The 72,089-nt window shown below is 44.3% G+C and overlaps 1 pseudogene; it reads right to left on the reverse strand.

Annotated features, from left to right (window-relative positions):
- Window positions 1-13,157: 13,157 nt before the first annotated feature.
- LOC147674036 (neurochondrin-like) lies at window positions 13,158-41,888 on the reverse strand (annotated as a pseudogene).
- Window positions 41,889-72,089: the final 30,201 nt, after the last annotated feature.

A 72,089-nucleotide genomic window follows, 5' to 3' on the forward strand; every position in this document is an offset into this window, starting at 1 on the left:
AGAACGTGCATCTTTCATATTCCATCATTACACATCTTCACTCTAGTTGCAAGACTGGAATGTAAATGGTGTACTGTAGTGAACTAGCTGTAGATGGTATCTCAAATAAAGAATGTGCGCATAGATAAAGATTAACAACAAATAAATGGCTCAGAGCTTTTTGTAGATGAGCAAGCTGCTGTGTGTTTCTGCTCGAGTACTCATGTATACATGGTCTAATCATGCTGCAGGGGACTGTGGAATATATACTTAGCCTCAATGCAATTGAGATCAGAATTTTACAGTGTAGGAGTTGCGAGATGTAAATTTATTTTGCAGACAAATATTCTGTGACAACCCATTGAATGTCATTCTCAACATGTCCTTCCAAAACCGTATTTGTCATTTTAGTGAATATATTCTTGCATCTGACGGTGCTTCTGTGTTAACAAATGTAAGTATGACCTTCTAGAAGATCCATTAACATTTTACCACTCCTATTAGAAAGGGAACAATAATGGATATACAGACCAGGCATTTACCTACCTGGGATAAATGTCAAAATCCCAAGGATCACATACCTAAATAAATATCCTTGAAACACCCAACTTGTTTTAGATGAGTTCCTTCATAACATTTGACATATAGTTTGATTTGACTGTTTACTTTGAAAAAGCACTGAAAAACTGTAGATTGTTTTCTATGATTCATGTAATGAGATATAGCGATAACACAGATATCCAGATTAATATGACAAAGCCTGTAGTATTGGGATATCAGTATTGCTATATCAGTATTGATAGATGGTACAACACTGTCAGTGATATCCAACCTCAGTGCTGACCCCTGTGTTCTAAAAAGGAATATTCACAAGGCTCACTGTGAGTATATTACAGCTAATGTAACTAAGAGTAAGCAGCAACATTTGCAAATGAGTGACTGCAAATATATAATAATGGCATTTGCAAATGAGTGACTGAGGTATAAAATAAGTACTGTTTGTCATGTGCCTAGCATTTTAGTGTGTTAATGGCAAAGTATTTCCTTGAACACTGTTGTCTTATCCAATTTAGATGTTTTAGACAATTTATTTAGCATTCAAATAAAGATGTTGCTGTAAACCTGGCTACTTGGGGCGAAAACAATGTTCAGCTATAGGGTTTCTATTATTCCTGTTATTGATTTAGTCACGTGGAGCTGTATCAATACCTTTTAGGTCTTGTTACTCCATATGACCATTATAAAATGTATTGCAACTCAGACTCTTATCCAATGTATGGTACTCAGGGTTTGTGAAACAACATCATAGCTGTTCTGTTCCATCAGGTGTTACAAAGAAGACGTTGGTGAAAACTAAGCAGTTTAGTAGACGGCAATGTTAAGTCATCAGTACCAACAGGATTAATTTTTTCAGGTCCGAGTATTTATGGTTAACATTAATAATGCTACACCTACAAAGATCAGTAATGAAAGAGGATAGATATTGTAGAACTGTCAATTAAATCTTTTGTGATAACGTGGGTGAAAGCAGAGATATTAATTAATTTTTATTTATTAATTAGAATTTTGGAATGCTGCCTACTCTCTTGAAGACTACATAAAGGCTCCGGGCCACTTAAGGCTGGTAAAAGCTTTTATTCCAACAATCCATTAGTTGTGTTTCTGTTTCGCCCTATTTAATTTAGAACAGCCAAGGGGTGAGCTTTTGTAATAGCTTTATAGTCCATCTCCTTCAGGCTGTAACTAATAATAAATGCCTTTTAAGAGACGCGGCGAGGGAGGAAGCAAAATGGCCGCCTCCTAAGGAGTCTCCGTTACACCGAGCAGCCCTCCGCTGTCCGGGACCTCTTCTACCCCCTCCTTCCTCCGTCCGACGGTGGATTCCGATGTCGGAACATAGGGGGACCACTCTCCTTCCTTGATGGACCTCAGGGAGGTCATTTGGTATCTTTTTCGGCTCCCGTTTTTCGCAGAGCTCCGGCGGCCGCCATTTTAGGTAATTTTACCTACGCACTTTTCTTCTCCTCAGTGCGATGTTGCAGCGCCGTTTTATTTTTCACTTTGGCCCCATTCTTTATTTTTCATGCTTAGTGCTGTTACCCTTAGTGGGGCAATGTGCCTTTTCCTTTTTTTTGTATCCCTTTCAAATACTAGCCTATTTTGTTGACTTTTGCTGCATTTGAGGTCACACATTCATTCTGTTCTGGCACAGTTATTTCTCCTGCTCTTGCCTTCATAGTGCGCCCTCCTGAACGCGTACTCCTCAGAAAATCCTCATTTTTCCTCGAAATATTTTGGGACCTTTCACATTATCTTCTGGATTTTTTCATTGTTGCCCTCTGTCAGACTTTATTGCTGCATTGTTTTGCCTATCGCTCTACATTTGCTATTACCATGGAACCTGCACAGAAGTCCCTGGGTCCCTCTACCGGAGTTCGCAAGGACACTAAGGCTAGCACCAGTAAATGCCTTAAACATGATCCTCCATCTCCCTCCAAGTAGCCTCTTCCTCTCACACTTGAAGACATTATGGAAGAACTGCGCCTTCTCAAGCCCTTTATGTCTCACACTGCAGCTGCCATACAGCACATTGAGGACAAATGGGCTGGCCTTGATTCCAGATTATCTGATGTGGAGCAGAAGGTCAGCGATGTCCAAGATGTGATGACTACAGTTGAAACCCTGCACAAAGAGGTCAGTCAATTGAAAAAGACTTCGGAGGATTTGTAAAACCGAAATAGGCGCAACAACCTACGCTTTTATGGTATTCCAGAGAATTCCGAGGGTAATGATCTAATAACATTCTTGAAATTGCAAATCCTTCCACTTGTTGGTCTTCCTAAAACTATAGACTTTACCATTCAGAGGGCGCAAAGGCTTGGGCCTCAAAATGCTTCTACTCCTACTAAACCACGCGGTATCATTGCTTATTTCCTCCTCTACTCTGACCTCATTGCTATTCTCAACGCAGCGAAGCAGCATAAACAACTCGTATGGTCTGGTCACAGACTCTTCCTGAGCCAAGATGTCTTTAAAGCTACGGCCAGTCGTCGGAAGGATTTCCTTGATCTGAGACCTGTACTTCGTTAAATCAATGCCTGCTATGGACTGATTCGCCCCTGCTTCTTCAAGGTCACATACAAAGAAAGAACTTTTAGCTTTGAAGACCCAGCGGACCTTCGCAAGTTTATTCATTCACACAGAGGGGAACAGATGGAACTCAGCAAGCCATGAATATCTCTTGATATATCCGTACTTTGTCTTAATTCCTCAAATCTCCTGTCACTCTTTTTCATTCATTGTTTGCTGTTTTCCTGTTATTTGTTTTGTCGCTTCTCATTATCACCTTTGTGTCTTTCAGGTATTTTTTCCTAGTCCTGTCGCTGGTTTCCCCTTCATCTCTGCCCTCCTATGAGTCCCAAGTGTGCTGTATTGCCCCACGTTCCTGTTCCTTCCCGTTGTATGGTAAGACCTTAATATTTTTCTACGTACAGATTTTCCTTGTTGTCTTCTTCATATTATGATTTTATGGTAACTTCTTTTCCATTCTATTCCGCTTAATTTCTAACATTTTTTTTCTTTTTTCTCTTATTTCTGTCCCAGTTTATCACTTTCATTGCTCGGTGTTCTACTCCTGTGTGGCTGTCTTGCCTTTCGTTGCCCCCTCTCCCTCTTTAATGCCTCTCCCTTTACATCGCTCCTTGAATCGAGTCTACGGACTCCTGGTCATCTTCTTCTTGATATTCCTTCTGGTGGAGTTCTATCCTCCACTACCTTTCCTTTTCTCTTCCTTTTGCTCCCTGTCTTTTTCTCTTTACTCTTTCTCTTCAGACTCTCTTTACTTCTTGGCTCCTTCCGCTTCTCACACTCTGTTTCGTCTCACTATTTTGGGTTCCTCTTCCATCTTTATCTTCTTTTCATTCTCTTTATGGCTTTCCTCTTTTCTTGAGCTTCTGCCTTTAATTTTATTCACTCTCACCGTTTATCTTCCTTTTTCATTTCTAACCTCATTTTTTTATTCTTTTCACTTTACCTTATAAAAATGTTCCTTTTATTTACTCCTCTATCTTTTTCTACCCGTTTCTAATGAAAGGTTTACGCATTATCACTTGGAATGTTAAGGGATTGCGTAACCCAATTAAAAGACATCGAGTGCTTTCGCACCTTTCTAGATTGAATTGTCAAATTGCTATGTTGCCGGAATCTCATCTCACAAACCAAGACATATCCATGTTGCGCAGGTATTGGGTTGGCGAGATCTTTTGTTCATCTGCTGTTAATAATAAGTACGGAGTGCTTATTTTATTTCATAAATCTTTAAATGTTGTTTTGCAAAATGAATTCTCTGATAACAATGGTAGATGGTTATACTAAGTTGTTATGGTTAATAACCACCCTTTTTCTTTATGTACTGTTTATGGTCCCAATGGTGTTAACTTATCCTTCTGGAGTGGCTTTTCCACCTTCCCCACCTCCCACTCAGCTGAGCATTTAATCCTTGGTGGGAATTGTAACCAGCTAATGGACCCTTTTCTTGACCGTAAATCCCAGTCCTGATTTATTCCCAATAGAATGCAGAAAGGTTTTTCCAAAACTATAGCTAATAGAGGTCTCATAGATGCATGGCGCACTTCTCATCCTGACACTCTTGAATTTTCCTTTTTTTCCCCTGTCCACAAATCGCACTCACGGATTGACTATTTCTTCCTCACACAGCCCGCTTTTCAATTTGTGAACAAAATTGACATTTAATCTATCCTCATTTCTGATCATGCCCCTGTTATTTTAGACATAGACTATCCTTTTCCTTCCTCTGCTTCCAAGAGGTGGTGCTTTAATAACTCTCTTCTTTTATACCCTCAATTCTCTGAACAATTCCTAATTTTTGCTCAGGAATTCTTTCATCTTAATCTTTCCTCTGTTTCTCATTTTCATGTTCTTTGGGATGCCTTTAAAGCCTCTGCTAGGGGCTTTATTATAGATTTTGTTTCTCGGAAGAAAAAGAAAGCCCTTTATTATTCCTTATCTCTTCTTAAACAAATTAAAGCTCTAGAGCATCAGTACTTCACCACCTCTTCTCCTGATATTTTACCTCTTCTTATTCGTACTAAGATGCAATACAATAAACTTTCCTGGGATTTGGCAAGCGCTAATCTTGTGCTGATTGAGTGGAGGGTGGGTGGCCATCTTGCAGGTAATCCCGGACCCCGGCAGAACCAGTGGCAGCGTTCTAGCTGGGGGAGGGAGCTGCAGGCATAAATTGAGCTTCACTGTCAGATCAGGGCAGCTAGTGTGCGTAGTGGCAGCTCCCATGTGGACCTGCTTTTGCTCTGAGGCGATACTTCTGCTCTAATTGTTTTAACTGCTTTAAAAAACTATTTCACCAATTTACTCTGTGTCTAAGAATCGCGCTGCTGCGCTTGCCTAATTTTCTATTCAGATTACTCCATACAGTTTATTTTACATTCTTGGGTGATTCACTTACCTGGGCTGCTGTTTGGCCGGTGAGGTGTGCCTTCCCTGCCCCCTTCCACCACGGCTGTTGTGCCGATTGAGTGGAGGGCGGGCGGCCATCTTGCAGGTAGTCCGGGACCCTGGCAGAACTAGTGGCAGCGTTCTAGCTGGGGGAGGGAGCTGCAGGCATAAATTGAACATGTTCTTTCGAGCGCGCAGCGGTCGCGCCGAAGATAAGTCAAAGGTCTGCCCGTCTGCGTCTGTCCGCGCTCCGACAGCGCACAGCCCCATGAACGTGGGCTGCAACAAGGTTGTTGACAAGCCTGAAACAATGCACTATACCCGGTAGTCTTTACTAGATCTGGATACTAACCCGTGCAATAGTGACAGACATTGGGAAGTCCTCCAGTGCATGACGCGGTCCTGCCCTCTCTGCCAATTTCATTGCCAAACATCTCACGCCGACGCCCCCCCTCTCCCGGCACATAACATTAACATCCGCGCTGCTCTTATCAATGCACGGTCACTGGTAAAGCATGCAGCGGATGTACATGAGCTGATTGTGGATGAACAACTGGATCTTTTGTTCATTACGGAGATGTGGCTGAATTCCTCCTGTGCTTCGGTGGTCGAATTAGCAATACCACAGGGCTATAAGATCTGCAGGTTGGATCGTAAGTCAGGCAGAGGTGGTGGCACTGCTGTAATTTTCAGAGAAGGGTGGATGCTCTCAATGGAGTCCACAGCGGAAATCCAGGAAGGCGTGGCCCTGGAGTTTTCACTGGCCATATCCCCACATTTCACTTTGGGGGGTTTTGGTTTATCGCCCCCCTGGCCCTGCGGGCACTTATATTAAATATCTCGAGGAGGTCATCACCTAGCGAGCACTCAGGTTCCCCAAATTCTTGCTGCTAGGTGATTTTAACATACACTTGGAGAACCTATTGGCCCCAGGGACGAGGGACTTGCTGGACCTTTGTAATCTGACCCACCTGACACAGCAGGTCCCCGACACCACTCATAAATGTGATCACCTGTTAGACCTAGTATGCTCTAATTTTACGCTTACTATGCGGGATCCGCATCCGGTTACCTGGTCGGATCACTATCTGATCTGTTTTTCATGGGACTTAGGCAGCGCCATATCGGATGCAGGGAAGGCCCTTGGACCACCCTCAAAAAAGATCAACATCCCAGCTCTGGCCAGAGCGCTGTCCCTTACGCTCCCCGACAAAGCCTCTGACTTCGATGGAGCAGTGGAGACTTTTTCAGGCTGGATCAGCCAGACCGTTAACTCTCTCCCGCAATCCTCCGCGAGATGTCGCTCGCGTGGCTCTCCCTCGAAGCCATGTTTCACTGACCACTTAAAAACACTGAAGATGGGATGTAAGAAATTAGAACGGGATTGGCGCCTGGAGTATTGTCCACGGGCTTAGGCTGCACTCTGCTCCGCCCAAAGAGAATACTATGCTGCTATTAAAGTAGCCAAGGGTACCTTTTTTGCAGACAGAATAGCAAAAGCCAACAACAACAGCAAAGAAATCTTTGCTATTGTCTGTAGCTTTATGTTACTGTCGGCAGAACTTTCCACCCTGCCCATTTCCTCCCAATGGTGCGAGTAGTTATCCACCTTCTTCATCGCTAAGATCCATAAAATCCAGGCCAGTTTAAGAACTACACCCCCAGTCCAACACTCCCCCGTCTTGCCGCTTGCCCGGCGCATCAACTCTCCTAGCCAACTCTTTTCACACTTCTCTTTGGCTGAGGGAAAGGATGTTTTAGCCATTCTGAAATCATTAAAATCAGGATCGCCGGTGGATCCTTGTCCTGGGAGGGTTCTGATTGGGGTGGCGGAGATAATCTCTCCTGCTGTTGGGGCGCTTGTTAATGATTCACTCCAATCGGGTAGAGTTCTGCAGCAAAGGAAACATGCCAAACTCCTCCCGCTCCTCAAGAAGCCCTCAGCAGAACTACCACCCCATTTCTCTTCTCCCCGCCTTAGAGAAGGTGTGCGAAAAGGTGGCCTTTAAACAGCTGGAGAATTTTGTTGAATCTTAATGTGCTCTGCACCCGGCTCAATCCGGGTTTAGGACATCTTTTAGCACAGAGACAGTGCTGGTGGAGATTACGGAGGCTATTAGAGAGTGCCTGGATGCGGTCGGCAGGGCGGCGCTGATTTTGTTGGACCTTTCTGCCGCGTTCGACACGGTACCCCACCTCAAGCTTCTCTCCAGGCTGTCTGATATCGGCATTACAGATGAGGCCTTGTCCTGGGTCAAGTCTTTCATGGATAACCGCTCCCAAGAGGTGTGGATGCCCCCTTTCTCCTCGTCCACCAGTCTAGTGGCCACTGGGGTCCCACAGGGGTCAACGTTGAGCCCCCTTCTCTTTAACATACATCTTACCCCCTTGATCTATCTGGCAGAGAAGCTGGATGCCAAAATCCCACCAATGACTTCTAGCTTCACCTGGAAGGATGATGATTTCCAAACTGATGTGGCCCAGCGATGTCTGTCTTCTGCATTTGCTTGGTTGGCTCAGGCTAGCCTCAAATGCAATGAAGATAAATCCGAGATACTCCTCTATGGCCAATTCCCTCCAGCTTTCAGAGAATCTCTCTGGCCAGCCGCCGTCCCATGCCCTAGTGTTATTGTGGTGTCACCAAGAACCTAGGAATCTGGTTCGAAGCCAACCTGGGCTTCCATGAACAGATTAAGCGACTCTCAGGGACATGCTTTGGCACGCTCAAAGCCCTGAGGAGGTTCTTTCCCCTGCTTCCCCGTCCTGCCAGGGAGACTTTGGCCAGAGCACTTATTCTATTGTGCCTTGATTACGCTAATGCCCTGTACATAAGCATCCCTGAGTACCTCCTAGGGAAGCTGCAGGTTATCCAGAATGCAGCTGTCAGGCTCCTGTTTAACATCTCGAGGAGAATGAGCCTTCGTAAGCACCTCAACAACTTGCACTGGCTCCCCGTGGCTCAGCGAGTGCACTTTAAAACTCTGACCCTGACACACAAAGCTCTTCACGGTCCATGCCCATCCTATATGAGCTCTAGGTTTGCATTCTACCTTCCCAGCCATTCTCTCCGCTCTGCCTCTCAAAGACGGTTGGTAATTCCCAGGTTTCGACGAGCTCGACTTGGGGGACAATTTTTTCTGGTCAACGCCACCACCATGTGGAATGCTCTCCCTGATCTTCTGCGACATACTAAGGAACTAGCTACCTTTAAAAAACTCCTCAAAACTCATCTGTTCAAGCAATCTGTGTAAACTTTCTGTCTTTCCTGTCACTGACCTCCCTCCACGCCAGGATACTCCTGAGTAGCAGTGCGCGCTACAAATCCCTATATAACATAACATACTCTTCTCAAGATTAATTCTAAGATGTACGGTGGTCGTGACAAAGCTGGGCGATCTCTAGCGAACTACCTGAAGATTAAAAAGCAAAAGTCCAACATTGCAGCCATCAAAGATGCTTCAGGTACCTTACATTTCTCTGATTCTTCCATACTCGACTGCTTTTCTCAATACTACCAGTTATCCAAAGGCAAGGGTTTCGGAAACTACAGGGAATACTTGCGCTTTGCTTTATTACTGACTGCCTGTCTGGCTACTCCTGATACAGATTGTGGTGCAATAGGGGAGGGGGGACCCTCTTAACCCGTCCAAAAAAGGTGTTGGTTTACAACACTTTGAACAGATAAATGACCAAATCCCACGCACACACCCAATTGAATTCAAAACACTAAATAGTGTGAGGTAACAGATCACATATAACAGTCTTTAAGGAATGATATCCACTTCTTCTTGTTAGAGCATTAATTTCATTTTATTGCTCAAGTTGTACCACGCCAGCCGACACGTGTTTCGTCAGAGTACAAGTCACTCTGACTCTTCAGGGCTTACTCTTTGTGATGGCGTGTGTTGTAGTTCCGCTTAACCGGTGATAATTCCAACCCGGTAAGGGTATCTTTGACTTTATAATGGAGGTGTGAAAGTATCCTGCACCTTCTTAAAGAAAAAACAATGTTGATCGAGTTTGAACGCCAAATCTTATTTTTAAAACGGTAGTAGGCACATCTGTGTTCTAAAAATTCCACACTATCTTTCGTTTTTGCTGCCGCAAGTCCGGCGTCTCAGTCTGATGGCGATTTCAACATTTGCTTTTCTCAATACTATTCCTCTTTATATACTTCAGAGACTTCTCCTTCTTCTGGCCTTCTTGACTCCTTTTTTCATAAAATTCCTAAGTCTCCTGACAATGCCTCTGACCTTACTTCTTTGGATTCACCCATCTCTGCTGCGAAGCTTGTTGAATCATTATCCCTTTTGCCTATAGATAAAACTCCAGGACCGGATGGTTTCACTGTCCGTTTCTTTTTACACTCTAAAACTCTTTTGATCCCTCATTTACTATCTCTTGTGGATTCCTTTCTATACGCTGGCGAGTCACAGGGCTCCTTCACGCAGGCTATGCGTTGTCTTATTCCAAAAAAAAGACAAAGATCCCACCTTGTGTAAGAACTACAGACCAATCTCCCTTATTAATACCGATTGTAAAATCCATGCTAAGCTTTTGGCCCTTCGTATCAATAATGTTATTCCTGATTTAGTTAACATCTACCAATCCGGCGTTTTTAAAGGTCACTCATACATTTAGCCTCCAAATCCGAATCTCCTATTGCAGCAGTTACCCTAGATGCTGAAAAAGCTTTAGATAGGGTTAGTTGGGATTTCATTTTGGGCTCTTTGAGATGGCATGATTTTAGGCCCACTATAATTAATGTTATCAAACTCCTATATTCTGCTCTGTCCACTTCTGTTTGGGTCAATGGTTATCAGTCTGATTACTTCCCTCTCCTTCGTGGTACCAGACAGGGTTGCCCCCTTTCTCCCCTTCTTTTTGTTCTTGCCCTTGAACCTTTCCTTGAAACTATTCGACGTTCCAATCATTATACTGGCTTTCAATTTCAAAATGTTGACATTAAATTTACGGCCTATGCTGACGATATTCTTCTCTTTATTTCCATACCCATCTGTTTCTTTGCCAGAGTTTTTTTCCTTATTAAATTGTTATTCTGCTGTCTCAGGATATAAATTAAATGTTGATAAATCTGAAATTTTGCCCCTCAACAAATTCTGTCTTCCCTCCATGTTTTCTGATTCCGGCTTCGAATGGTCCTCTTCCCATATCAAATGCCTTGGTGTTCTCTATTGTAATAATCTTAAAGATCTTATTAAGATTAATCTCGCTGAAATTTGTAGGAAAATTTCCACCCTCATTGATAGTTGGTCCCCTCTTTTCCTTTCATGGTGGGGTAGATTGGCTACAATCAAAATGATGCTTCTTCCTATTATCAATTTTTACCTCTCTATGCTTCCCATATCTCTTTCTAACACTTTCTTTCGTACCCTCAACTCCATACTTATTAAGTTTTTGTGGAATAATCGTAAATCTTGACTGTCAATTGCTAGACTCCAACTCCCTAAGGATTCCGGGGTAGTTAACTTTCCTAATCTTAAAAGATATCATTCCGCCTTTACTTTGAAGCAACTCTGGACTTTCCTTTCTGATTCCTCTTCACCCTCTCATACTGCATGGAGTTCTTTAGAACAGGCCCAGTTCTCTCCCTTTTCCCTTCTTTCTGCTATTTTGATTTCTCTACCTCCTAAACGTTTTTCTTTCCCCACTTTTGCTCATTCTAAAACATTGGCTCTTTCTTCTCTCCGTGCTCATCCCTCTTTTAATTCCAGTTCCACTACTATTCCTCTTTGGTATAATAAACATTTCAAGATTAATAATCGCGCCTTGTTTTGGAAGGAGTGGATTGATAATGTTATCCTAACCCCCCAACACTTGATGAAAGATGATGCTTTTCTGCTCTTCAATCTCTTTATCACATTTCCTCACATTATGCATCTCATTATGCTTCACTCATTGATGCCTTCACTCGTCATTATACTCCCATTCACTCCACTCCCTCTACTCTCCTACCAGTTATCTCAGCCCAATCAATATTGCTTTTTCCACTCAATTTAAGGCAGCCACTATATACAAACTTCTTTCTCACCCCCAGGTTACTAGAGTTAAATCTCCCTCAGAATTACAATGGGAAAAAGATTTAAGCCTTGATCTTCCTATCAATACCTGGGAACTCCTTTGGTCCAGGATTCACACTACCTCCCTCCTGCCAGTACAACGCAAACCTTATACTAATTTTATAATAGACTTTTTTTCACCCCCTGCGACCTTCACTGTTTTCATTTGATAGATTCCCCTAAAGGTTGGTCTTGTCATCACGATAAGGCAGATTTACTTCACATGTTTTCCCATTGTCCTATGACAAACATTTTTTGGACCACTGTTTGGAATAAACTTAACAATATCCTTCAATTAGATGTTCCCTTTCACTTTCACCATGTGTTCCTGGGTAGTCTCTCTCCAGTTTTTGCTAATCATAAAGAGGTAGCCCCCTTTATTACTCTCTTTTTAGCTATTACTTTTCAGGGCATTACAGTTAACTGGAAGGACACCTCAAACATATCTTATCAAGCTTGGTGGAACTTATTGTGTCATCATCATAGAATGGACAGAGCTTATGCCAACTCCACCTCCTTGTTAATCAAAAGAGACTTATTATGGTTACCCCTAACTACTTTTTTGTCAAGAAAGCTAACTTGACTCACTGTTGATTTTATTACTTAATTGTTACATATCTTTTTTGCTGTGATTTTATTATTGAAGTTCCTCTTCTCTTTTGATCTTCTTTTTTCTTTCTTCTCCCCCTTCTTTTTCTTCTCTTCCCCTTTCCTTTCTTCTTTTCTTATGTTCAAAATTCTCTCTCCAAAAATGCTCCTGTTACTAAGTACAGTTTTTCCTTTTTATTTCACGGGTTATTGAACTTTTGTTCTGCATTCCAAGTTGTCATTTTTTTAATTGCTTATACTTTGTACTGATGTTTTACATTGTTTGTATCCTATCAATAAAGCATTATAAACGTTAAAAAAATAAATGCCTTTTAGCTCGTTACCTCAGTTTCAGGGACTTTAACAACTGGTATAACCCTTGGCAATGGCTATGATACTATTGAATTTGGCTTTCAGAAAATTGCACAAGATAGTTGTAGTCTGATGTATATTGAGTAGAGAATATCATTATACCTGAAGATATTTAGAAGGCCTGTGTTTCCATGAATTACATTGAAAAGAGGCTGATGGATTTTTGAAGAGTTTGTAGGTGGGAGATTCCGGTATGCCCCAGGAGGAGGGTGGTTTGCAGGAAAGGCATTTGCAAGGGTGTGCCTTTGTAGAAGAGGCTGTAAGGAATGGGGATTTGGGAGCATCTGCAAGGGAAGGCTGCCATCTTTATGGCCATCTGTCCATACGGCATACAAAAGAGGTCTGCTTGCTAGAGGCCGGCAGGTTGGGTGCTGCAGGCCCCATTGTCGAAGGCTTTGGGTGGTGGAGGGGGTTCCCGAAGGCTGCAGGGCAGGCTTTAAAGAAGGATCTGGGGGGACCCAAAGAAGTCCTGTTGAGTATGTAGGGGACCACATAAAAGCTGGTTGGAGAGTCTGTTTAGACTGCAATCAATATTTCCCCTTTTCTCAGATCTCGACTTCGCTCGCTCCCAACGTTCTGCCTCTCGAGATTTAGCATCGGGGACACACTATCTCTAGTGCAGCCAGGCGCTTTAGAAATGGCTTTATTATTATTAATATTTGCTTACTTTACAATTGTCTTTGTAGAATTCTCAAACAGATACTTTTTCAGGGCCGCCATGTCATAAAGATTAACTTTCGCCACCCAATCATTTGAGAGAAGAATTGTCTTAAAAGATGGACTGGTTTTTGCCAGCTAAATTAGGATATTGGGATAGACTTGTATGCTGTGACCACATCCAGATCAACAGAGGACAGAGACACATGTACCAGCAGTCCCAAAACCTCTTCTGGCCAGCCTGTTTCAAAAGGCTGCATCCTTAAGAACCACAACTCAGAAATTACCACCCAGGCTTTGTAGTAGTAGTAAGTCAGCTGAATTGCTGGTAGCTCCTTCAAGGGATCTTGTCCAGATGAGTGGGCTTGTGACAAGAAAAGTACAGTTGCATTAAAAAAAAGTTCTTTACAGACATTTCTTGCATAGCTCGGAAGTAAGCAAGACTCCTTGTCATCATAAGGCCTAGTGTGGCCTCTTTGGCTGCTTTGGTAAAGTGCTCCTTCTTCCTCAGAAGAGTCTGGAAGGATGCAATCAAGGTGTTCATCAAGAAGGAAAAACAAGCTTTACACCTGATCAAATCTGGTGTGGTGACGGCAAGATTGAGATAAATGCCACAGTTGGTTTGCTGGCTGTATTCCTGGGATGGAGGCAAATGTGCAGTGGAGAACATCTCCCATTGCAGCCGGAAGTACTCACAAAGCAGAGCTGGCAGTCCCTGGGAGATCAGAATGCTGCGTGGGGCATCTTCTGCCGTGAGGTGGTACAGGCCCGGCAACAGGAACCTAAGGGCATCACCAGGCCACAGCGCACACCATGAGCTGCTGCACAATGCTAGCTCTGCCATCTGCTGGGTAAGGTCCCTGCAAGCTCTCTCTCAATGGAAAAGGGTATTAACATAGTCAATGAGGAAAGGCAGTAATTCGTAGACTTCCTGCTTCAGAGAAGACGTCTCTTCGGCCAGCCACACACTCGGTATACAAACAGAGGCAAAAATAAATGGATCCTTCATCTTCTACTGATCAACCAGTGTCAAGTAGTGTATAAAAGCCCCACATGTTTCTTCCATGACAGTCACCATCTGCAGCTTCTGCCCTTCAGTCAACAGTGACGCATCTTCTTTTGTACATACTTGCATGCCCATTTCAATGATGGCATAACAGGGTGTGACTAGCTCCTTGTTGGTTCCAAAATTCTTGGCTCTGGATCCTCAGTCAACATGCACTTTGGCTGAGCAGCAGGAAGAAAGGATGAAGAGTAGAAAATACAGTAACTCTGCAGGGCCTAACACACTGGTAAGTATCATCTATCATGGACCTGAAGGAGGGATCATTGATATCACGTTGGGCTACAAGAACCTCATTGAACATGCTGATTTTGTTGAGAACAGCAGGTTGTGCACTGTCCCACAAATTCGCCAATCCACCACCGGAGGAAGATCCTTCTCCTACCTGGCGGCCAAGACATGGAACTCCCTCCCCACCCACCTACGGCTGACAAACCCAATCCAATCCAATCAGAAATGTGTATAGCACGCTACTCACCCAGAGGGTCTCAAGGCGCTTAGGGGAGAGGAGTTCGCTACTGATTGAATAACCAGGTCTTGAGTTGCTTCTTGAAGGAGAGGTGGTTCTGGGTATGATGGAGGTGGGTGGGGAGGGAATTCCAGGTCATGGCCGCCAGGTAGGAGAAGGATTTTACCCCCATGGTGGCTCTTCGAATGTGTGGAATCGCGGCTAGGGCTTGGTTAGAAGATCGCAGTTGGCGGGTGGGGGTGTAGAAGGTCAGGCGGTTGTTAAGGTATCAGGGTCCTAGGTCGTGGAGGGCCTTGTGTGCGTGAGTGAGGAGACGGAACGTGATTCTCTTGCTGACGGGGAGCCAGTGAAGGTCTCTCAGGTGTCCGGTTATGTGGTTGTGTCGAGGTATGTCCAGGATGAGTTGTGCGGAGGCGTTCTGAATGAGTTGAAGTCTTTTCTGCACTTTGGCTGTGGTTCCGGTGTAGAGGGTGTTTCCGTAGCCCAGTCGGCTGGTGACAAGTGCTTGGCAGACCGTCTTCCTTGTTTCGATTGGGATCCATCTGAAGATCTTCAGGAGCATGCGTAGGATGTTAAAACAAGATGATGAAACGACGTTGACTTGTTTGGTCATCGAGAGGGAGGAGTCTAGGATGAAGCCCAAGTTGCGTGCATGGTCCGTTGGTTTGGGTGCGCTGCCTAGGGCCGGGGGCCACCAGGAGTCATCCCTGGCAGAGCGGGGTGATCCCAGGATGAGGACTTCCGTCTTGTCTGAGTTCAGTTTTAGGCGGCTGTTCTTCATCCACTCGGCTACTTCTTTCATCCCTTCGTGTAGGTTGGTTCTGGCGGTGGTTGGGTCTTTGGTGAGGGAGAGGATCAGCTGGGTGTCGTCGGCGTAGAAGATGATGTTGAGGTTGTGTTGGTGTGCGATGGATGGGAGGGGGCTCATGTAGTCATTGAAGAGGGTGGGGCTGAGCGATGATCCTTGTGGTACGCCGCAGATTACTTCGGTGGCCTCTGATCTGAACAGGGGGAGGCAGACTCTCTGGGTTCTTCCGGCAAGGAACGAGATGATCCACTCCAATGTTTTATCTTGTATACCGACATTGTTGAGGCGTTGTACTAGGGTGCGGTGGCAGACCGCGTCGAACACTGCGGAGAGGTCCAGGAGGATGAAGGCCGCTGTTTCCCCATTGTCGAGCAGGGTCCGGATGTCATCTGTGGCTGCGATGAGGGCCGTTTCGGTGCTGTGGTTGGCTCGGAAGCCGGACTGTGAGGGGTCGAGAGAACCATTAGACTCGAGGAAGGCGGCGAGCTGACTGTTGACAGTCTTCTCTATGACTTTGGCGGGGAATGGGAGGAGCGAGATAAGGCGATAGTTCTTAGGTTCGGTGGGGTCTGCTGAAGGTTTATTCAGGAGGGCGCTGAGCTCGGCATGCTTCCAGCTTTCCGGGAAGGTAGCGGTGTTGAAGGAGCAGTTGATGATGTCCCGGAGTTGGGGTGCGATGACGGAGTCGGCCTTGTTGAAGATGTGGTGGGGGCATGGGTCGGTTGGCGATCCGGAGTGGATGGTGTTCATCGTGCGGATGGTGTCTTCGGTGCTGATCGGGGTCCAGGCGCGGAGGGTGGTGGTGGGGAGCTTTGGTTCTGTGGTTGGGGGAGTGGTCTGATCGCCGAAGCTGTTGTGTATGTCTGCGATCTTGCTGTGGAACAACGAGGCGAGGGAGTCGCAGAGGTCTTGTGAGGGAGTGATGTTATTGTTGTCAGCGCTGGGGTTGGTGAGCTCGTTGACGATGCTGAAGAGTTCCTTGCTGTTGTGGGCATTGTTGTCTAGTCGGCCCTTGAATGCTGATTTCTTGGTGGTGCGGATCAGTTGGTGGTGTTTGCGTGTGGCATGCTTGAGAGCGGTCATGTTGTCTGTGGTTGGGTTTCTTCGCCAGGCTTTCTCGAGGGTTCGTCAGTTCTTGTTGGAGTTCTTGAGGTTGTCGTTGAACCAGGAGGCTTTTTTGCTTCCTGGCTTGTTGGGGCGGTTTTTCAGGGGTGCTAGGTCGTCAGCGCAGTTGGTGATCCACTGTGCGAGGTTGTTGGCTGCTTGATTGGGGTTCGTTGATCTGGCAGGAGGGTTCTGGTTCAGTGATGTGGTGAGCTGGTCGGTGGTAATTTTGTTCCAGCATCTGCGGGGGACCTGTTGTGGGTGGTGGTGGGTCGTGGTCTTTCTGAAGCTGAAGTGGACGCAGCTGTGGTCTGTCCAGTGGAGTCCCGTGGAGTGGTTGAAGGAGATGTGCTTGCTAGAGGAGAACACTGGGTCGAGCGTGTGTCCGGCCTAGTGGGTGGGGGTGTTCACCAGTTGTTTGAGTCCGAGATTGGTGAGGTTGTCCAGCAGGGTGGTGGTGTTGTTGTCGTTGTTATTCTCCAGGTGGAAGTTGAGGTACCCTAGGAGAATATAATCATCGGAGGGGAGGACGTGTGGGCTGACAAAGTCAGCGATGTCTTTGCTGAATTGTGTGCGGGGTCCAGGGGGTCTGTAAATGAGGGTGCTTCTGAGTGTGGTCTTGGGGTTGGTGTGTATCTGGAAGTGAAGGTGTTCGGCGGCTGTGAGGGTGTCGTCGGGGCTGGTCGTGATGCGGATGGTGTTCTTGTGGACGATGGCGATGCCTCCTCCTGTTTGGTTGATGCGGTCTCTTCGGATGATCTTGTATCCGTTCGGGATGGCTATGGGGAAGTCGGCCACTGATGAGGCGTTCATCCAGGTTTCCGTGAGGAAGGCGACGTCCGGAGTTGTGGTGTCGAGTAGGTTCCATAGTTCAATGGCGTGTCTGTGGACCGAGCGGGTGTTGAGCAGTATTCACTTCAGGTGGTTGTTGTTGGAGCTCTGCTTGGCGAGTGTGGATGCGGTGTAGGTCCTGATGCAGCAGAACTTGCAGGCTTGGCAGGTGAAGGGTCCGTGGGTGCGTCCTGGGGCGGCTCGGTTGCAGTCGGGGAGTCTGCCGGTGTTGAGGGCAGTGAGGGTGGCGGCGTCGTACGTTTGGCGGGTGGGATGGTTTCTGCGGGGGCCAGGGGGTCTGGCACTGGGCGTGGTCCAGGTGCGGACAGCCGCAGACGGCCTTACCTTTGGCGTGCCTTCAGCACGCATAGTGCACGCCCACTGCGCGTGAACGCTGCACATACGTGACTCTGCCATAGGTGGAGAGTAGAGGGGGCGGAGCGAGGGAGGAGCAGCTGGGAGGCGGGAGTGGGGTGGAGAGTGGGGAGGGGATCGGTCCGGAGATGCTGGAGGGAACTGGGGTGGAGCCGTGGGGGAGCAGCGGCAGGGAGCGGGGAGCTGGGTGGAGAGACGGTCACAACAAAATAATGGCAGACGAGATCAGAGACAAACCCAAGGAGGTCACTGGCTCGAAAACCGGGGGCACAACCAAGGAGGTCACTGGCACAAAAACAATGAAATTCAATTATTGCTGGCACAGACGAGATCGGGGGCACAACGGAGGAGGTCACTGGCACAAAAACAATGAAATGCAGGAGATGCAAAGCAGATAAGATACCAGGCACTACAAGGCACACCAAGGAGGGCCGCGCGGCGGGTGGAGCGACCAGTTCTGACCAGGTCAGGTCGGTCACAGCTCCTCGCGGGTCTTGCCTTATGTTGTTAGTGGGAGGGAGGAGCAGCTGGGAGGCGGGAGCGGGGTGGCGAGTGGGGAGGGGATTGGTCTAGATGCTGGAGGGAATGGGGGTGAGGCCGCGGGGGAGCAGCGGCAGGGAGCGGGGAGTGGGGTGGAGAGACGGGCACAACAAAATAATGGCAGACGAGATCGGGGACAAACCCAAGGAGGTCACTGGCTCGAAAACCGGGGGCACAACCAAGGAGGTCACTGGCACAAAAACAATGAAATTCAATTATTGCTGGCACAGACGAGATCTGGGGCACAACGGAGGAGGTCACTGGCACAAAAACAATGAAATGCAGGAGATGCAAAGCAGATAAGATACCAGGCACTACAAGGCACACCAAGGAGGGCCGCGCGGCGGGTGGAGCGACCAGTTCTGACCAGGTCAGGTCGGTCACAGCTCCTCGCGGGTCTTGCCTTATGTTGTTAGTGGGAAGGAGGAGCAGCTGGGAGGTGGGAGCGGGGTGGCGAGTGGGGAGGGGATTGGTCTAGATGCTGGAGGGAACGGGGGTGAGGCCACGGGGGAGCAGCGGCTGGGAGCGGGGAGCGGGGTGGAGAGACGGGCACAACAAAATAATGGCAGACAAGATCGGGGGCACAACCAAGGAAGTCACTGGCACGAAAACCGGGGGTACAACCAAGGAGGTCACTGGCACAAAAACAATAACATTCAAATATTGCTGGCACAGACGAGATCGGGGGCACAACGGAGGAGGTCCCTGGCACAAAAACAATGAAATGCAGGAGATGCAAAGCAGATACGATACCAGGCACTACAAGGCACACCAAGGAGGGCCGCGCGGCGGGTGGAGCGCCCGGTACTGACCAGGTCAGGTCGGTCACAGCTCCTCGCCTCGCGGGTCTTGCCTTATGTTGTTAGTGGGAGGGAGGAGCAGCTGGGAGGCGGGAGCGGGGTGGCGAGTGGGGAGGGGATCGGTCCGGAGATGCTGGAGGGAACCGGGATGGGGTCGCGGGGGAGCAGCGGCAGGGAGCGGGGAGCAGGGTGGAAAGACGGGCACCAGAAAATAATGGCAGACGAGATCGGGGGCACAACCAAGGAGGTCACTGGCATGAAAACCGGAGGCACAACCAAGGAGGTCACTGGCACAAAAACAATGAAATTCAATTATTGCTGGCACAGACGAGATCGGGGGCACAACGGAGGAGGTCACTGGCACAAAAACCATGAAATTCAGGAGATGCAAAGCAGATACGATACCAGGCACTACAAGGCACACCATGGAGGGCCTGGCGGCGGGTGGGGCGACCGGTTCTGACCATCTCTCCTTCAGGAAACAACTCAAGACCTGGCTGTTCGAGCAGTAGCGACTCCCCCCCCCCCAGCACCTTGAGACCCTAGCGGGTGAGTAGCGCGCTTTACAAATTTGCTTGATTGATTGATTGATAGCTCTGGGTGAGTAGCAAGGCATTCCCAGAGCCCGGAATATGTGAACAGGACAGCCTTCAGGAGTGTGTTTGGAAGCAAGAAGCCGGTCTGGGAATGTGAAATCAACAATTTCAAAGATCTTCCTTCCGAATTTGAGCTTCCAGCTCTCTGGCATGCACTGCCTTGGTTACCAGTAGAAGAGCTGCAAACTGCCCGTTGTCAACTTTGGCACTACGCAACACCTCAAGGCAATGTTTCAAGACAGGGTTGCTGGTGTGCTCAGCTGTACCAGGGCCCGTTTCGGATGGCATTGGAGCTTGGAGCCACCTTCCAAGGATCTTACAGAAATTCTGGGTGCCTCGGGCCAGCTAAACACCACACAAGTGTGACAGGCAATTAACAAGTATATCTTAATATTATAGCCAAATTATCAAGGACACAAACATCAAAGGTAAGTGCATATAGGTAAGTATAGATTAAGCAATTCTTATTTCCACATCTACGTACCTTGGAGATTTATATACTACCAATGTACATATATGTGAGTCAGGAAGAGAAATGTTATACATCCTCAATATTTTTGACTACAATAGTATGGTATAATGATACTATGTACTCAATATTCTGGACCCACACCCACAGAAGGAATGTTTGTGTTAAATTGCTTGACCTTCTAGAGAGTGGGGAAAATAGTTTGTTAATAGATTATGTGTCCACCTTTTGCAACATTTTATACACTTGTATTACTAAAGAGCAGAAAGTGACCAGTGACCTGGCATTTGGGTTGATCACCACTGAAAAAAGTAGTACTGAAAAGTGTTTAGTAATCTTCAAATTTTAGTCTTTATGGGTTCATAATTTGGAAGGTGGGGATTACTTATGACATCAACATATTTTGTTGCCCATGTTACTGATTCAATACACAGAATTGGCCACTTCTCTATGAGATGGAATAAACCTAGTCTGAGAAAACCTTTAGGACATAGCAATACCAAATAATATCAAAAACAGGTTGATACAGGAGTTTGGTTAGTTATACTTACATTGTAAAGGTTAGGAGGAGCAAATATCAGAGAGATGGTGATAATATTGAAGCCTTAATACAAAGGAAAAAGGTTTGTAAGATCCTAAGAAAAATCATTTTGTTCAATGAGTAGAAAACGATTTTGCTAGCCATAAAGTTCAGTACTAGCATTTTTTGAACTGTGGTAAGGAAATTTAGCAGAACCAATTATCATGAGAGATAGGTCAGAAAATAGAAGGATGCAATGTGGAAGCCCATATTCTGAAATGATATGTGAGTTAAGTAGATCTTAGCTCTGCCTGCGAAAGGATAGATATTCTTTTGAATAAGAGGTATCTAGTCAATTTGATTTTACCTTGGTTTATTTTGAAGAATGACACAACCACTGAAGGTAACTTCATATAATGTGAATGAATTTGTAAATGTAAAGAAAAGAGGAGCAATGTTAAAATGGCTGGGATTCTTTTCCCCACAGGTGAATTTTTTTACAAGAGACACATTTTAAGTCCAATTCCCCTAACCTTGCACTCCCCAAGAAGTATGCTCATGCGTACTTTGCTTCGGCACATTCTGCGGTACGTGGGATGGGTATCCTACTTTCTTCAGCACTAGACTGGGAGCTGGGAAAGGTGATTTGGGATGGGGGAGCAAGATAGATCTGGATCTAAGTCTTAGTTAAAGAGGTAGCTTTTGTGCTGCTTAATTACTGCAGGCCAATTTTGTATGACACTAAGGCCCTGAAACAGATTTATGATTTGTTGACAAACGCTCATAGTTTTATAGTTATGGGTGGAGACTTTAGTCTTATTCAAGACGTAGGCCTGGATACATCCAATAAGGGTAAACAGCAATTAAAATCAAAGACAGCTTGTTAGAAATGGGATTTCTGGTTGGCTGAGGATTGCACCAAAGCCAGACAGAAACCAACACTCTAGTCAGGATAAGGGAGTTACACTCCTAAAATAACCACTGCTCACTTCCTTGGTAGCCTGGCACGAGCAGTCAGGCTTATCTTAGAGGCAGTGTGTAAAGCATTTGCACATGACCAACAGTAATACAATGTAAGTACTACAAAAGGACACCACACCAGTTTAGAAAAATATCCAACTTTCTATATACTTAAAACAAGACCAAATACAATAGAAATCCACAGTACAGTACTTTAAAAATAGATGCGTTCCAAGATGTCTTTAAAGTGCAAAGATACAGTGAAAACACAGTTCCTTGATGTCAATAGCTCCATCCAGGGCTATCACGGCATTGTGAACAAACAAATCCAAATAGTTCTGGCTGACCGCGACTTCGCGGGTCAGCTACGGTGTCGGGAAGACCGGCAAACTGTACCTTTCAGAGATGCAGGTCGTCGATGACCTCTCGTTGTCACACCCGTTGCAGGTCGATCTCCTCTCTGATGGAATCAGGAGTGTTGGCGTCGGCAGGCATCGGGTGCTGCAGTGCAGAATGTGGTGCCCTCAGGTCGTGGTGCGATCAGCGGGTCGGTGGCTGCGTCAGATGGCGTCATCGGTGACTCCCGGGCCACGGTGTGAGATGAAGGCGGTGCTCGTCACAGTGCTGGCAGATCTCTTGACAGTCTCTTGACTGGGGGTGAATGGTTTGATTTGTTCTGCATTCCATCCATCAATTGTGTGTCTTTTGCTTTCTCGCCCTAAGTGTGCCAGGTGTGCCCAGATGTGGGTCCTGGGCTCACTGTGCCATTGGAATCAAGCTATCCTAGCTGAAAAGGGGGGAAACCCCAAAACCGATCTGAGGATGCTTGTTTCCGATCCAGGGATGACCTGGCCTGGCAGTTGGGGCTGGACTGTTCCCATAAAGCACAGGGCCATGACTGGTTTGCATATGGCCAGGTTTAAACTGGGGTGGCATGATGAGCAAAAGAATGATGGATTTAACCCAGATCTCTTGACTGAGGGTGGATGGTTTGATTTGTTCTGCATTCCGTCCATGAATTGTGTGTCTTTGGCAGGTCATGGTTCAGCAGCGGCGTCACTGTCGCTGAAGCGATATTGTCGGCTGACAACTGGGATCAATGACACCGACGTCGGTAGGCCAAGGCTGCGGTGCAGGATAAGGGTGGTGCGTCATGTAACTTTACGAGAGGTCCCCTCAAACCACGCTGCAAACAGTGGTGTCGGGTCCGGCGTGGAGCGTCGTCGTCGGGGATACCAAGGCATCGTTGTGTAGCGAGGTGGTGCGGGGAGTGGTGCCCAAATGTCCCGATGCATGCAGCGGCATAGTGTCGGTGTCAGCAGGCATCATCGGTGAGACCAGGGTCACAGCGTTGCGGCGGTGCCCTCTGCGGTGCCTTCAGGAAATGGAATCAGCAGCGGCATCGCAGACGGCGTCAGACTTGAAGTCTTTGCTGTTCCTGAGACTTCTTGAACAGTGGGCAAGCTCTACCTCAACCCCTTGGAGACACTCACAAAACTAGATTTCAGAAGGTTCAGTCCTTTTACTTCCCAAGACAGAAGCAGCCACTGCAGGCCAACAAGGCAAAGAGATAGTTGCTCCTCACAGCTTCTCCGGCTCTTCTTCTTGGCAGTCTTCTTGATCCAAAAGAGTTCTAAAGTTTTGGGGACTGGGTCCCCCTTTTTATCCTCAATTTCTCTTTGTTCTCTGAAGGCAGAGAGGCCTTTGCCTAGTCCAAACCAGTTCTGTTCAGTCTTGGAGCACTTTGTTGACAAGACTGCTTCTTTCCTTTCATAGTGTATTCCGGGGACAGGAGGTGGAGCCAGCATAGGGGAGGGAAAGCACAGACCTATTCAGGTACCAGGTACAACTCCTCCCACCCATCTACATGTAGCTCTTACTATTCAGCCTTGTGCTGACTCACCCTGTCTCCTGGAATCCCCCAGCCCCTGTCACTCAAACTCCAGACAAGGAATACACAACCTAGCAGAGGCAGGCTTGGATGGTTAGACAAGAAAATACCTACTTAATAAAAGTGGTATTTTCAAACCCAGAATGTTAAAACTAGCTACACTAAAATATGTATTTTATCATTCTGAGTTGAGGCATACTAAACTTGAATTTCTACCATATTCCCTGGGTCAGTTAGGATTATAGGATGTTATAATCAATTTGCCCACTCTTGCCTTTGGGGAACAGGTAGCCTTGCAATAGTGAAAAACAAAGTAGGCTGTAATTCACTATGAGGACATGCCACACACCAGGGCATGTCCTACCTTTCACATACAATGCACCCTGTCCATGGATGTACCTTGGGCCTTCCTTCGGGGCGACTCACATGTAGAAAAGGGAACATTTAGGGTCTTGCAAGTGTGCTCACTTGCTGAGTCGACATGGCAGCCCCAGGTTGCGCACAGGCTCTGCAATGGCAGGCCAGAGTTACACTTTACGGGCTGTTTGCATGGGTGGCACAATCCAGTGCTGAAGGCAACCAACAGCATTTGATTTATAGGCCGTGGCACTGGCAGTGCACTTTACTAGGGACTGACACATAAATCAAATAAGCCAATTATGGAAACACCAATCCATAACACATTTTATACAGGAGCACTTGCACTTTACCACTGGACAGCAGTGAGGAAAGTGCGCAGCATCAATACACCAGCAAAAATAGAGTCAAAACCGGGATTTCAGGAAGCACAAATTTAAGGCAAACACCCCAAAAGATACCAAGTCTAACACAGCTATATTATTAAAAATTATGAAAGAAGATTATGCCTTATTAGATCCATGGAGGATCAACTACCCAGGCCTTACTGAGTTTACGTGCAATTCAGCTAGATATAAAACAGCATCCTGACTTTTTTGATAAGTAATCATCTCGCAAGAGGGGAATCTGCTATCTTTTCTAATTCATTCTCAGATCACTCTTTAGTCTCTTTGGTAGTATATTTACCCGCCCCTAAAGAAAAAAATATTGCAGGTGGTAATTTGACAAAGCATTGCTTTTGGACCCAATATGGATTGCTGAAACTCGTGAATTTTTACAATGTTTTTTTAAGGAAAATATGAACACAGCATCAGGTTTTATGATCTGGGAGGCTTTTAAGGCTACTTTTAGGGGATGGGTGATTGCATGTAGGGCGAATCTTTAAAAACTAAGGCAACATAAGATTGTAGGACTTCAGAATGCTGTGGATCGGGCTAGGGGAGAACTTATATCTATGCCCCCAGGAGATTTTGATGAAGAGGTTCTCCAGGGGGAATTACTAATGGTGAAAGAGAAATTAATAAACTTTTTTATTCTCGAGGAGATTTCTGGGAGCAAAGCATTGCAACAAAATGTTTACGAAGAGAGCCAGCACATAGGTACCTTTTTAGACTGGTCAACAAAAACGCATCAGAGTAGGCAATTAATCTCACAAATAAGAGATTCCAGCACTGCAAGTCTTGTAAATGATAAAGAGAGAATTGCCGAAATATTTGTGTCTCACTTTAGAAAGATCTATACGGAAGCCCAGCGAGTCAGCCCCCAGGCTCTTGTGGATTTTTTATGACAGTCCAGTTACCCACGATCTCTGAGGAGGACTGTAACGCGCGGCATTAAACAAATGAAGTCTACAAATTGTTTTTAGATGAACTTACTCCCCTTTTGGTATCCCTGTATAATCAGATTATGGATGGACTGCTTATCTCTGACAAATTTAATGAATCTGTCGTAATCTCTATTGTGAAGAAGGATACTGACTCTAAAGACACGAGCTTCTACCGCCTAATATGTCTACTAAATGTAGATCATAAGCTTTTCATGAAAATTTGGGAGAATAGGATCTCGGGCTGTACACAACAGGTGATATATGTGGATCAAACAGGGTTCCTGCCTGGTAGATCTATGCCTGCAAATATATTTTTTCTGATTTAAGCAATCAGCTATTTTTCAGCTACCAAGGATAGTGAAGCCATTTTAATAATGGACGCAGAAAAGGCATTCAATATGGTGGATTGGCAGGCCCTTTTTAATCTTAGTGAAGTTTGGTTTTCAACTCCGCCTGATTGAGATGTTAGAAGGAATCTATAAGGGGGCAATCACGAAAATAATCATAAACTCAGAGCAAGCGGGAAAAGTGGTGATAAGGTGGGGTAGTAGGCAGGGTTGCCCCCTTTCCGCCCTTCTATTTTCTCTTTTTATGAAGCCACTGGCAATAAAGATTCGCTCCAATAGATCAATCCGGGCTGCCCCAATAGGAATGGCACAAATTAAGGAGTCTATTACGATGGCGGGCAGACACCGCAACGGCTAAAGGGACCGCCCACCATGGGTGCGGCGGTCCCGCCAATCCGATTAGGATGGCCCCACCACACTGGCGTGCGCTTTCCGCATTTCCTGATATTGCGGTGGGCGGTGCTGTCAGCAGCACACACCACAATGTCAGAAATGCATGTTGTGCATTTGCATCTACAACGTGACAGGCACCTCATGGTGCCAGCCACCTTGTGCATGCAAATGTAGGGGATACCACAGGTACCCCCATGTGCATCCTCCTACCACCCCAACATCCTGGAGGCCTGCAAAGGGTCCCCAATGCCAAAGACGGCATGCCTTTCCATAAGGGCAACGCTGCCATTGAAAGGCTGGTCTCTGCCTGAATCCTAATAGGGTTGGTGGTGTCTTGAAGGTTTTTTCCGCCTGGTAAAGCAGTGGACAATCTTTCCGTTGACCACGGACCCCCAGCCTTTCTTATATGGCAGGGGGTCTTTCTGGTGTGGATGGCTGGGTGTTCGCCCCAGCAGGGCTGGTGGTGGCTACCGCCTGCTCGGCGAGGGCGACCTGCCCACCATCCTAATGGGCCCCTAAGTTGTTTGCCGATAATTTCATCTTATACTTGAACCCAAACAAGTTGAATATTCAGTTGGACCTTGAAGAAATTCAGACGTATACAGATCTGGGGGGCTACAAGGTCAATCAGTCTAAAACAGATCAATTCATTGGGGGCTGATCTTTCTGAAGGGATAAATTCTTGCCTTTAAGACATAATAGATATTTGGGCCTATACGTTACAGCCAATTTCTCTCAAATATTTCATTTAAACTATGTAAAAACCCTTAATAAAATAAAAAACCTATTAGAAAGATGGTCGCTTCTACCATTGACTAAAATGTAATGATGTTGATATTTCCCTTGCTCATATTTCTGTTTTTAAATCTCCCTCTAAAAAAACCAATCTCATATTGTAATGAAGTAGATAAAGTGATTCTTGAGTTTGTATGGGCAAAAAAAAGCCTCATTTTAAGCTATCCAGTTTACAGTAGGAAGTCGAGCAGGGGGGACTTGCACTACCTCATTTATCTACTTATTATCAAGCTGCGCTACTTAGTTTAATAACTCAGCTAGCAGCCCCTTCCTCGAATTTCAATCATTTCTTATTTAGTCTCTTATTAACAGAAAGTGCAATTAAGCTTCCAGCATTCTTGCGCACTTCATAACTTCCAAAAAAGACTACAATGGAACAGTGGCTTCTTAATTTGGAATGGGCCTAGCAATTTGGTAAGGGGGTTAATTCATAATCTGCGTGTTTCTTAACTGCCAAGATGAGGCCAGATTGCAGTAATCATTTTTGTACCTTTTCTCATTATTTGTACTTTTGAGTGATATTCGGATGTGCTGTACAGAATGCTGGTTTTGTAAAATAGAATATAAATGTGTGCTATTTATTGCTTTTTTAAATATGAGATTGGATATTATGTAAATTTGGCTTTTTTATGTATGTTGATTATCATGTCTGCTATTCACGCTCAATAAAAATTGTTTAAAAAAAAATGATTTTGCCTATGAATGCATGATTTCCATGGAGATGATATGACTGATTGTGTAATCAAGGCATGTCTATGCTTGTGGAGATCTCCATCAGCATGGAGGAATCCTTCAGATCTTTGTGCTAAAGATGTGGGATTATTCCATACACTGGAGATGTCTATTGGTATTCACAGTCAATCAAAGAGATGCAAGAATACCTGACATATTTTTAGGCTTCTACCCATGAAGTGCCCATGTGCAAAATAATCAATAGGGTGCTGTTCCATTTGATGGCATTCCATTAGCCCAGTTTGCATATAAAAAAGATTATCCATACTGTGCAATGCGATGCCACTTCCAATAGTGGAAAAACAGTTTATTGAGTAAATGACATAATTGTATGCATTGTTCATTCTTCAATTGCTTTTGATACCATAGTAAAAGCTCCTCTGTGGGTACAATTATACAAAATGGTTGCGCTTTGAGAGCTCCCACTTATTATTAATGAGCTCTAAAGTCACAACTCGCCAATGGAAAGATTAAACTAAATAGATAGGTAAAACAATTGATTGTAATAATGATTTAAGACTTATGAAAGGCACATCTAAATCAACTAAAACTGATCAATATTAGCTTTACCGTAATTTATTACATGTATTAACTCACATTTCATGATCATGTTCCTATTGAATTTTAGGGACCCCTTAACATCTTTTTTGAATATGTGAGACATAATTCAGTTACTGATAATCTTGACAAAGCTTAGCAATGTGAATTTGGAATGTCAGGAAGATGAGAACTTAGTAAGTGGTTTGATTTTGTGGCATTCTATCAATCCAAAAAATCTGCAATGCAAATCGGGCTTGTGTAATACTTCAATCCGATGCCACGTATAGTGAATATTCAATTAAACTTTTTATCAAAGCTTACATGGCAACACTGGCTCCTTTAATTGCCTGAAGCCTCCAGTTATGTTTGATAATCTTTTTCATTACATTGATGTTTGAGTGTGCCAAATCTGGATTAACCAAAAGGATCCAGGTGCAAAATATTTTCTTTCTCAAAAACAGAAATGAGTATAGTTCACATGCATGGTTGTGGTACAGAAGTCTGCTTTAAACAGAAACTAAAAATGTCTAACATGAAACTTGCCCACTTTTTAATATCAAATTTCAACATGGGGTTAAAAATGCCATCTTTTCCAGGGGCACTGTAATCTTTTATTCTCAAAAAGCTTTTTTATTTTAATAAAGTATGATGTATTATCCAAAGCGATAGCGACCACTTTTAGGTCAGAAATTACTACCATTAGTAAAACATAAACTTCTAAAGTATGCAAAACAGTTATTTTCCAAAATGAATATATTGCCCGTGGTTCTACCATTCTCTTTCTACTTTCACACAAAATACCAGAAGACCTGACCCATGATTCAATAAGCTTATCATAAAGATTGACTTAGAAGGAGAAACACATTGCCTTTTCACAATGTACATTTAATGAAGAGAACCTGTTTTCATCTGATTTCCATAAAGAAACACTTCCACCTTAGGCACCAAATTAAGCTTAAACTCTACACATACCTGATCATATTCACAAAAGTGTAAATTCTACCTCTTTATCTTATTGAGACAAAAGGTCCAATCCACAAAGGTAGATTTACAGGTGTTGATCCGCTTATTTGTAGATACACCCAGGTTTAAGTCTCCACTTTTTTCTATTTACCTTTTCTTAGTGGAGAATTATACCTAGGTGTAGACTTAAATATCTCCAGCCCCTCTAATGAGATGGTGGTGTTCTCTTTGAATGAATAGGTACAAAGTTGCTACAAGTAACTTTCAACCTGTGGCTGGAGATCTCTGCCATCGGGTGGAGATCTCCAGATGTGAAAGTATAAGAAAATGTCAAAAACTTTATTTATTTATGAATGTATGTATTTGTATATTTCATTATTTATTTAATTAAATATAATGTAATTTAATGCAAAATATATATATAAAATCATTTCAACTAATTAACATTAACCAGAAACTAATAAAGAGAAAATTACAGTGGTGCAGGGACAGAATATTGAATAAAAAACATAGAATTACACAAATATCTAGTTAAAAACATCTTGGGTCAGAAATATCGACATACAAATTCTCGTGGTCAGAAATATTGATTTTTGATAAGTAATAACGATGTTAAAAATAAAGTGTAAAATTTTGTTTGCAAAAATATAGTTGTTAAAAATAACGATTTTTTAATAATGTTATGTAATTTGGTATACTGTTTATATGTATGTGATTTATGCTTTTTTCTATGAGTATAAGAATTGTTTGCATTTTTAATATGTGTTTTATATTTTTAGTAGTTATTCATTTTTTTAAATTAGATTTATGCATTTTTAGTTCCGTTGTGGGTTGTGTGTTTATAGGGGAATAGGTTGGGAAGTAATTTAATTATATTTAATTTATTGAATATGTTTTATTTAATAATATTTTGTAATTGAGATGTTATAGTGTTAAATGTGTAAAGTAAATTATTATGAATTAATTGATAATTGGTTGTTAATTAATTGTAATTAGTTAATTGCAACTTAATTATGGTAATTGTGTAATTATTGTTAGGTGTGTGTTGTGGTGTTTGTATGTGTAAAGGGTGGGAAGTAATTTATTTATAATTGATGAATTAATACTTAGTTCCTCATTTATTTTAATTAATTAGTAATTAATAATGGTAATTGTGTTACTAATTTTAGGTGTGTGCTGTGGTGTTTACAGGAGTAAAAGGAGGTAAGTAATGTGTGTTTATTTAATTATTATATAGTTGTTAATTAATGTTAATTATTTGCTATTTATTTTGTGTAATTGTTTATTTTGGTGTGTGTTCTTTTTACTTTTAAAGGAGTAAAAGGTGGGTATTAAATACATTTTAATATTTAAATATTAGATGTTAATAGGAATAGTATATCCTATAAATAATATTTAATTCTGTTTTTATTTAATATTTTAATTAAGGTATGTTTGTGGCTATTATAATGCTAAAGCATGTGTACACAAAGAATGTTTATTAATATTTTGAATTAATGAGCTTTTTGTAATTGATTATTAGTTATGATGAATATATAAATTAATTTATTTAAAATGTTGAAGTGTTTTGTTATTGGTAAGGTCTTACAGGGTAGGAAATAAAAAATACATGTATGTTTTGTATAGTATTTTTATTTGTTAATATTTGCTACTTTTAAATACTTATTGTCTAAATGTATTTATTAATTTATTTTATATATAATTTGTAGGTTTTTGTTATATGTAATTAATATTATAACATGTGTTCTTTTTATATGTTTAATATATATAATTTCATATTTTCATAATATTGTTTATTTTTTTATGATTATTTTAATTTTGAAATATTATTTTTTTTTCAATTGTTTAAGTGTTATTAGTAATTCTAGTTTCTCTGCTATCCAACAATTTCTCTGATGTTACATTCAATGGAGTAGGAATAGTAATTTTTACCTCTCCTCTATCCAGCACTTTCCCTACTGTTGAATTCACTGGAGTGGAAATAGTAATTTTTACCCCTCCGCTAACCAGCAGTTTCCCTACTGTTGTACTCACTGGAGTGGGAATAATACATTTTACCCCTCCCCTATCCAACACTTATCCTACTGTTGCATTCAGTGGAGGGGAATTATGAATTTTTACCCCTCCACTATCCAACACTTTCTCTACTGTTGCATTCTTTGGAGCGGGAATAGTCATTTTTACCCCTGTGCTATCCAATACTTTCCCTACTGTTGCACTCACTGGAGTGGGAATAGTAATTTTTGCCCCTTTGCTATCCAACACTTTCCCTACTATTGCACTCACTGGAACCAGAATAGTAAATTAAATTCCTCTGCTATCCAACACTTACCCTATTTTTTAACTCACTGCAGTGGAAATAGTAATTTTTACCCCTTTACTATCCATCACTTTTCCTACTAGTGCACTCTTTGAAGTGGTAATAATAATGTTTGCCCCTCTGCTAAGCAACCCTTTCCCTACTGTTTCACTCACTGGACTAGGAATAGTAATTTGTAGCCCTCCGCAATCCAACATTTTCCCTGCTGTTGCACTCACAGTAGTTTGAACAGTAAATTTAATTTCTCTGCTTTCCAATACTTACTCTACTTTTGAACTCACTGGAGTGGGGATAGTAATTTTTACCCCTCCACTATCTAATACTTTGCCTACTCTTGCACTCTTTGAACTGGAAATATTAATTTTGACCCCTCCACTATCTAACACTTTCCATTCTGTTGCACTCTTTGGAGAGGAAATAGCACCCCCCCCCCCCCTAGCCAGCACTTTCCCTACTGTTGCTATCACTGAAGTGGGAATAGTAATTTTTACCCCTCCGCTATCCAACACTTTCCCTGTAGTTGCGCTCACTGGAGTAGGAATAGTAAATGTAATTATTCCACTATCCAACACTTTCCCTACTGTTCCACTTATTGTATTGAGAAATGCAAGTTTACATATTTTTTTATCATTTAATATTCTAATTTATTATAGAATGTTTTTTATATTTTCAATTATTAATATATATATTATCATTATATAATTCTAAAGTTTACAAATTAAATAAAGATAATAGTTAATAAAGTATTTTTAAGTAAATATATGTATATGTATAAATTATTATGGGGTCTATTACGATGGCGGGCAGACAAAGTCCGCCCACCATCGTAACGGCAAATGGGAGTGCCCACCATATGAGTGATGGTCCCGCAAATCCAATTAGGATGCGCCTGCCACACTGGCAGACGCATCCCGCATTTTCACATTGCAGCGGGCGGTGCGGTATGCAGCACCCGCCGCAATGTGAAAAATGCAGGTTGTGCATTTGCATGCACAACGTGGCAGGCACCCATTATGCCTGCCACTGTGTGCATGCAGATGCTGGGGGGTGCCATAGATACCCCCCATGTGTACGCCCACCCCCAACAGCCTTGGGGCCAGCAACAGACCGCCAACTGGGAACACCGCAACGTCGCTACGTAAAGGCTGCATTGCAATATGGATGGCGGTGTCTAGCAGACACCACCACCATATACAACCCTTTTCCACCTGGTCGACTCATCGACTGGGCGGAAAAGTGGCAGACGGTCTTCCCGTCTGCCATGGTACCCCGGGCCTCATAATATGGCGGGGGGTAAATTGCATGCGGGCGGTCGCTTATCGCGGGTAGATCCCCACTGACGTTGATTACGTTTATTTGTTATATTTAGTTAAAATGTATATTACATTTATTCTGTTGTGTTAAAAATAATATTAATATTTTATATATTTAATATATTTTATTTTATATATAGTTTTTAAATCGATATATTTTACATCTGTATTTTTTTCTTCAATATTTTTGATTCTATATTTTTGTACGTACCTGTTTAAGAAGAGGGAGTCAATATTTTTGCATTCTATATTTTTTCTTCTATATTTTTTCTACATAAATATTTTGTCAGTGAACCAAATAGAAAATACTTACCCTTACAAAGAAATATTTTCATTTAATTTGTAGTAGACATGGTTAAATGTCAATTATATATTTTTTTTACCTTGCTTCCACAAACTGTAATTTATAAAGGTGAAATCTATCAAAAATGAACACATTGTATAAAGAATGCCTTAGCGGGAGTAGATTCATCAGGCACATTAATTTAACATGATCATGGGCTGTTTCATCAAGATATATTTTCTCTCAACTTTACGCCGCTTTTTGACTAGAAATAGCCATATATTTTCAAACACTGGAATATTAAAGAGTTAGGGCTTCATGAGAAGTCTGGCAATCCATGAACCACTGTACCCATGGTCTGACCGCCATATTATGAGATGGACAGATTGCTATTAAAAAGACCACGACTGAACCACTGACACCGCCAATACACTGCAGACCGCCAGGGACGTGGTTGGGGAAAAACAGCTGCCATAGGGCTGCAGAGTGGAGTTCCACCACGTCTGTATTACAAGTTGGCTTTCCGATGAGTCGACCGTGATGGTGGGGCCGCCCGCTTAGAGTTGGCAGAAACAAAGGATTTGTGGTGCATACTCACCCCTCAACTGTTCTATCCATCAGAGTTCGATGTGGTTCCCTTTCTCTATGTCTCCCCTTTACAGAAGTATCTTCACCCCAAAGAATACAACCCTGTTTGTCACGATATACAGGTAAGTCCTATGTGAACCATATACCCATTGACTGGACTGGCCACATATGGGCCAGACTCCAGAAATGGGTAGGTGGTATTTTTACACATGTATCATGCATATGTGTACATTTAACACATGTGTAGTCGAAATGTACACAGATGCATTATAGATATAGAAAATCATTGCCCACCACTGCAAACAGTCAACTCATAACATGGCAGTCTAAAGACCAACAGCACTAAAGTATTCTAGCAGCCGTGGCCGAAGTGTTCAGGTGGTCAACTAGCAAACTCCTAACCAGGCCCCAGAGATATAAAAGAAACTGGATTACCTAAATATGATGAACTTAATTTACATTAAAGCCATGCATAATCAATAACAACTAATTGGAGGAGGAATCCAAAATATATATTTTTAAATGGTTAACTGTAGTAACTTCAGGTAGGTTAATAATAACTGTTGTTAACCCCGCTAAGTAACCCTTACAAAAATTAAATATTTATTATATGATTTAACAGACAAATGAGTTAAATAAATTAAGCCTATTGCCCAGGGCAAGGTTACCTGATTGTCATTACCTAATCCCTTAAAGTGTCTTCAACAAAGGATAATAGAAATCAGGAAGACTAAGCTCTCAGCGTTTGAGATTTCCTAGAAAACAATCAATAGAATCATATGTAAATTCTTAACAAATGCAGGGTGCCCATTTATTTATTAGGATTTGTCATAAAAACTTGGGCAGATGTGATGGCCGAGGAGGGTCTCTGTGCCTTCGATGTTTTGGCATTGGATCATGGACTAGGTCCGAAGCAGCTCTTACTGTATTTGGCCCTGTGGGATGAAATGCGTAGGACCTGGGGATCTGACCGGGAGCACCCCCCACGGGGCACCTCACAAAGTGGCTTTAAAAGGGGGAACACTATTGTGTGCCTCCTGACCCATTTGTGCACAATCGATTGTGCACACGGGCAAAGGGATTGGATCCATTGGAATGTTGGGACATTTACCTGGCACACCTTGAGGCCAGTACAGACAATCTCCCCCCTTGAGGGCCTAGCCTTTATTCTGGGAGATAATGTGTAGGCAGGGTTTCCCCTCTCTGCAGTCTCCGCTGGTCTCCTCACTTTGGTTGTTCTACTGAATGGCCAGGTGTTGGACCCGCTTCTAAGATGTCTTTTGGTGTATGATGAGGGAGACTTTAGCATCTGTTGTGAAGCATCTACTGAATATTCATATATTCACTGCAACTGGTGTACTCCTGGATGGCACCCTGATCACACAAACACACAAATGTCGAGTTCAAATGTGAATGCACTTTCGTTGTCTGTTGCACTGTACGCTGACACAGCATATGAAAACAAACATCATGCTATAAACCCTCTGCTGGCAAGTGGTCTTTGCTGGATTGAACATTTTGCTCCATCCAACTGTACTGTATTTTGCTAATTGGGGTGGAATTCCCCAATGTACATGTATTCGGTGGCTGATTGGTCACATGTGGTTGTGCTGTCTATGACTTTCTTCCAAGAAACCAGTAGTATTTGTGCACCATTCAAGTGTCAATACAATCTAAATGCCATCTTCCTCTACAACAGCATGAGCTTATTGCATGTCATATATGTTCTTTTTGGGAAACATCACTTACAACGCAACTTTTAAAACTCAGTGCCTTTACGGCGCAACTTTTACCACGCAAACCATTACAACGCATTGCGCTGGGGGGGCGCTTTAGGATAGGGAATAGGTTTAATGTACTATCCAACACCTTCCCTACTATCCACGGGGACTGGAGTTGGAATAGTAAATGTAACTATTCACTATCCAGCGCCCCAAAGCACTATGCGTTGAAATGGTATGCGTTGTAAAACCCGCGTTGTAAAAGCATGCAATGTAAAAGCATGCGTTGTAATGTCGTACATCCGTTCTTTTTGTCAATTTTATCAATAACATATGAAATGTAATAAAGATATTTTTTTAAAAATAAAGAGTTTCTGGCATTATCAGTCATGGCAGAACATGTTTATTTCCCCTGCTGAGATCTGAAGTCCTGAGGAGCAGGATCCATGTTAGCCTGGAAATAGTGAAGGGTTCTGCTGGAGGTATAACACCTGAAATGGTTCTGCATATAGGGGTCGATTAGGATGGCGGACGGACTTGTTCCGTCCGCCACCCCTGAGTAGGTGGGACTGTCCGCATGGGCAGTGGTGGTCCCTCCATGGCAATTAGGATGTGACCGCCACCCTGGCGGTCACATCCTGTATGTTTTACATTGCGCAGCACCCGCCGCAATGTAAAAAATGAAAGCAGTGCATTTGCATGCACAAAGCGGCAGGCACCGAGCGGTGCCTGCCGCTTCGTGCACGCAAAGGCAGGGGGGTACCATAGGTACCCCCATGTGCACCCCCCACGCAACCTTCACCCAGGGGGCCCACAACGGGCCCCCAAAGTGAATGTCCGTATGCTTTTCCACGGCGGAAAAGCCGCCGCGGAAAAGCATTACATTCCCTACATCCTAATATGGCTGGCGGTGTCTGATAGACACCGCCAGCCATGTTAGTGCTTTTCCGCCGTGGTCCCCTTCCGACTGCGGCGGAAAAGTGGAGGACAGATTGTGAGACCCACCAGCCATCCTAATTTGGCGGTGAGTCTTTCAGGCCTTCTCGGCGGATTCCCCACATACTCCGGGCCGGCGGTGGCTTACGCCGGCCCGGAGTATGCGGGGAATCCGCCATCATAATGACCCCCTTAGTGTGGTACTTGACTGTAGATTGCTTTATGACAAAGGCTTAGTGCTTTAAAATGGCAACTTGTCCTGATGGAAAGCCAATGTAGTCACACAAGCTATGCGGAAATATGCAGTCTTCTACTAGGGTCTAGAGCTGGGGTCTCCAAACCGGTCCTGGAGGGCCGGATCCATGCCAGATTTTTTGGATATCCCCATTGAGATACATGTAGTAATTGTAAAAATCTGGCATGGATCCCGCCCACCAGGACCGGTTTGGATACCCCTGATCTAGAGTCAATCCATCAGCTGCATTCTGAATGCATTGAAGGCCAGATGTGAGGTGATCTGCAAGACCACTGTTCAAGCAATTATTGTAATCCACCCTTGCCAAAATCAAAGATTGAACTCATGGGATATGCAGGGTGCAAAGCAACAGAAAAGCAGGTATGGAGAGTTTGTCAATCTGATATTTTATAGATGTGATTGATTATCAAAAATGATACTGAGGTTTTTTGCAGAGCTACATTGGTTTGGTAGGGCCTCCAATTCTACAAAGATGCAATTCATGCATTCTGCTCACTTAAGATGACTAAATCAGTTCGATCTGATCTAAGAAGAGTATTGACATTCATCCATTTGGCCGTGGGCCAGAGCCATACCTGAAGGTTTTCACAAGAGACTGTAGAGTTTCAGTCTGAACCGATTTTTAACTACATACAATCTGAGTATGAAAAAAGTTACTTCTTGAATCTCCTGTTTTGAGAAGCCTGGGGCAATGTAAACATTAAACATCAGACTATGGATGGATCCCCAACACACCATAGGAAACCCCTTTTAAAAATAGAAGTAAAATAGGATAATGTAAGTGCTTGCTTCCCATTTATTAAAAAAAGAATGGGCCACTGAAGAGCAGGAGCTTGGATTCCTGAGACTGCAATCCTCATTCGATCTGTCAGGTCTTTTGTTGTTGATCCTCAGGATTGGATTGATGCTATAAAGGGGGCCCACCTCTAGATCATCCCAAGTCTGGCTATCAGTAACGCAGACTATTAAGGAGATCAAGCGGGGGAAAATAGATAGGTCCGGAGGGGAACAGCTGGGCGGCTGGAACTGGAAACCTGAAATATATAAAGCATGGGATAAGTGGAATAGTAACCCTAGACCTATAACCTCTCTACCCAATATGCTATACTTTTCCTCACCTGAAATATATTACAGGTATGCTGAAACGAAGAGTAATAGAATGGGCGTCTTCTAAATTCCCAGATTTTCCTGCTTAAATACACAAAGAAGAACATGAATATGCCCCTTCCTGCCCACCTCTAGTGATAGGGTTCAAAAGAACAGGTTATATGTATATATATGTACACCTACCCAAATGGGAAATGAGGAGGTCCTGAAAGCCCCAGGAGAAATAATATCACCTATCACTCTGTCCAGATAATGAACTAAAGTCCCCTCCGAGGTGGACTTATGAACAGCACAGTCAAGGGGTCAGAACCGTAGGCTCAAATGTGTCTAACACCCTTTGCGTTTCACAACCACCTAAATTAGAAGTCAGTAATGTACTTTTCTGAGAACAAATAACAAAAGAAAACAGCCCAGCACAAATCAAATGGTGAGGAACTCGACTTCCATGCAGATACGTCTCTGCAAGAGAAAGCAGGGACCAAAACTTCCCCACAAGTTCAAGGGCACTTAGCCTAAGTGTCCGACAAGGATAGAACCCAACAGCAAGTCGGGTTTACAGAGAATGTAGTTTTGCAAGTAAGTACAATACAAGCACCCCCCTGATCGGAGGAAACCTGAATACGAAGCTCTCAACACGCGATGTGGGCGCTTCCTAAGCCCCTCCCAAGTAATCCAAGATACGGTGTCACACCGGTTGCGGCGACACGGAGTTCCAGGAATCGGGATCACAGACACCAAATAATACGGGCGCTTCCTAAGCCCCACCTAGGAATCCAACGGGTCCCAAGAACAAACGGCGTGAGCTTACCTCAGCCCACCACAAACAGTACCGAACAGGAACTGGTTACTCGAGCAATCACTCTTGCTCGCCGGGAGGAATAATCGGCAGTGTGTCTCTCTGCAAGTGCCGTGATATCCTAGTTCCGGTCGCATAGCGTCATTCCTATGCGCAACGCTAGGAATCATGGGTAATGTAGTTTTACAAGCCCGTTACAGACTCGGGTTGCAGGCAGTGATCTACCAGCGGCCGGGGAACCCTGACGGGACACCCCCCCTTCACAAAACTCACTGACTGCTACCAGGTTTGCCCGGATGAGACAGGTGGAACTTCCGCACCAATCTAGGGGCATGCACAGCACCAGCAGGCTCCCAGGAGTCCTCCTCCGGTCCATATCCCTTCCATGACACCAAGTACTGGAGTTTTCCCCGCACTCTGCGTGCATCCAAGATACCCCTCACTTCGTACTCCACATCTTGTTGTACTCTCACAGGCGCAGGGATTTGAGAACGGGGACACTTTGCTGGTTTAAGCAGCGATACATGGAACACTGGATGTATTCTGAAATGTGCAGGAAGACTCAGTTTCACAGCCACAGGGTTGATGTGGCGAACCACTTTGAAGGGGCCAATAAACCTAGGGTTGAAGACACTATACTTGTGGAAACGGATATTCCGAGTGGACAACCATACCCAATCTCCTTTGCAATACTCAGGACAAGACCTGCGATGTTTATCAGCCTGTGCCTTATATTTCTGTTTTGCTTTATCAAGGTTCTTTCTTGCTAGCAGTACGGTTTTCCGCAACTGCACCAATCGAGACTGTAACTGAGGAATCTGAACGTCAGTGGATGGGACACTCAAAGGGGCAAATCTAGGGTGAAACCCATAGGTGCAGAAAAACGGGGTGTATGAAGAAGAGGAATGTGTAGCATCGTTATATGATACTTCAGCAGTCCATAACCAGTCAACCCATGCCTCAGTAGTGGTATCTACAAAACATCTCAGGTATTGTTTGAGAGTTTGATTTAACCTTTCGGTTTGACCGTCTGTTTGGGGATGAAAGCTGGTGGATAAGGAAGAAGCAATGCCTAACCTGTCACACCAGACCTTCCAAAACTTAGCGGTGAACTGGGCTCCCCTGTCTGAAACAATGACCATTGGAAGTCCATGTAACCTGACTACATGAAGGAGCAATAAATGGCCAAGCTGGCTAGCTGTTGGAACCCCTTTACAAGCAATGAAGTGTCCCATTTTAGTTAAGTAGTCCACTACTACTACAATAGCTGTCTTGCCTTGATCTTTAGGGAGACCCACTACAAAGTCCACAGAAAAGCTCTCCCAAGGACTCACAGGAGTGGGCATACTTTGCAGAAGCCCTTGCGCAGGACGATGATCGCTCTTGGCCTGAGAACAAGTGACACACCGTTGTACCCAGGCAAACACATCAGGGCGGATAGTGGGCCAACAGTAAGAGCATAGCATCTTCTCTAGAGTCTTCTTTCCTCCAGTGTGTCCAGCACACGGCAGATCGTGACACCATTTGAATGCCTGTTGTCTCAAGGCTAGCGTAGGAAGGAGCAACTGCGGGCCTTTTCTTGGTAACCCTTGTCGGATTCTCCACTCTGGATGTAGACGGATCCATGTTTTCCAAGCAAAGGTTTGTATACCTCTCTTGACCTTGTACAGAAACTCCTCTGTGTGTATCACTCCCACCACTTTCTCGGGTTCAATGATGCTTTTCTCAGGTGTTATTTTCCTGGCGCGTGAGAGCATCCGCCTTCCGGTTGTCACATCCTGGACGAAATGTAACCATGAAATGGAATTCAGCAAAAAAAAGCATCCATCGTAACTGTCGAGGGGTGAGGTGACAAGCTGCCCGCATAAACTGCAGGTTACGATGGTCGGTGTACACCGTGATCAACTAATGTCTCCATTCAGAGAAAGCGTCCTTGATTGCTAACAGTTCTTTTTCCGCAATGGTGTAGTTGCGTTCTGCGATGTTCAATTTGCGAGACATGAAGGCAATGGGATGAAGATGACCTGTACTCTCGTTCCTCTGGGAGAGGACCGCCCCGACTGCCAGCTCTGAACCATCAGCTTCCACCACAAAGGGGAGTTTCGGATTGGCATGGGTTAGTACCGGTGCAGAAGTGAATGCGGTTTTCAATCGGTCGAATGCGGTCTGTTCGGCCAAGCCCCACACAAAGGGAGTGTTTTTCCTGGTCAACTTAGTGAGTGGAGTTACCATGTCCGAGAAGTGTGCAATGAACCTCCTATAGAAGTTTGCGAATCCAAGGAGTCTTTGTATGTTCTTGACGCTGTGGGGTCTAGGCCACTCCACGATTGCACATATTTTTCGTTCTGCCATCACTTGACCTGATGGAGTGAGTATGACTCCTAAGAACTCAACAGTGGTAACATTGAATTCGCACTTTGTTAATTTGCAGTACAGATGGTTCTGTTGCAAGGCGTGGAGTACTTGAAATACATGTCTATGATGTTCTAGTTCATCGTTGGAATAGATCAGGATATCATCTATGTAGACTACTACAAAGATGTCTAAAAAGTCTCGTAACACTTCATTCAAGAAGAATTTAAAAGAGGCGGGGGCGTTACAGAGCCCATAGGGCATCACCAGGTACTCAAAGAGCCCATACCGCGTCTTAAAGGCGGTCTTCCACTCGTCGCCACTTTGCATACGCACTAAATGATAGGCCCCTCTAAGGTCCAATTTGGTGTAGATGTTAGCTGATCTCACTTGCTCCAATAGCACTGGTATTAAGGGAAGCGGGTACTGGTTCTTTATAGTTATGGCATTTAATGCCCTGTAATCAATGCAACAGCGTAATTCCCCATTGGCTTTAGGGATAAAGAAAAGCGGGGAAGCCGCCGGAGACCTGGAAGGTCGAATGAACCCCAATTTAAGGAGGTTGTCCAAGTATTCCCGGAGATGTTCAGTTTCAGGTTGTGATAGAGCGTATATCCTGCCACAGGGAATCACAGACCCTGGCGTTAACTCAATACGGCAGTCGTATTCACGATGTGGAGGGAGCACCTCGGCTTTTAATTGACTGAAAACCTCCCCATATTCCTGGTAACAACATGGTAATGCTACATCCTTTTCTGCTGCTGTGGAAATGAAATGTGTAGTGGCCAGAACCATGGAAGGTCGGGGATTCTCTTTGAGGCAGTGTTCTTGACAATAAGGGGAGATGAAATCCAAAGACTGTTCCGTCCACCTAATGGTGGGTTCATGTTTCTTCAACCATGGTAGACCCAGTATCACACCGTAATTAGGGGCATGAATAAGGTTGAATGAAAGACGTTCTGTATGGTAACCCCCATACCACAGCTCGTATTCAGGCGTATGTTGGTTGATAGGGCCAGATTCCAGTTCGTGTCCGTCTACAGCAAAGACAGCCTCAGGGACAGGTTTTGTGACAGGAGTCACCCCCAAGCGACTTGCTTCCGCTAAATCCATAAAACAACCTGTGGCACCTGAGTCTACCATAGCTCTGATGTTCTTGGGAGTTTGGTCTATCCATAATTCCATGTCCAGAAAGAATAGGTGGTTTCCAACGTAGTCTTCTTCTGTCACTGAAGGGATAACATGTGTGCTCGAGTTCCTCCCTTCCAGGAAACTCAAGCGGTGGAGTTTTCCGACCCCTTTTCAACTGCGGACACTGCTACTTGTCCTGAACGGTAGCGACCACCCTTAGGCTTTACTGGGCATTCACGTAAGAAGTGTCCTTTTTTCCCACAGTAAAGGCAAAGCCCAAATTTACGGCGATGATCTCTTTCACTCGGGGTTAGGGATGCTCGTACAACTCCGATTTCCATCGGTTCTGTTTTTCCCTCATGCTTTTCCCCACTGGCCGGTTTTTCACCCAAGAGTAGCGGTCTGTCTTTTCTTCCTTGCTCTCCTTTTCCTTCACGTAATCTGTGGTCCAGACGTAAGGCCAAATCAATAAATGCAGCACACGTCGTAGGTTGGGGGTTCAACCTGGGCTATGACATCTTTTAGATTTTCTGTGAGTCCCTGGTAGAACAGGACCATTTGCTTTGCCTCAGGCCAATCAGTTTCCGCTATCAACCTCCTAAAATGATTCAAGTATGTGACTAAATCGGATGTGCCCTGTTTGAGGACAAGCAATTCCTTATCGGCGGAAAAAGTTTCCGCCCTCCGGTCAAAGGTCTTTTCGAATTCTGTTCGAAACAGATCCCAATCATAAAGGATTGCGTCATTGCTCTTGACTATAGGGACTGCCCACTGAGCTGCCTCTCCACCCAGGTATGAAATCAGAAAAGAAACCCTGGCTTGGTTGGTTAAGAAACACTTGGGTTTACAAGTGATGTGTAACAGTACCTGGGTCATAAATACTTGCACCTTTTTTCTATCTCCCAGAAATCGTTCAGGAGGGGCCAATGGAACAGGGGAAGGCATTTCTACCACTACTGAGGCAGGTTGAGGGGCACCTACGTTGAAAGGGCTTCGCTGTAAGGTGTCAACCCGAGCTTGCAGTGCAGCGGTTTCCTGACGAGAGGTGGCTAATTCCGTTTGCACTAAGCTTAATGCTGCCAGGACGTCATCTAAGGTGGCCATCCCTTTAATCAAAAAAGTGGTCCGTAGGATTAAGTTATCACAAAGACAGATGCACATATAGACTCCAATCAGTACTATATTGATTCTTGTTTTCAGTACCCAGCCGGGCCTGAAATTTTATTTCAAATATAAACAAGTTTAAAAGACCATCCGAGAGGTCTAATGCAAACGTTGATAGGGTACAAGCCTGTACCTATCCAAAAGTACACTCCAAAAGGATTGAGAAATAGGGAAGAAAGCAAGGTAAAGAGGGTAAAGAATATCAGGCAAAAAGAACATGGGAGCCAATTGTCCCTTGCATCAATAGCATATTTGCATAGCAAGTTCAGACAACAAATTCATGTAACAGTTTCAACACGATGGTAAAGTTACAGAATTTGGAAAAGTGTCGACGACGTTTCGATCCCCGGCTCCTAGTGAACTGGGATCATCATCAGGACATAAACAATGTTTTGCCTGTGTGTGCTTTTTTTCAAACTCTGCAAACGATCCTTGCGAGTCTCCTGTGAGACTAGGAGAGATGGTGGAGTGGAGGCTGTTGCCTCGATGTCCTGTTATGATACGTATAACATTGTGGCCATTAGTTCCTTATCCAGCTACTGGGAATCCGCTGGAAGGGGCCAGTATACTTAAGCCAGACCGCTTGAAAGTATGCGTTTTGATATTGTTTCTTCACGTAGAGTCAGTGCTCCTTCACTCGCGATCCGAGCGAAGAACGGGCGGTGTGCTCAATGGCAGTCCGCCGGCTTATAATCGGGAAGCCGGCGGACTGCCATTGAGCACACCGCCCGTTCTTCGCTCGGATCGCGAGTGAAGGAGCACTGACTCTACGTGAAGAAACAATATCAAATCGCATACTTTCAAGCGGTCTGGCTTAAGTATACTGGCCCCTTCCAGCGGATTCCCAGTAGCTGGATAAGGAACTAATGGCCACAATGTTATACGTATCATAACAGGACATCGAGGCAACAGCCTCCACTCCACCATCTCTCCTAGTCTCACAGGAGACTTGCAAGGATCGTTTGCAGAGTTTGAAAAAAAGCACACACAGGCAAAACATTGTTTATGTCCTGATGATGATCCCAGTTCACTATGAGCCGGGGATCGAAACGTCGTCGACACTTTTCCAAATTCTGTAACTTTACCATCGTGTTGAAACTGTTACATGAATTTGTTGTCTGAACTTGCTATGCGAATATGCTATTGATGCAAGGGACAATTGGCTCCCATGTTCTTTTTGCCTGATATTCTTTACCCTCTTTACCTTGCTTTCTTCCCTATTTCTCAATCCTTTTGGAGTGTACTTTTGGATAGGTACAGGCTTGTACCCTATCAACGTTTGCATTAGACCTCTCGGATGGTCTTTTAAACTTGTTTATATTTGAAATAAAATTTCAGGCCCAGCTGGGTACTGAAAACAAGAATCAATATAGTACTGATTGGAGTCTATATGTGCATCTGTCTTTGTGATAACTTAATCCTACGGACCACTGTTTTTCGTAATAAGTGATTGCCCAAGGTCCTTAGGTACTTATTTGGGTCCCCCTTGTTTGTGAAAATATCCCTTTAATCAATACAACCAGGAGGATAAGAACTCGTGGGCCGATTATTCTGTCAGGTCTTTCGTTGTTGATCCTCAGGATTGGATTGATGCTATAAAGGGGGCCCACCTCTAGATCATCCCAAGTCTGGCTATCAGTAACGCAGACTATTAAGGAGATCAAGCGGGGGAAAATAGATAGGTCCGGAGGGGAACAGCTGGGCGGCTGGAACTGGAAACCTGAAATATATAAAGCATGGGATGAGTGGAATAGTAACCCTAGACCCATAACCTCTCTACCCAATATGCTATACTTTTCCTCACCTGAAATATATTACAGGTATGCTGAAACGAAGAGTAATAGAATGGGCGTCTTCTCAATTCCCAGATTTTCCTGCTTAAATACACAAAGAAGAACATAAATATGCCCCTTCCTGCCCACCTCTAGTGATAGGGTTCAAAAGAACAGGTTATATGTATATATATGTACACCTACCCAAATGGGAAATGAGGAGGTCCTGAAAGCCCCAGGAGAAATAATATCACCTATCACTCTGTCCAGATAATGAACTAAAGTCCCCTCCGAGGTGGACTTATGAACAGCACAGTCAAGGGGTCAGAACCGTAGGCTCAAATGTGTCTAACACCCTTTGCGTTTCACAACCACCTAAATTAGAAGTCAGTAATGTACTTTTCTGAGAACAAATATAAAAAAAAACAGCCCAGCACAAATCAAATGGTGAGGAACTCGACTTCCATGCAGATACGTCTCTGCAAAAGAAAGCAGGGACCAAAACTTCCCCACAAGTTCAAGGGCACTTAGCCTAAGTGTCCGACAAGGATAGAACCCAACAGCAAGTCGGGTTTACAGAGAATGTAGTTTTGCAAGTAAGTACAATACAAGCACCCCCCTGATCGGAGGAAACCTGAATACGAAGCTCTCAACACGCGATGTGGGTGCCTGCTAAGCCCCTCCCAAGTAATCCAAGATATGGTGTCACACCGGTAGCGGCAACGCGGAGTTCCAGGAATCGGGATCACAGACACCAAATAATACGGGCGCTTCCTAAGCCCCACCTAGGAATCCAACGGGTCCCAAGAACAAACGGCGTGAGCTTACCTCAGCCCACCACAAACAGTACCGAACAGGAACTGGTTACTCGAGCAATCACTCTTGCTCGCCGGGAGGAATAATCGGCAGTGTGTCTCTCTGCAAGTGCCGTGATATCCTAGTTCCGGTCGCATAGTGTCATTCCTATGCGCAACGCTAGGAATCATGGGTAATGTAGTTTTACAAGCCCGTTACAGACTCGGGTTGCAGGCAGTGATCTACCAGCGGCCGGGGAACCCTGACGGGACACCCCCCCTTCACAAAACTCACTGACTGCTACCAGGTTTGCCCGGATGAGACAGGTGGAACTTCCGCACCAATCTAGGGGCATGCACAGCACCAGCAGGCTCCCAGGAGTCCTCCTCCGGTCCATATCCCTTCCATGACACCAAGTACTGGAGTTTTCCCCGCACTCTGCGTGCATCCAAGATACCCCTCACTTCGTACTCCACATCTTGTTGTACTCTCACAGGCGCAGGGATTTGAGAACGGGGACACTTTGCTGGTTTAAGCAGCGATACATGGAACACTGGATGTATTCTGAAATGTGCAGGAAGACTCAGTTTCACAGCCACAGGGTTGATGTGGCGAACCACTTTGAAGGGGCCAATAAACCTAGGGTTGAAGACACTATACTTGTGGAAACGGATATTCCGAGTGGACAACCATACCCAATCTCCTTTGCAATACTCAGGACAAGACCTGCGATGTTTATCAGCCTGTGCCTTATATTTCTGTTTTGCTTTATCAAGGTTCTTTCTTGCTAGCAGTACGGTTTTCCGCAACTGCACCAATCGAGACTGTAACTGAGGAATCTGAACGTCAGTGGATGGGACACTCAAAGGGGCAAATCTAGGGTGAAACCCATAGGTGCAGAAAAACGGGGTGTATGAAGTAGAGGAATGCGTAGCATCGTTATATGATACTTCAGCAGTCCATAACCAGTCAACCCATGCCTCAGTAGTGGTATCTACAAAACATCTCAGGTATTGTTTGAGAGTTTGATTTAACCTTTCGGTTTGACCGTCTGTTTGGGGATGAAAGCTGGTGTATAAGGAAGAAGCAATGCCTAACCTGTCACACCAGACCTTCCAAAACTTAGCGGTGAACTGGGCTCCCCTGTCTGAAACAATGACCATTGGAAGTCCATGTAACCTGACTACATGAAGGAGCAATAAATGGGCAAGCTGGCTAGCTGTTGGAACCCCTTTACAAGCAATGAAGTGTCCCATTTTAGTTAAGTAGTCCACTACTACTACAATAGCTGTCTTGCCTTGATCTTTAGGGAGACCCACTACGAAGTCCACAGAAAAGCTCTCCCAAGGACTCACAGGAGTGGGCATACTTTGCAGAAGCCCTTGCGCAGGACGATGATCGCTCTTGGCCTGAGAACAAGTGACACACCGTTGTACCCAGGCAAACACATCAGGGCGGATAGTGGGCCAACAGTAAGAGCGTAGCATCTTCTCTAGAGTCTTCTTTCCTCCAGTGTGTCCAGCACACGGCAGATCGTGACACCATTTGAATGCCTGTTGTCTCAAGGCTAGCGTAGGAAGGAGCAACTGCGGGCCTTTTCTTGGTAACCCTTGTCGGATTCTCCACTCTGGATGTAGACGGATCCATGTTTTCCAAGCAAAGGTTTGTATACCTCTCTTGACCTTGTACAGAAACTACTCTGTGTGTATCACTCCCACCACTTTCTCAGGTTCAATGATGCTTTTCTCAGGTGTTATTTTCCTGGCGCGTGAGAGCATCCGCCTTCCGGTTGTCACATCCTGGACGAAATGTAACCATGAAATGGAATTCAGCAAAAAAAAGCATCCATCGTAACTGTCGAGGGGTGAGGTGACAAGCTGCCCTCATAAACTGCAGGTTATGATGGTCGGTGTACACCGTGATTTGCTGAGAGGCGCCCATCAAATAATGTCTCCATTCAGAGAAAGCGTCCTTGATTGCTAACAGTTCTTTTTCCGCAATGGTGTAGTTGCGTTCTGCGATGTTCAATTTGCGAGACATGAAGGCAATGGGATGAAGATGACCTGTACTCTCGTTCCTCTGGGAGAGGACCGCCCCGACTGCCAGCTCTGAACCATCAGCTTCCACCACAAAGGGGAGTTTCGGATCGGCATTGGTTAGTACCGGTGCAGAAGTGAATGCGGTTTTCAATCGGTCGAATGCGGTCTGTTCGGCCAAGCCCCACACAAAGGGAGTGTTTTTCCTGGTCAACTTAGTGAGTGGAGTTACCATGTCCGAGAAGTGTGCAATGAACCTCCTATAGAAGTTTGCGAATCCAAGGAGTCTTTGTATGTTCTTGACGCTGTGGGGTCTAGGCCACTCCACGATTGCACGTATTTTTCGTTCTGCCATCACTAGACCTGATGGAGTGAGTATGACTCCTAAGAACTCAACAGTGGTAACATTGAATTCGCACTTTGTTAATTTGCAGTACAGATGGTTCTGTTGCAAGGCGTGGAGTACTTGAAATACATGTCTTTGATGTTCTAGTTCATCGTTGGAATAGATCAGGATATCATCTATGTAGACTACTACAAAGATGTCTAAAAAGTCTCGTAACACTTCATTCAAGAAGAATTGAAAAGAGGCGGGGGCGTTACAGAGCCCAAAGGGCATCACCAGGTACTCAAAGAGCCCATACCGCGTCTTAAAGGCGGTCTTCCACTCGTCGCCACTTCGCATACGCACTAAATGATAGGCCCCTCTAAGGTCCAATTTGGTGTAGATGTTAGCTGATCTCACTTGCTCCAATAGCACTGGTATTAAGGGAAGCGGGTACTGGTTCTTTATAGTTATGGCATTTAATGCCCTGTAATCAATGCAACAGCGTAATTCCCCATTGGCTTTAGGGATAAAGAAAAGCGGGGAAGCCGCCGGAGACCTGGAAGGTCGAATGAATCCCAATTTAAGGAGGTTGTCCAAGTATTCCCGGAGATGTTCAGTTTCAGGTTGTGATAGAGCGTATATCCTGCCACAGGGAATCACAGACCCTGGCGTTAACTCAATACGGCAGTCGTATTCACGATGTGGAGGGAGCACCTCGGCTTTTAATTGACTGAAAACCTCCCCATATTCCTGGTAACAACATGGTAATGCTACATCCTTTTCTGCTGCTGTGGAAATGAAATGTGTAGTGGCCAGAACCATGGAAGGTCGGGGATTCTCTTTGAGGCAGTGTTCTTGACAATAAGGGGAGATGAAATCCAAAGACTGTTCCGTCCACCTAATGGTGGGTTCATGTTTCTTCAACCATGGTAGACCCAGTATCACACCGTAATTAGGGGCATGAATAAGGTTGAATGAAAGACGTTCTGTATGGTAACCCCCATACCACAGCTCGTATTCAGGCGTATGTTGGTTGATAGGGCCAGATTCCAGTTCGTGTCCGTCTACAGCAAAGACAGCCTCAGGGACAGGTTTTGTAACAGGAGTCACCCCCAAGCGACTTGCTTCCGCTAAATCCATAAAACAACCTATGGCACCTGAGTCTACCATAGCTCTGATGTTCTTGGGAGTTTGGTCTATCCATAATTCTATGTCCAGAAAGAATAGGTGGTTTCCAACGTAGTCTTCTTCTGTCACTGAAGGGATAACATGTGTGCTCGAGTTCCTCCCTTCCAGGAAACTCAAGCGGTGGAGTTTTCCGACCCCTTTTCAACTGCGGACACTGCTACTTGTCCTGAACGGTAGCGACCACCCTTAGGCTTTACTGGGCATTCACGTAAGAAGTGTCCTTTTTTCCCACAGTAAAGGCAAAGCCCAAATTTACGGCGATGATCTCTTTCACTCGGGGTTAGGGATGCTCGTACAACTCCGATTTCCATCGGTTCTGTTTTTCCCTCATGCTTTTCCCCACTGGCCGGTTTTTCACCCAAGAGTAGCGGTCTGTCTTTTCTTCCTTGCTCTCCTTTTCTTTCACGTAATCTGTGGTCCAGACGTAAGGCCAAATCAATAAATGCAGCACACGTCGTAGGTTGGGGTTCAACCTGGGCTATGACATCTTTTAGATTTTCTGTGAGTCCCTGGTAGAACAGGACCATTTGCTTTGCCTCAGGCCAATCAGTTTCCGCTATCAACCTCCTAAAATGATGCAAGTATGTGACTAAATCGGATGTGCCCTGTTTGAGGACAAGCAATTCCTTATCGGCGGAAAAAGTTTCCGCCTTCCGGTCAAAGGTCTTTTCGAATTCTGTTCGAAACAGATCCCAATCATAAAGGATTGCGTCATTGCTCTTGACTATAGGGACTGCCCACTGAGCTGCCTCTCCACCCAGGTATGAAATCAGAAAAGAAACCCTGGCTTGGTTGGTTAAGAAACACTTGGGTTTACAAGTGATGTGTAACAGTACCTGGGTCATAAATACTTGCACCTTTTTTCTATCTCCCAGAAATCGTTCAGGAGGGGCCAATGGAACAGGGGAAGGCATTTCTACCACTACTGAGGCAGGTTGAGGGGCACCTACGTCGAAAGGGTTTCGCTGTAAGGTGTCAACCCGAGCTTGCAGTGCGGCGGTTTCCTGACGAGAGGTGGCTAATTCCGTTTGCACTAAGCTTAATGCTGCCAGGACGTCATCTAAGGTGGCCATCCCTTTAATCAAAAAAGTGGTCCGTAGGATTAAGTTATCACAAAGACAGATGCACATATAGACTCCAATCAGTACTATATTGATTCTTGTTTTCAGTACCCAGCCGGGCCTGAAATTTTATTTCAAATATAAACAAGTTTAAAAGACCATCCGAGAGGTCTAATGCAAACGTTGATAGGGTACAAGCCTGTACCTATCCAAAAGTACACTCCAAAAGGATTGAGAAATAGGGAAGAAAGCAAGGTAAAGAGGGTAAAGAATATCAGGCAAAAAGAACATGGGAGCCAATTGTCCCTTGCATCAATAGCATATTCGCATAGCAAGTTCAGACAACAAATTCATGTAACAGTTTCAACACGATGGTAAAGTTACAGAATTTGGAAAAGTGTCGACGACGTTTCGATCCCCGGCTCCTAGTGAACTGGGATCATCATCAGGACATAAACAATGTTTTGCCTGTGTGTGCTTTTTTTCAAACTCTGCAAACGATCCTTGCGAGTCTCCTGTGAGACTAGGAGAGATGGTGGAGTGGAGGCTGTTGCCTCGATGTCCTGTTATGATACGTATAACATTGTGGCCATTAGTTCCTTATCCAGCTACTGGGAATCCGCTGGAAGGGGCCAGTATACTTAAGCCAGACCGCTTGAAAGTATGCGTTTTGATATTGTTTCTTCACGTAGAGTCAGTGCTCCTTCACTCGCGATCCGAGCGAAGAACGGGCGGTGTGCTCAATGGCAGTCCGCCGGCTTCCCGATTATCGGGAAGCCGGCGGACTGCCATCATCGGGAAGCCGGCGACTGCCATTGAGCACACCGCCCGTTCTTCGCTCGGATCGCGAGTGAAGGAGCACTGACTCTACGTGAAGAAACAATATCAAAACGCATACTTTCAAGCGGTCTGGCTTAAGTATACTGGCCCCTTCCAGCGGATTCCCAGTAGCTGGATAAGGAACTAATGGCCACAATGTTATACGTATCATAACAGGACATCGAGGCAACAGCCTCCACTCCACCATCTCTCCTAGTCTCACAGGAGACTCGCAAGGATCGTTTGCAGAGTTTGAAAAAAAGCACACACAGGCAAAACATTGTTTATTTCCTGATGATGATCCCAGTTCACTAGGAGCCGGGGATCGAAACGTCGTCGACACTTTTCCAAATTCTGTAACTTTACCATCGTGTTGAAACTGTTACATGAATTTGTTGTCTGAACTTGCTATGCGAATATGCTATTGATGCAAGGAACAATTGGCTCCCATGTTCTTTTTGCCTGATATTCTTTACCCTCTTTACCTTGCTTTCTTCCCTATTTCTCAATCCTTTTGGAGTGTACTTTTGGATAGGTACAGGCTTGTACCCTATCAACGTTTGCATTAGACCTCTCGGATGGTCTTTTAAACTTGTTTATATTTGAAATAAAATTTCAGGCCCAGCTGGGTACTGAAAACAAGAATCAATATAGTACTGATTGGAGTCTATATGTGCATCTGTCTTTGTGATAACTTAATCCTACGGACCACTGTTTTTCGTAATAAGTGATTGCCCAAGGTCCTTAGGTACTTATTTGGGTCCCCCTTGTTTGTGAAAATATCCCTTTAATCAATACAACCAGGAGGATAAGAACTCGTGGGCCGATTATTCTGTCAGGTCTTTCGTTGTTGATCCTCAGGATTGGATTGATGCTATAAAGGGGGCCCACCTCTAGATCATCCCAAGTCTGGCTATCAGTAACGCAGACTATTAAGGAGATCAAGCGGGGGAAAATAGATAGGTCCGGAGGGGAACAGCTGGGCGGCTGGAACTGGAAACCTGAAATATATAAAGCATGGGATAAGTGGAATAGTAACCCTAGACCTATAACCTCTCTACCCAATATGCTATACTTTTCCTCACCTGAAATATATTACAGGTATGCTGAAACGAAGAGTAATAGAATAGGTGTCTTCTCAATTCCCAGATTTTCCTGCTTAAATACACAAAGAAGAACATAAATATGCCCCTTCCTGCCCACCTCTAGTGATAGGGTTCAAAAGAACAGGTTATATGTATATATATGTACACCTACCCAAATGGGAAATGAGGAGGTCCTGAAAGCCCCAGGAGAAATAATATCACCTATCACTCTGTCCAGATAATGAACTAAAGTCCCCTCCGAGGGGGACTTATGAACAGCACAGTCAAGGGGTCAGAACCGTAGGCTCAAATGTGTCTAACACCCTTTGCGTTTCACAACCACCTAAATTAGAAGTCAGTAATGTACTTTTCTGAGAACAAATAACAAAAGAAAACAGCCCAGCACAAATCAAATGGTGAGGAACTCGACTTCCATGCAGATACGTCTCTGCAAAAGAAAGCAGGGACCAAAACTTCCCCACAAGTTCAAGGGCACTTAGCCTAAGTGTCCGACAAGGATAGAACCCAACAGCAAGTCGGGTTTACAGAGAATGTAGTTTTGCAAGTAAGTACAATACAAGCACCCCCCTGATCGGAGGAAACCTGAATACGAAGCTCTCAACACGCGATGTGGGCGCCTGCTAAGCCCCTCCCAAGTAATCCAAGATACGGTGTCACACCGGTAGCGGCGACGCGGAGTTCCAGGAATCGGGATCACAGACACCAAATAATACGGGCGCTTCCTAAGCCCCACCTAGGAATCCAACGGGTCCCAAGAACAAACGGCGTGAGCTTACCTCAGCCCACCACAAACAGTACCGAACAGGAACTGGTTACTCGAGCAATCACTCTTGCTCGCCGGGAGGAATAATCGGCAGTGTGTCTCTCTGCAAGTGCCGTGATATCCTAGTTCCGGTCGCATAGCGCCATTCCTATGCGCAACGCTAGGAATCATGGGTAATGTAGTTTTACAAGCCCGTTACAGACTCGGGTTGCAGGCAGTGATCTACCAGCGGCCGGGGAACCCTGACACGAACAATGCAAAATTAAGACTGAAGTACCCTCTTAATAAAGCACAATTTGAATATTGTTGCCGAATGTGACTGCAACATGTTTTTGTGTTCTAGCTGGGATAAAAACTCAATTGATAAGGATCAAAGATTGTGTTCTCTTCAAGTAATTTTCAGCACTGAAAGATTATAGTGCCTTCACCAATTTTCTGCTGGAAGGGTAACAAGGAAATAGGTAATAGTCAGGATGGTTAGGTATGCAGTAGCTTTTTTCTGTAGGCCAGTTTTCCAGACTAATTAAACTTCTCCAAAGACAAAGGGGACGCTAAAGAGCACATTCAGTGTTGAAACAATAGGAGGAGCCAGAAATGGGACCAAAAAGGGTGGACAAGAATACTGCTACGGACAAAACAATATCTAATCGATTTTCCTCAGGACTCAATCATCTGTTAGAAGGAAGAGCCAGTAGAGGTACTAATTACCCAGGGCATGGTCTCTGTTGCTGAAGTATTAAAGTCAACAAAAGTATCTCGGATTTTAACAATTTTGTCAGCAAGAAGGATAGATTGATTATCACCTAGGGATTGAGAAAAATACATAGATGATTTGCCTACTTCAGGAGATTGAAGATTATCATACATAGTTAAGACTTTCCTGATGGGGTTGTGCTACTTCAATGCATTGAGTGTAATATAGCCTGTGGGCTAGGTGATTTACACTTTTGTAAATGTAAATTTGCTGTTTATAACTAGCTTTCCCATGTGAAGGATAAGCGAGGCAGCATTTGCACACCAGCTGTTTAACCTTTCTTTTCATATCACCTTGCTCCAGGGAATACTACAGACTGGTATTTAAACTTTATTGTTCAGTTAATTAAAACCATAACAAATTTCCTTTGCACTTGTGACACAATAATAAAATTTAAAAAATAGTTAAAAAATACATGTTCAAAATATACATCAAGATAGAATTCAAATACTCGTTAAAAGGACAAGAAAATGAGGTTTCAGAAAATCACACCACAGTATTAGAGGTATTAGTCAATCATCAAGCGTTTTTCAAAGGCAAGCAGAAACTTTACAATCTTACAGTTGATTTGTGTGTCCGTAGAGTCCAAGCAGCCTATAATAGCTGACCTGCAGGTGCGTAGTCCCTTAGTCAGAAAGTGATTCTTTAAAAGAAGCATTCGCTCCTGTTTCAGCTTTGTACAATGACAAATAATGTGGATTATATCCTCTTTGTTATAATCGCAGAGCCGACAGGCAATGGATCCCGTGTGTTTCCAGGCTGGTACATCAGCCAGCGTTGGATATTTTCCAAATCTTAGAGCCATCAACCTTTTTTTGGTAAAAACTGAGTATGTAGAGTCCAAGTAGAGCGCCGGAGTAAGAAGTTTGTAGCTGTTAATTGCAACCCAAGAATGTGAACGATGGGAAAAGATCTCCTTGTCAATAAGTAGAGAATGTAATTTGGCGGCTTTGTTTAATACCTGTTTAAATGAGTTAACTGGCAAATGTTTATCCCATAACTAGACTGAGATATGCTGCTTATAAACTAAGGGCTTGATTTAGTATTTCGCATATGGTTATTGCATCATAAACATGATAGAACATGGTGGATATCCTGTCCACCTTATTACAAGTGCCATAGGATATGAGGTACTTGTAATAAGGCAGATGGGATATCTGTCACATTATTGAAGGTGCACTGTAGCCTATAGTCATCACTACATGAAGCACCATACACTGGTTTATAATAAAAACAGAGATGTAGTGGCACAGCAAACCCACGCAGATGACATCTTTACGATTAGACCATGATCAATTTGAGGTGCAGAGAATGTGGTTGGGGCCATTGGTTAATTGTTTTATACCAATCATTGCACAGGAACCCGGGAGATTTGAAACCATCCTTGACAGAGAATTATCCTCACAGATTATAAAACTCCTAATAAAAGGGATTTACCTAATGGCAAAAGTAGTGGGGTTAGGTCTTCGATTAAATAATGAATGAGTGTGTTGAAAGTGGCTAGGGGGAAATAGACTAACACTAAATCAAGGATAAAGCTGAATTTAAGTGATATTCAATGCAAAAATTTCTGTCTTAGAGATCAAGGTGATTGGGGCAGGAAAAGTGATAAAACGGCCTATAATGATACTGGTGGGTAAATCGAACAATTTTGTAGGCAGATGAAATGGCGAGCATAATTTTGAACATGAAGAATGTTTTATCCATGTTTCAGTAATGAAAATAAGGCCATGGGCAAGTTGAATAATCAAATTGTTATATCTAAGACTTGTTGAGGTAGAGAGTCACAGATTAGATGCCGAAGGTCTGTGGGATGCTTACACAAGGCATGCTATGTTGAAGAGGGAAAATAAGGTACCTTTTTATTTGGAAGTGAGGGGATCTTGGTCCAACAGCATGTATTGTCTTTGGTCTGGCTGGTACAATGACAGGCACAAACACACTTACCTTAGGCATGCTCAAAGTTTATCTCTTCTGAATATGTCCAGGCACTCACTTTTGCCATTTGGCATGTGCTCCTGCTGAGAACACATTTAGTAAGCTATTAATATTAACCCATTACTGATACTCCTCTTCTAACCACTCTAATGTATGTACTGACAGGAAGAAGAGATGGGACGTGTTGGGCAGTCCATAAAGATGATACATGACAAGAAGCCTGCACAGGCCATCCAAGACACCAAGAAATTCACAGATGCCCGGAGTAAACAGAGTATTTATATCAACACAAGAATTAGAAGTAATTAAATTGTCAGAAAAAAGAAACTCCAAACCAAAGACACAAAAAAACAACAGATATTTAGGCACTGTAAGAAACATAGTTGCGGGTTGATGAAGGCTAAAACCCTATTCAAGCAGTAATCACAACCCTTCTCAGGGGGTGGTCATAAGCAATCCCAATTTATACTGTGCTTAACTCTCACTATGAAATTAGTCAGGCTTAATTTAGAGGCAATGTGTAAAGTATTTGAGCAGCTCTTCAAACAGTAATTAAGTGAAAAACAACTAAATAAAAATACTACTCCAATTTAGAAAACTAGGGAAAAACTAAATATATAATATAAGACAAAACAACAAAAATGCAATTGATAGCACCAGTGATATACAATATATGTAGCTGTATGGCCAGCTACAGGGACCCAGATAGGTCCGCTAAACATTAATATTGTAAATCCTGGTTGTGTTAGCCTGTGTCAAGGATGCTGTAGGAAACTGGGCAGTGGCTTGCTATGCAATCCCAAACTGTTTCTTTTAGGGGGTAGGGTAGTTGAGCAGTCTTAGGCTTAACACAGAGGAGTGCAAGACATTTGCAAAATGAACACAATGATTAGTAAATGACAACACGACTCAAAAGGGAGATCCACACCAATTAATAAAATAACAAGTACCTTTATATAAGATTCAGCATCAGAGAAAAATGATTCAGGTAAGTATGTTTTCAATTCAATATAAATCTTATTCACTTTGAAAATTGGACACAGTGCAATGTTATCCTATGGAAGGAAGAAACGTCCTTCAAACAGGTACAGCACATCAACTTACAGGACCAATCTCCAGGAGTTAAGGTGAATGGTGGGCAAGATTCAAGGCAGCACTAACAGTATACCTGCAGTGGCACGAGGGTGACTGGGTGCAGGGTGCAAATCAGCGTTGAGAGCCCAGTGAGTTTCAATGGGGATTGGTCACTGAAAAAAGAGGCTGCAGGCTCTGGCTATCAAGCCAGTCAGGCTGAAACAACAAGTGGGCTCAGACCTTGCCTTGCTCAAGGACGAGGGGACACCTTTGGCCCTCTTCTCCTAAGCCCAGTGGTGACGGGTGCCAGGGTGTCCTTAGGCATCAGGTTTTCCTTACGGAGCAGTCACAGTTGATGGGGCCTGTGTGCAGAGGGTGCAGGTGACGTCAGGGAGTCCAGGAGGGGTGAAACCACAATGGGCTCGAGCTCTGGTTGGCCGGGTAACTTTGTTGTCACTGGGGCCAGAGACGACCTGTGCAGTTGTTACTTTTCACATGTCGGGTTTTGGTGGTTCTGAAGGCCTCAGAGTCATCTCTTTTGGAGATTATTTAGAACAGGTCTGCTGTATACAGGAGTTTTTTTTGAGGCAGTAGTCCTCCAAATTTTCTGAAGTCACAGCTGCAGGACGAGTCAATTTTGGCTCTGTTTTTGCTGAGGGGTGCAGACAGGTCAGCAGTGTTGGAACCAGGTCAGCTGCTTCTTCACTCTTCTCCTCTTATGCAGCTCTTCAGTGTCCTCTCACTTCTTAGGTTGTCAGGATCTGCTTCTCTGGTGCCAGGTGATCCCCTAAATCAGAGGTCTTCAAACGTTAGTAGGTTGAGCCGCCCATCTGAATTTTTTTAGATGTCGGGCCCCACCACCACCTGACAGAAATTTCTGGAATCTGACACACTACATATTCGACCGCCACATGCACATCCCGGGCCATATCTGACAACCAATGTTCAACACAATAAGAGTGTCTAGCAAACTGCAGGTTTTTGAGTGGGTGTGGTTAAATGACTATTTTCCAAGATAAAATGTGCGCAAATTGTTTGTACAAGTATACTTTATTTTACACAAGACCTAGATTGATAATAACACCACCAACATTAATGTGACAGGTGTGCCTATTTTTCGCCACAGAGACGGTCAATCAGTGGATGGATTTTTTCTATTGCCATTCTCAAGCTGTGCTCCACATCCACTGATTTTACAGTGAATAATATATGTGAAATACTCCAATTTCTCATATGTGAGGGCCCGTTTTGATGTAAAAAAAACTTTTTTATGGTTGCATGAAACAAATACATTTCTCTGTAAATATTATTTTATTCATTGCAACAACTGCCCCACCATCATTAACAACCTTAAAAACTCCTTACTGCTCTCTTGTCCCCCCATTCCCCATCCCCATCATTTGAATTCCTGCCTGAGGCCACAAAATAAACCTACCAGAGACAGGGCAGACAACCAGAGCCTGAAAGGGGCAATAACAGGGCGTCAGAGGAGGAAATAACACAACCTCAGCCAGGGCAATAACATCGGAGGGGGCAATAAGAAGGCATCAGAGGGAGCATTAATAAGGAGTAGAGTGGGCAATACCGCATCAAAGCGGACAATAATGAGACATCAGTGAAGGCATTAATTGTACAATAGAGAGAGCAATAGTACCACCAGAGTTGGCAGCAATCAGGCATCACAGGGGGCATTAACACAGAGATATAGTAGTAAAAAACGGTATATGGCAGGACAATAATAGAACATGGAATGGGTTAATAACAAGGCAATACATAAGGAAATCATACTTCGAACAGGGCAATAATACCGCATCAGTGGGGGCTTTAAGAGTTCATCAGGGGGCTTAACATGGCATCAGAAAGGACAATGATAGGGCCTCAGAGGTGCCAATAACAGAGCATTAGTGGCAGGAATAACGGCAAATTAGATAAGACAATAACTGCGCCCAAGAGAATAAAAGTGGTGCTTCAGATTGGGTAGTAATAGCGCATCCGAGATGGCAGAGGATCGGATCAGAGGGGCTATAATATCTTCAAACGGGCTTATAAAGCCTAAAAGAGAACAATGGCAAGATGTTTGCGAGGGTAAACCGGACACGACAATAATATGGAACCACCACCAGCGAGGGCGATAAACAGGCACTGGGCTTCACAGTGGGCAATAATGGAGCATCAGGGAATTTGGAGCACCAGGACCACAAATATCTACATGATACCTACTTGGGCCACTGCCTGGTTGCAGATGAGTCCTAATGTTTGTGTGTCCAGAGGCTGCAGATGGGTGTCATTTCTAGGCCGCACCTAACTCCGGCCTGCTAGGGGTTGCTGCAGCACTGCCGGCTGAGCTCAGATGAGGCCGTGTTTATGTGACCATTTCCCGCCTGGACCGCGGCCTTCACACAGTGATTGGGCTTTACAGATATAAAGAGCACACAGGCCTCTGCACTGACTGCAAGAAATAAAAGTGAAACCAAACTGAACACCATCAGGAGAGGGAAGCTTGACGTGCTGAACATGTGGGACCCTGGAATGCAGGAACTTTATGCAAGCGAATTTCGCAGCACTTCCTATAATCTCTGCTGCTGTCCCATCATTGGTGGAACGTATGTGGTGACGTTCTGATCTGCTGATTTGCTGCTGCTCCGGAGTGCTACAACTTTCGATCGTAGTACAGTACAGGATTAACAAAGGTAGGATTTTACTGTGCTGAGCGCACCCCCCCTGGGATGGTGTTGCGCCGCCCTGGGGGGGGCGCGCCCCACAAATTGAAGAACGCTGCCCTAAATACTGAATTCAGAGGTATTCTGGGAGTGTAGGGCAGTAGCCAATCGGTTACTGACCCCTGGGGTCACTACTTTCCTTATATAGCTTATTCCTGTGGGACATCCTAGGTATGCCATCACAAAGATGGCTACTTCTGAAAAATCTTGTTCACCTCTCAGTAGCCGACCATAAAAGTGGTTCTAGGCTGGAGGTGGCACACCTACCTGTTTAGCTAATTTCCCTGCCTGTCCAGGTGTCAAGGGGCCTCTGAACAGGGGGGGGGCTTCTTCTCCATTGAGGGGAATCAGATTTGCATTCCAAAAGTAGCAGCTTCTTCGAAGCTTACCGACCCAAGGAGGCTCATCAGAAGATCATCCTGTGGGAGGGAGTGTTACACCCTCTTCCCTGATAGGTTTTTATTCTTGGTCTCCTGAGTAAAAAGGTTCTACCCTAGAAGTTTTCATGGGGGCATCTCTAAGGTGCCCTCTGGGTGCATCTTTTTGAAAAACCAACACTGGCATCATTGAGGGTTTCCCATATTTGATGTTTGAATGAGGCGGAAGCCGGGGGATAGAATAGAGCTGTGAAAGCGTTTTGCTAGAAACTGTTTGATTAGTTTTAAAAATATTAATTTGCGCAGCAAAGTGTTTTGATTTTAAAAGGAGGAAAGGGTCCCAGTGTGAACACAAAGTAATTTAAACCTTTTAATGAGCAAATCAAAATGCAATTGTTATGTCCACAGAGTTTTTTATTCACTAAGGGATCAAATGTATCGAATACATATCACGAACAATCAACTGCATTAATGGTCATACAGTGCCCCGGGAGGGAGACGGGAAGTGATGGTGAAAAGGATGAGGGAGTGATAGGGTTTAAGTGACAATAAAAACAGACATTCGAAAAAACCTTTAGCTATAATTTAGATAGCAGCGTTGCCATGGAAAATGGCGACAATAATTTGAGAGAGGCATACGTCACAATGTACACTGTATCTACATAATATTGGTGTGAGGTTGCCAAACAAAGAACAATAGTTGACGTTTCGACCCTCTTAACAATGCAGGTAGTATAATCCTTGCTGCGGGGTCTTCATCAGGACTAGGGGTAGGGGGCAGGTGGACCTAATAAGAATAAATATAAGTTAGAGGGGTACTAATCCAACCTCTCAGGTTTATCACAATGGTAGTATGACAATGTACTTATTAATATTGACTCAATGGTGGTTATAAAACTAGTTCCTTAATGCACTGTGCATTTAAAAAAGTATAAATAGTTGCAAATGATCCAAACAAGTTCAATAACATGGGGAACATTGGTACGCAGTATCCAATTAATTTAAAGAGGAACTCCCCGAGCAACCAGGTACGAAAATGGGCACGTCGGTAGGTCAAACCACCCACAGTCAAGGCAAAATGTAATTGAGAGAAGTAATTAAATTAAATCAAATTACCTGAATTTAGTACAAACGTTGCCTTCAAATCAGGCAACAATTTTGATGGAAGAGCCTAAAATAATAAATAAAACTATTACCAACTGCGTTGATACATGGAGATATAGCACACAGTTTAAGAGGAGAACAGAACATACCACAAGGTTGGAGGTTCTCCCCATGGTCCCTTAACGTGGCAAAATATGGATGGGTTAATTGCGGGGCATACCATGAAGGTTGAGGTCCTCCCTGTAATTAATGGATTCAATAATCGCGAAAATCAGCGTAATATGAGAAAGGGAGGGAATAGTACTTACTATATCAATTGGGGACCAGGAGCTCCGTACGTGAGCTGATTTTCGCAATTATTGAGGCACTCATTTTTGGCCTCCTCCCAACAGATGGACTGCGGATTCATTCCCGAAACTGCCGACATTTTGCTTAGCACCATGTGAATACCTCACGCAGCATCGGGTAAGCGTCAGTGTGTTTATCCCAGTCTAAGACACAGCGTGCTGAGTTACACCATTAATATCCCTCCTGTACTAAACGCAACTATTAATTTGTAGGTGCTGTCTCCTAACGCTTGTCTTTCTAAAACAATATTGATTATTTGGAGGACTCATTACCCCAGTGGTATGTCTTATTATTTTTCATTAATTGAATGGTGATTCTCAGTATGCACTATAACTAACGCCGACCTTTTTGTGTTATAGTTATATCAATTACGCTGACACGCTCCGTGTTTACCCTGACGAAACAGTATATGTGACATTGATCCCTTGGTCTGGTCTTCATATAGACGTCGCCTGACTCGAATCCATTAATTACAGGGAGGACCTCAACCTTCATGGTGTGCCCCGCAATTAACCCATCCATATTTTGCCACGTTAAGGGACCACGGGTATGACCTCAACCTGTAATAGTCTTATTTTTCTGTCACCATAATCCCAGCTCAGTCGCGTGACCTTAGCTGTTTCCCATAGATTAAGCCCATGTTTGATTGTCGTTTTCCACGAGATGTATAATAATACGCATCATCAATTCCTAGGTGCGGCCCCCTCCACACATGAGGCCTCTACTTACTAGTGACTATCTGGAGAACCTCGTGGTATGTTCTGTTCTCCTATTAAACTGTGTGTTATATCTCCATGTATCAACGCAGTTGGCAATAGTTTTATTTAATATTTTAGGCTCTTCCATCAAAATTGTTGCCTGATTTGAAGGCAACGTTTGTACTAAATTCAGGTAATTTAATTTAATTTAATTACTTCTCTCAATTACATTTTGCCTTGACTGTGGGTGGTTTGACCTACCGACGTGCCCATTTTCGTACCTGGTTGCTCGGGGAGTTCCTCTTTAAATTAATTGGATACTGCGTACCAATGTTCCCCATGTTATTGAACTTGTTTGGATCATTTGCAACTATTTATACTTTTTTAAATGCACAGTGCATTAAGGAACTAGTTTTATAACCACCATTGAGTCAATATTAATAAGTACATTGTCATACTACCATTGTGATAAACCTGAGAGGTTGGATTAGTACCCCTCTAACTTATATTTATTCTTATTAGGTCCACCTGCCCCCTACCCCTGGTCCTGATGAAGACCCCGCAGCAAGGATTATACTACCTGCATTGTTAAGAGGGTCGAAACGTTGACTGTTGTTCTTTGTTTGGCAACCTCACGCCAATATTATGTAGATACAGTGGGGCAGATTTATGTTAACTGGCGCATTCCCGAGGGATGCGCCAGTTAACATGCGCCACAGTGCGCCACAGCTACGCCACCCATGGTGCGCCGCATTTATGATGCGGCGCACCATGGGGCAAAAACGGCACAGATGCGTCACGCATCTGTGCCGTAAAAGTGACGCATTGCTTGAGTTGCGTCGCAAGCGCGACGCAGCTCCAGCAATGCTCTGGGGGGGCCTATTCTTTCAATGCTGCCTCAAGCCTTACGCCTGCTTCAAGCAGGCGCAGGGTTTTGACGCAGCATTGCCCTGAAAGTGACTGAGTGAAACCTCATAGATTTCACTCAGCCACTTTCAGGAGGCGTTCCTGCGCAGGAACGCCCCCCCTGCGCAGGAACGCCTCCTCATGGCGCAGTGCTGTACAACGTGATGCATCTCCTAGATGCATCACGTTGTAAATAGGGCGCAGGGATGCGCCACGTTTCCGTGCCGTTGCGTCACGCAACGGCGGCGTAAACGTGGCGCAAGCCCTTCATAAATCTGCCCCAGTGTACATTGTGACGTATGCCTCTCTCAAATTATTGTCGCCATTTTCCATGGCAACGCTGCTATCTAAATTATAGCTAAAGGTTTTTTCGAATGTCTGATTTTATTGTCACTTAAACCCTATCACTCCCTCATCCTTTTCACCATCACTTCCCGTCTCCCTCCCGGGGCACTGTATGACCATTAATGCAGTTGATTGTTCGTGATATGTATTCGATACATTTGATCCCTTAGTGAATAAAAAACTCTGTGGACATAACAATTGCATTTTGATTTGCTCATTAAAAGGTTTAAATTACTTTGTGTTCACACTGGGACCCTTTCCTCCTAGTAACTATTGAACCCAGGTCCCAGTGACTATAGTTGGGTAACCCACTTGTCTATAATCTTGATTTTAAAAGGAGCACTGCCCACAGATAACCGCTTCATTTGACTGCTAAATACTGTAAAATCGCCCCACACCCAGCCGATTAAGGTACTGGGTTAGAGGCGGCATTTTGGCGGACATATTGGGCGTACACACAGCCCCAGCGCTCTAGTCTTCGAGGCTCCTGCATAAAAGCAGAGATTCGATTCTGCTCGCGAGACCTCATTGCCCATTACTCCCCTGAGGCGGAAGCCGGGGGATAGAATAGAGATGTGAAAGCGTTTTGCTAGAAACTGTTTGATTAGTTTTAAAAATATTAATTTGCGCCGCAAAGTGTTTTGATTTTAAAAGGAGCACTGCCCACAAATAACAGCTGTCATTTGACTGCTAAATACTGTAAAATCGCCCCACACCCAGCCAATTAAGGTGCTGAGTGAGAGGCGGCATTTTGGCGGACATATTGGGCGTACATACAGCCCCAGCGCTCTAGTCTTCGAGGCTCCTGCATAAAAGCAGAGATTCGATTCTGCTCGCGAGACCTCATTGCCCATTACTTCCCTGAGGCGTAAGCCGGGGGATAGAATAGTGCTGTGAAAGCGTTTTGCTAGAAACTGTTTGATTAGTTTTAAAAATATTATTTTGCGCCGCAAAGTGTTTTGATTTTAAAAGGAGCACTGCCCACAGATAACCGCTGTCATTTGACTGCTAAATACTGTAAAATCGCCCCACACCCAGCTGATTAAGGTGCTGAGTGAGAGGCGGCATTTTGGCGGACATATTGGGCGTACACACAGCCCCAGCGCTCTAGTCTTCGAGGCTCCTGCATAAAAGCAGAGATTCGATTCTGCTCGCGAGACCTCATTGCCCATTACTCCCCTGAGGCGGAAGCCGGGGGATAGAATAGAGCTGTGAAAGCGTTTTGCTAGAAACTGTTTGATTAGTTTTAAAAATATTAATTTGCGCCGCAAAGTGTTTTGATTTTAAAAGGAGCACTGCCCACAGATAACCGCTGTCATTTGACTGCTAAATACTGTAAAATCGCCCCACACCCAGCCGATTAAGGTGCTGAGTGAGAGGTGGCATTTTGGCGGACATATTGGGCGTACACACAGCCCCAGCGCTCTAGTCTTCGAGGCTCCTGCATAAAAGCATACGGTGATCCCTCCGCGCAGCAGACGCGATCAGCGGGCGCGCCGGAAGCGCGCCGAAGTCGAGCCAAAGTCCAGCCCGTCTGCGCCCGTCCGCGCTAAGGACGGGCTGGGGGCTGCATCACCTGTCAAAAATGCTACCAGGTCAGATGTCTAGAGAAAAATTATTGTCTCTGAATACTAACCCTATGAATTGTAATCATGTAATAGAAGTCGATAAATGGCTAGGACCTATCACGTGCACGATATGCAAACACACAATACAACCTCATGTCAAGGACACCCCTAAAATCATATATAATACCATCAAAGGTGGACTAATCAATGCACGCTCCATGTGCAAGAATGCACTACCCATATACGATTTGATCTCAGAGAACAATTTGGATTGCCTCATGATCACGGAAACGTGGCTGAGAGAATGGTCCAATCCAGACATCACATGTGCACTACCACCCGGCTATAGGATACAAAGACTTGACAGACCTATACAAAGAGGAGGGGGGATTGCGGTCATACACTGTGAGACCCTCACCTGTAGCATCTCTGAGCTACCTGACATTAAAGGAGCTGAAAGCATAGCCTTTAATCTACAGGCCCATGACTCCTTCACGTTCTCGGGAGCATTAATTTATCGCCCACCAGGCCACATGAAACATTTCCTGGACAGTATGGGGGAAGTAATTACCACACTGACGCTCAAAGCAGCCAACTTCACATTACTGGGAGATGTAAATCTTCACCTTGACAACATGACTGACCCAAATGTACAATGCTTTAAAGACATTATGCAGGTGCTAGGGCTTACAATTCTTACGAATGACCCCACACATATAGCGGGCCACATATTAGACTGTGTCTGTTCCAATCTTAATACCATCAAAGTATCCACTCCCCTGCCCCAGACCTGGACCGACCATAACTTTATAGCATTTCATCTCACAAAGGAAGAAACCAACAACACAAAACCAAACGGACCCAGAAATGAGAAACCAACTCCTTGTTGGACTAAAATCATTGAGCACCCGGACTTACCAAAGTGGGTTAAAGAGAACAAACCACTGATAACTGGTAATGTGACTAGCGACAACCTTAGCTACGAAAAATGGATGAGATCCATAGGGGAGAAAATGACCTCTGGAGGAGCCAACAAATCTAAACCTAAACAAGGGAAAAGTTCAGCCCCTTGGTACACCAATGAATTAAAAGACTTATTACGTACAGTACGCAAACTGGAAAGCAAATGGCGTAAGCACTACAATAAGGATGACCAGGACAGTTTTAAAACAGCAAGACGAAACTATCATGCACAAATCAAACGCACCAAAATAAATTACTTTACAAATAAGATAGAAGCATCTCAGAACAATCACAAGGAGATATTTCATGTGGTTAAGAGCTTTCGAGATCCAAAGTTTTTGTCTCAGGAAATACCTCCATCACAGACTTTCTGCAATGAGATTGCAGACTATTTTGAACAAAAAATTGTCAACATTACGAGAAATTTTCCAGTCATCCCTTTAAATAATGAAAACATAGCCCTAGAAAATAATTCCGAGATAACTAGATGGAACACTTTTACCACAATTGATCTGGCCGACACCTCACAAACTATGTCAAAAATTAAATCCGACTCGCCACTTGACCCTTGTCCCCCCGCACTGGTCCATGCAATTAAAGATGAGGTGAATCCCATGATTAACGCCATTGTTAATGCATCACTCCAATCGGGTGAAATCCCCAGTACATGGAAGACGGCGATTGTAAAACCATTACAAAAAAAGACCCTTCATGATCCATCTGTCCTAACCAATCTGAGACCCATTTCACAACTCCCCGCTCTATGTAAATGTGCTGAAACCTTGGTCAACAAGCAACTCTCAACATTCTTAGTGGAAAATAATATCTAACATCCAAATCAGGCAGGTTTTAAAGCTAACCACTCTACTGAATCAGCACTTTTGTCAACAACAGAAACCATAAGAGCTGCACTAGATCAGGGCAAGAAGGCAGTCCTAATTCTCCTTGATCTATCTGCAGCATTTGACACGGTGTCCCATGCCATCTTATTACATCGCTTGGTTGAAGCTGGCATAGGGGGCACCGAGTTGAACTGGTTTAAAAACTTTCTGTTACATAGAAAACAGATAATCAGATTAGGCCAGTTCCACTCAGAGGAGAAGGAGATCAGTTCAGGGGTGCCTCAGGGCTCTAGCGTGAGCCTTACCCTATTCAATCTGTATATGGCACCCCTGATCAATCTAATTGCCTCCCATAATGTAAGCACAGTTGCATACGCAGACGACACCCAACTGGTCCTAGTTCTGGACGATGATACAGATAGGGCCGAACAGGTCCTGAAAGAGTGTCTGACTGCGACTTTCAAATGGATGCATGATAACCATCTTAAATGCAACTCTGCCAAAACAGAGATCCTTCCATTCGGAAAAAACAATATCTTCTCCCCACACACGTGTTGGCCTTCGGATGCGGAAGCCCCCCCAAACACCATCAGTGCAATACGAAACCTAGGAATAAAATTCGACGACATGCTATCCTTCAAACAACAAACTAAGGAAGTTGCTGCCGTTTGTTTTAACATCATCAAAGGCCTTCGCAAATTCTTTGACTACCTGCCTTTGCCCGCCCGTTGCACAGTAACAATTGCTCTTATTACATCGAGAATTGACTACTGTAATAGTCTGTATGCAGGGGTGGCAAAATCTACCCTGCATAAACTACAGATGGTTCAAAATGCGGCGGCCCGGCTGGTTTTGAGATGGCCCAGAAAGTCATCAGCATCAGCCGCCTTGGACATGTTGCACTGGCTCCCCATCCAGAAACGTATACTATTCAAGATCCTTCTGATTACATTTAGAGGCTTTCAAAAGCGCGGCCCAAAATATCTGTCTAATAAATTTCACAAATACCATCCGAACAGAGAACTCAGGTCAGCTACGGCCAACCTAATGTCCATCCCTAAGTTCAGACTGGCCACCAAAGGCGGAAAATCACTGGCAGTCCTAGGCGCTAAAGCCTGGAATATACTTCCGGCTCACCTCAGAGCAACCGCATCAGAAAAAACCTTTAAAAAATTACTAAAAACTTGGATCTATGGATTGTCCGAATCAAAGTGCAAAACCCTTGTCTAAATGACACCTAAAGCTCAGTTAAAACCACCTGACAATCTATTAGCAATGAAGTCACAGCGCCAAGATGCTCCCTGGAGTGTGCGTGCGCTATATAAAAAACCCCCAAACATCTAAAAATCCTTATTTTCAGTGAAGCCATCGTGTAGGCAGTGAACTCGGTTTCAGGAGTTTCCAGCACATGTTTTAAAATGGCTTCCCTGTCCACTTACACTGACTGCAATTGGACTGACCAGCACAGGGGCATATCTGTTCATGCAAGTCTGCCCTCACATGTAATATTGAGCACACTACCTTAGGGCTGTTAGACCTGCTGTGGCGGTGAGTAACAAATATTACATGCAGTGCTAGGGGTCATGGCGGGTAGGGATATGTAAGATGGCATGTTTTCACATTTCCCGGTACCAAGACATGCAGCCTGCAATGGCAGTTTTTCATGTGCGTGTTTGGGGTCCCTTGGGGAGGCACAATTCATGCGCCTGCCCTCAGGGGACCTCTTGAGTGCCTCAGGCCCTGGGTACCATTTACTAGGGACTTAGAGAGGGTGTTAAAGGTTTTGCCAATTGGGAAAACAATTTTGAAGTTTTGGGAAAGAGTTCTGGTACTGGGGGCCTGGTTAGCAGGAACCCAGGGCACTTTCACTCTAAATCACATCATTTACCAGGCAAAAAGTGGGGATGACCATGTCAAAAACGGGCACTTTCCTATGGGTGCATTGCGCAGCCGAGGTAATGCAGGGTCCTACTAAGCTGACATGCCACAATGCATCAGTCCCGAGGAGCTGTAAGGCTCTGATTTGAGGTCCAGTGTCATCGTCGAGAAGGCCATCAAAGAGTCCATGTGCTAGGTTCAAGGTTGTTGGAAGCATGTTATTTCCCTGAGTATTCTGATCAGGAGGACAGCCAACTAGCCCCTGGAGTCACTCTGGGGTTCTGGGTTCAGAGTTGCAGGCCCAGTCCTTCTCAACTAGGCAAGAGAGCAGCAGTCTAGCAGAGTGGGAATCCTTTCTGGTTCACACGAGTCCTTCTTCATGGAAAGGTCCATTATTTATACCTGGTGTAGACGTGGAGATTCATTCATTCATACTTGGGCTATTTCTAAATGCTCCTTTGCACACACAGTGACATTGTAGCTTTTTAAACTATCTATGACTAGTCAAGAAAAAGGCCATATCAAGTAGTTAGAGTGGCCATTTATTTCTTTCTTTTTCTTCTTCTTTCTTTTTAGTATGAATCTCCATCACAAGGCAATAATAAAAAAATATTAAAAAATGACTAGAACAAAGGCCTACCTGCATTATAGCCTGGTGTTCGAATGATAAGATCTTATATCTGATTTAGGTTCATAATTAATTTGATATAAAAGTGAAACTAAGGGACTGTGTTGTATGATGACATCACGTTCGGTTCCCTTGTTCCACTTACAAATAGAGAGGGGCCTCAACAACCGAGCAGTTGCCGGGTGAGGTGAGGCATACTCCCACAGCAAGTTGGGTGAGTAGATTCAAAATTTCTCTTTTATATAGTGTTCTTAACATAGCCACTGACAGGGCTGGTATTGTCAATTACTTGATTGAATTGACAATACACTCACAACCTCTGTGCTCAGAATGTGTTTTGCTCACCTATGTTCAGTTTAACGTATCTTATTTTTTTGGGAAAAGAAGACTACATACTTACTTACATGGACACACTATCTAGTTAGGGTAGGGTGGTCTTTGACCACTGACGTACTCATTCCTTTTGAAATATTTTGACACATATGTTTTTCTGATGCAGTAGCATATTACATCCACTAAGTCCTGAAGAAAGCAGGGCACCATTGCCACACCGGCTGAAACATGTCGACTTTATCTATTGCTAGGAGATAGTACATTTGTTCCGTACTATCAGGTTGTTTTTATTCATGACATTCGGACGATCTTCAATAAACATATTTTTCGTCCTTATAGTCATTTTTATTTTCACATTCACAATTGCACTGCACACCATCAGTACTCGCATACTTTGAAAAGCATTCTGGCTGAGTTGATCTGGAGCAAGAGGTCAAGTATCCAACATTGTTAGCCTATGGGCAACTTTGGCTGCTTAGACTCTTCTCCTTTGTTTTCCAGATGACGAGGCTCCGCCAAAAGGGTGGGCTGATAGAATTCACACTTATGCCGACTGCTATTAAAGTTATCTGAGTCTGGTGGGCTTTCTTTCTGAGCACTAAGAAGGTTCTCTTGTCTGATTTAATAAACTGACTTTCTCCCTTATGTTATATATGGGCTACAACTCCCCAGGGAGAGGAGCTGAGGTGTTCTTCAAGGATGAGCAGTTAGGTGGAGTCAGTGAGGGACAGAGGACAAATATGTGAAAGAATGCAAAAATGTAGTGATGAGTAAAACTATCTCCAAGAGGCCAGATAAACATTATTCAATTGGCCACTGGGATACAGTTAAAAGAGGACAAGGGTTTAAACAAATATACCCCTATAAATGGTCAACATGCTTCTGCTCATATATGGTCCACAAAAGAGGTTCCAGGGCATTCATCAGGTCCTAAATAGATATATAATCACTCTGCGTCAGGTTGTGATAACAAGAGAAAGAAAAATATACAAGCCACCAAGGATTCAGAGTGGCTAGGATAACAAAAACCTGTGGGTTTTCTGGGACCACCATCTTTCTAATGATAGGAGGGGTGAGGTCCACTTACAAATCACTGTGTAGGTATTGCAGCACCCAACTCCTTAGTCAGTGCAGCTTCACCCAGGACGTCCCAGACTATGGAATGGTACGATGGAGGAATCACCCTTCCTGACATCCGCAGGTACAACTGGGCTGCATCAAGGTACCTATTGTGATGGGAACGATCTGGGATATGGTACGGATAGGTGGTTTCTGCCAGGAGGAAACTACGAGGCAGCACTGTATTCGCGGCCGGGCAGACACACACTTACAGGGCCAACTCTCCACTCAGTGCAGCTATGGCACATTGTCCTACGTAACATGGGCTGGCACAACAAGCTTACCATGGCCACCCCGCACTGGGCTTCCGAACGGCTTGGTCTCCTGGGCCGCACCAAGGGATTCAGGAACTGGGACCTAATTGGGATCTCCCGTATTGGGGATCTCTGGGACTCTGGCGGGGTCAAATCCTTCCCATCTTTGCAGGCTACTTACGAGTTAGCGGATACTGAATATTTCTGATACCTCCAAGTCCGCCACTCATTGGATAAAAACATCCCTCATGGCACGATACCCCCACAGTCCTCCCCCCTTGAAGACAGACTGTTAGATGGTCAGATACAGGAACACGCAATCTCTCTTACATACAAGAAACTGATCAACAACCTTCCTGATTTACTACTGGGCCTTAAAAATAGGTGGGAGGCTGATGGTCTGGTAATTGATGAGGAGGAGTGGTGGAGTGCGCTGGCCTCCCCTAAGGAGGTGGCTATCTCATCTAGACTACGACTCATCCAACTTAAAATCCTGCATAGGGTTTACATATCAAACACCAGGCTGAAGAAGATGGGCAGGAGCGGGGAGGATGGATGTAGGAGGGGATGCAGGATGGCAGGTTCCTTCTTTCACATGCTATAGGAATGCCCACTACTGCAGGCCTACTGGGTGAAGCTGATTCGCTGTATGCAGGACGTGTGGGGGGTTGAAATGCGTCTGGAGGCTAAACGTTGTGTATTGAATATATGGGAGCCAACTGACTTGCCGGCTCGTGCAGGCTCTGGGCAACACTTGGGCAGAAGATAGCTAAACGCAACATTGCCAGACTCTGGGGGGCGGCCACGCCTCCACGAATTGTGGAATGGAAACGTGACATGGATTGGTGTATGTTGCAGGAGAGGACAGTCTATGTTGCCCGGGGATGCCCCAAGAAATGGAGAGAAATATGGGATACATGGAATGACTATAGAGGTGACCTCTGTGAACCCCCTCAGCCCCGAAGTTCGGAGCTTGAGGTAGATACCTAATGGCTTTGAAATGTCGCAATCTTAATGCCATGATAACTGATGTAACATTATGCTCCCTGTGTGATCTATTGTACGCCTGTGATGCTCCTACGATGTGACCATGTTTCAACAGTTTGGTAATTTCAAATAAAAAGAGTTAAATTTGAGGAAATACAGCTGATCCTTATAGGAGTTTAACATATCTAAATGAAAACTATTTCAGCATTTAGTGTGCAGTGAACTGTACTTTAAAGGAAAAAGTCTTCGAGAGAAATTACTTCTTCTGGGACTTGAATGTACCTGGCACTTCTGTAAAGATACATCAAAACATTTTGTAGAGCTGGCAGCACCTTCAGATCACCCATGCAAGTTCAGTAGTCAGATTCCTAAGTGACTTTCAGTTAT

The sequence above is a fragment of the Lissotriton vulgaris genome, chromosome 12 (genome assembly GCF_964263255.1).
Source record: "Lissotriton vulgaris chromosome 12, aLisVul1.2, whole genome shotgun sequence".
In the NCBI taxonomy this organism is placed as follows: domain Eukaryota; kingdom Metazoa; phylum Chordata; class Amphibia; order Caudata; family Salamandridae; genus Lissotriton; species Lissotriton vulgaris.